The sequence below is a fragment of the Mustela putorius genome, unplaced genomic scaffold (assembly GCF_011764305.1).
Source record: "Mustela putorius furo isolate JIRA1106 unplaced genomic scaffold, ASM1176430v1.1 tig00003899_pilon_pilon_pilon, whole genome shotgun sequence".
NCBI lineage: Eukaryota > Metazoa > Chordata > Mammalia > Carnivora > Mustelidae > Mustela > Mustela putorius.
In genome coordinates, this window is record NW_025422048.1 from 19,103,993 (window position 1) to 19,176,081 (window position 72,089).

Consider the following 72,089-nt stretch of genomic DNA (forward strand, 5'->3'; position numbering starts at 1 on the left):
GCCCTCTCCTTTATCCCACATACCCTTTCCCTTCATACCCCATCACCTCTGCCCCTTTATTCCCATCACCCCTCCCTCTTATCTACTTATTCTACTTTAACTTTTCCATTCTCTTTATTCGACCACAACTCTTTTCCTGTCTTCCATTTTACTTCTTGATTCCCCGTCACCCCTCCCCTCTTGTCCTTATCACCTCCATCCCTTTATTCCACATCGTCTTTCACCTTTATCCATCACCCCTCCCCTTTATTCCATGTCATCACACCCAGCTAGTCCTCATTACCCCTCCCCTTTATTCCACATCTCCCCCTTTGCTTTATTCCATTCCTCTCCATCCCATTATTCCATGTCAGCCCTCTCCTTTATTCCTCTTCCTACCTCTCTTCCCTTTTCAGCTCCAATCAGAGCTTCCCAACTCACCAACACAATTTTCAAATTAAAAAAAAGACACACACACAGTAAGCCATGAATATGCTGCTGTCACAATACAGATGTTTATTAATGATTAAATGCCAGAGAAGTTTTAACAATCACAAATCTTCGAGCTCTGCGGTTGTTACCCATTGTGTGATCAATTTCTATCCCTCAATACAATACATTCTTCATTCTATGGACCTTAGCAGCTGTTACCCATCAATATCAGCTATAATTTTGGATGTCGTACATAGCCCATATCTGTGTGTTACCAGAGCATGTCCCGCAAATTTGTACCGTCCTGCATAGAGGAACTACAGAGACGATAGTTAAGAACATTTATAATCAGGTGACTTTAGCTACTTGGAACTATGTGTTTCTACCTAACTAGTTGTTTTGCTGACAACAGGATGTTAACTCCAGTTGTCTGTAAAACAGATCTAGGTAATAAAATCAAATTTTTCCTCTAACTTTTGATCCCAGAAGGCTAGTTAGGCTTACACTTAAGGTTTCCCTGTTAGCATGACCTGAGCCAAACTGCACAGAATTTTGGGAGTGGCTGTTGGATGAACCATTGGTCTAAATAATTTAGGGGGAGGAAATCCTGAGGTGGTGGAGTTGCTGCGGGGACATGGCTATGAGTTGGTGTGACATGGTCTAGCATTAATTTTTTTTTGTCAGCTATCAGTAGGCTGACCTACGTCCTAGCATGCCTCTTGAGGGCCTTTCCAATTGAGCTCTCGGGAGGAGGGAAGGAAAGTCAGGAAAAACATGCAATTCCCTTTTGGGGGGAGGGAAAGCACCTCGAGATTTGTGAGCTTCTCTGGGAGAAGGTATTTACCACAAATGTCACATCAATTAAAGAAAGGGCTGCACTGTGGAAAAGCCAAGATCAGGGGTAAAAGAGAAAGGCAAGGTAGCACCAGGGAGCCTGGGCATGACAAGGAAACATCTCTGCTTTTGCTGGCTAAAGGGACCAAACATCCCCAGTGAAGGGGCTGGCAGTGTGTTTGGAATTCTCAGCCTGACCCGAGCATCAGGTGAAAATCCTTCTTACCCTCAGATCTTTACCTTCAACATTCTCCTCAATGTTTCCTGTGACATCCCAGGTCTACCCCCACCCTTTTCCCCTGTCCGGCACCTTATAGAAGGAAAAACATCTAAGGAAAGAAGTAGCCGATGCCAGTTTTGGCCTCCTTTTCCCGGGGCACACGGAGCAATGGGCGGTCTTGCTCTGGAATGGGGGGGTTACCCGCTCCTTCCTCATCGTCATGGGAACGGGCAGTGCCGGGAGGCACAGCTGGCTCCTCAGAGGAACCTGGAAAATAGTAACAATGTTAACTCCTTATGTTTCTAGACTTTATATTTTGCACAGCACCCAAGGGACTAAGACCTAATTTAGCCCTTCAAATACAATACAAGGCAAGAAGTTAGGATAGGAATGAGTATCCCCATTAGACATGTTAGGGAAACTGCAGCCTAACAGTAGAATATAGATCTCTAAATCTAGGCCCACTGTGGAAGGTGTTGGGGGTAGGGCTGAGTTAAAGAACAGAAAGAGTGAGACAGATACCCTGTGCTCAGAGCAAACGTACACCACCACCAGGAAGGCGAGGAAGAGGGTGCCCTCCTAACAACCACCACCACCCTATAAGCAACCTGACTAATTTCACTAAGCAAATGAGTAACATAGTTGGAGCTGGAAGTTTACAGCACTTCATGGAGGGGAGAAAACAGGTGTCAGTCATCAATAACTCTGGGGAGGACGTGTGGTTCATGACTTGGCCAGGCCAAGACTTATTTTTAAGGAGGGTTGTATCTACAGGAAATGTAACATCTGCATCTTCCTTATGGATTGCCTTTGGACTCCAAAATTGTTTGGATCCACGATCATTAGGCATTGGGACAGCTTCCACATTCATGATTTCTGCAAGACTGACGGCCAGGTCTGGCTGAGGGTCTGGAACTGTGCTGAGAATGGACATTTGTTCAGGTTCTGGAACCACATTGCTAACTTCATCCTCTTCAAAGGTGTTGGCTTTGTCTTTCTGAGAAATGGAAATTTTGTTGTGAACTTGAGCATCCTCAGGTTCTAGAACCACAGTAAGAACTAAGTCTTTTTCAAGATTGAGGCTTTCTTTAGAGCTTGGGATTCCACTGACATCAGAGGCTTCTTTGCGTTCTGAGATTTCTTCAGCATCTGAGGCTTCTTCACTGTTTGGGACCTCACTCACATCTGAAGATTCTTCTTGGTCTTGAATTTCATCAAAATCAGACACATCTTCAGGGCTTGTTACCACATGGAGAGCTGGGACTTCTTCAGAGTTGGAGTCTTCTGGAGTTTCTTCCCGATGTGGAATTTCTTCAGTAACTGAGGTTTCTTCATTATTTGGAACTCCATCAAAAGTTGGCACCTCTTCAAGGTGGGGATCTTCTTCAGAGTCTGAGAGTCCATTATTCTCCAGGGATTCTTTGTGATTTAGGATTTCATGACCCCCAGGGGCTTCTTCAGGGCTTGGTACCATGTGAAGAGCTGGGACTTCTTCAAAATCAAGGTTTTCATCAGAATCTGAAATCCCATTGAGCTCTGGAGTTTCTTCATGGTCTGGAATTTCTTCAGCATGTGAGGATTCATCATTTGGGATTTCGTCAAGATCTGGGACCTCTTCAAGATTGGGATCTTCTTCAGAGTCTGGGTTTTCATCATTACCTGAAGCATCTGTGTGGTCTGTGATTACATCAGTGTCTGGGACTTCGTTGTTTGCGATTACATGGAGATAAGGAATTTGTGCGAGGTCAAGATTTTGGTTATCTTCAAAATTTGGTCCTTCTTCAAGGGCAGAGTTTGGGTTTTCTCCAAGATTTGGGATTTCTTGCATATCTAGGGCTCCTTCGGGGTCTGGGACCATATCAAAATATGGTATTTCTTCAAAGTCAGGGATTTCAATGAGTTCAGGAACTTCATCATCAGGGTCTAGAATATCTTCAAGGGGAGGAAGATCATCAAAATTCAGGGTATCATCATCATCATCATCATCGTCGTCATCATCGTCATTGTCATCATCATCTTCTTCATCAAGCTCTGGGATGCCTTCAAGATGTGGGCCTTGAATCTCAAGATCATTTGGGATCTTGAGACCTTGAACTTCCCCAAAGACTATTCCTTGATTGAGATACTCAAATACTAGCTCTTCATGGACTGACACATCTTCCTCAGAGGACTCATCTTCCCCAAGGAGCTGATCTTCAGCAAGGAACTGGCCTTCAGGAAGGGCCTGACCTTCACCAAGGGACTGACCTTCAGCAAGGGCCTGACCTTCACCAAGGGCCTGACCTCCAGCAGGGAACTGACCTTCATCAAAGGGCTTGCTCTGAGCAAGGACAGCAGCCCGGACTTCAGCAGAATTTTCCACTGGATCAGATAGTAAAGCATCCTCTTCCATCTTTATGCGTGCACTCCTGGATGGGAATGAATTTTAAAAAGTAAGTCAGTTTTCTATACTTAGATTGTCTAACACGACGGTGGTCTGGGATTAGAACTCCCACAGGCAATGCTCTTCAGGCTAAGCTTATACAAACCAACAAAACACTCACTGGATCTTCCTCAAATTCCTGCGTCTGATAAAATCCAAGGCTTCAGGACTGGATTTCCACACGCGCTTAGCAACCTGCTTCTGAATATGGGGAGGCACCTGAGGGTAAAATGAGCAATGTTAGCCTTTATTATATGACATTTTAAATTTAGACTCATCTCTATCAGGTACCTAGGACTGAAGGCACCATAACCATCTAATGCAGGAGGAATTTCTGGAAAATTTGGTGGCTGCTTGCTTTGGCTACCATCAGGGATGCATGTACATCTCTCCCTTGCCTTGTGAATAGGAGAGAGAAAGCTGTGAAGTAAGTTTGTCCAGAGGTTCCATTTACCTGGAAGAGGACATCCCAGTTATCAATCATGGCACGGACCACATTGACAGAAGCAACATAGTGGTCAATCCCCAGTCTTGTCTTCCTGGACTCCCTCTTGGCAAATCTTCCCTTCTTCAGCAGAGCAGATCCAAACACCAGAGCCAAATTGGTAGAAGTCATACGGTTGCCTGAAACCTATGAAAAGGAAAACAGAAAGTGCCCAACTCTGAGGTGCTGATGGAAATGATAAAATTATAAATGTCTCTTATTGTTCTTGTTTCCCTCTCCTACTGTATGTCTCTGTCTCTCATATACTCCCACACATGTCCCCTACTACTCTCATAACTCTTTTCCAGAGCCGTTTTTTGTTGTTGTTTGTTTTGTTTTGTTTTTACCAATTGTCCATCAATGCCAATGGAGTCCTCGCAATTCTCAGTGATTTTATGCAGGGCCTTCAGCAGACGCTCCAGGGTGTCACTATGGCAAGGTGGCATCAGATAAACCAGCAGTTGCAGGGCAGAAAGCTGATCCTGTGGCTTTAGAGCTAGAAGAAGGAAAACAAGGGCTGGCTCAGGGGTCTAACCTTGGCAGCAACCTGGTATCAAGAGAGTGTGATGATGCTTGAAAACTAAGGAAAGCTATGGAGAAAGAATCCAGGCATCTTGTCTTTGCTCATTCCCAAAGTACTTGAGCTCAAGAACCCTAAAAGCAAGAAGGTGATCCCATCAAAATCAGACCCCTTCTATAGAACCTAGGTTCTTCTTTGCCCTGAGAGGCACACAAAGCTTCAAGAAGCTCTAGAGAAATTTCCAAACAATAGACTTACAATGGAATATTAAGAGATGCAAGAAAAGCAATCTGGATAGGTGTTTTCATCTTCTGGTGTTTATTCTGTTTTAGTTCTTTGGGGTCCTGCAGCCAGAGCTCTGTCCCGAGACCCCCACACCCCCATATTACTTACTTTTCTTGCCTGAAAAGGGAAAGCAGAAGACTTACTTGCTGTCAGAAGGAAGGACATATACAGATCATCTGGCAGCAGAGAGTCCTTCATGTCACGGAAAAACTCCTTGAGGAGTGCAGCCACATCATGTACGTTCTGAGTGTCATCCAACACGACGTCGAGCCCTTGATCAAATTCTTCACGGAGCTAGGAAAAAGGGAGAGAATACATGGATCCTCTGACCTGCCCACTACAGGCCACCTCCTGCCTCAAGCTTCAGTGGAAGTAGCTGGCAATATGGTGTGCCTGGGGGGGGCTAGAAAGAAGACTTTCATTGGCTCCCAACACACACCCCAAGCATGAAACTCCCCCAGGTCTGTGGGGGGGGGGGAGGGAAGAACCCCACACACACCCCCACCTGCTTTCGCTCAGTCAGGGAACATAAGTATAAACATAACCAATTTACCTCACGCACTCTCTCCTCTGAGTATTCCAGGGTGAAAATCCCCACCGTGCTTAAGCCTGAAAGAAAAGACCAAGGGATGCTAAGTATCTCTGGTCCCCTTCCCCACCGCATTTCCCCTTTCCCCAGCTGAATCCCAACACCAACTGGGGGCAGGGGAATGTTCCCATCCTTGACCACATGACCTCTTTTCTCTCCCCTTTTCTAGAACACCATTCTTTCCCTTTAATTGCCTACCTTGATTTACACATCATTTCCAGGTCCCCTTACCATGTTTTTCAATGAAGCTGCAGCAAGCCTCAACAACCTGGGGGATTTGTTTAGCAATCGGATTGAGGCTCATCTTCCTTTTGGATCCTAGAAGTCGCTGGCCAATTGGAAAGGAAATCTTGGAAAGTTGCAGGGTCTGCAGCAGCAGAGCCCCGTCCTCCAGTTCAGCCAGGCTGTCCACAGAGACTGCACCCTGTGGAGAAACCCAGACTATCTTAAAAATGAGGGTGGGGGGCATGAGGGTCCCTTCAGACCTCCCGGAGGATTGCGTTACATTCCTAGCAAGAGGCAGTCTCTCCGTGGCAAGCCAACTGCACCCCTCCAACATGTTCCGTTCATCTCCCGCCTTCCTCCGAGGACACTGGACTTGATCTTCCTGCCGCCCCCCTCCCTCACCCCGCATCTCTGGATGCCTTAGGGCCACCGCCTGAACCACAGCCTGAACCTTTAACTCACTCGACGCCCACGGCGAGTAAACTCCCGGGGCAAGGAGGGCTCATCCCGCCTGCGACTGAAAAAGCGCCTGATGCGGCCAAACATCCTTTGCACCACATTTCCCCGACGACGGCCCGCAGCCTGACCGGTGGAATCTTCAATCTGCATCGCGGCTGTTAGTTCAAGATGCTTGCGGCGGGTAAGCTCGTTCACCAGCACCTCTTCCAGACGAATGCCAAATGTCTTCAGTGATACGACTGGGAAGCCAGGGAGAGAAAGAATGAGAGACGTCAACGCTCCGCAGCGCTTAAATATGGAGGAACTGCAGGGGCTGTAGCACCCACACTTCTAAGCAACCGCCCGCCGCCAACCCCACCCCTCCAGACCCACAGCGCCCCTCCCCGGGGAGCGGCCAAAAAAAAAAAAAAAAAAAAAACCCTGCAGCGGTGTGGCGCAAGGACTCAGCTCCACTCAAACTACCCCGACGGAGCTCAAGGTCCCTGCCTTGAGCCCTGCCAGGAGGGGACAGTCTCGGAACAACGAGGGCAGTTTCTTCTAGGCGATCGATCTGGAGTGGGTGCAGCGGGAAGGCTTAGGCAGATCAGCTAGGACCGCTGCGTGTCTGTAGCTAGTGCGCCATTTCCTGAAATCATCCCCTAGGGGGGTTGGGGCGGTGGACCCCCAGGAGCAGAGGGCACCGCCCAGCCTCCGGTAGCTAGGGACACAATATGGGGGGGTCAGCAGCCCATTTAGTTCCTAAGAAAAGTAAGAAAGCCCCTCACCCCTCTGCTGTCCTCGCAGAATCAGAAACCACTTCTCAAAGGTGTTTGGACGGTCAATAGGTAGAGCTATGGAAAGAGAAAAAGAAAAGACACGCACGCTCGCACCAAAAGGATTTAATAAGTGTCGAAAACATCTCAGTGGATTGATCTGCCGGGAGGGGGATGGCAACCAGTCCGATCCAGCACGCTCAGAGTGTTGTGCTTTCTCCCAGCCTCAGTTTCCCCGTCTGACAACGGGAACAAGCCTATCTATCACACCCGAGTCTCTGAGCATTGAACCGGATCAGACGACTGGAGGCGCCGCGTGCGCACCGCACACCGTGTCGAGCACGGCAGTAGCTCCACACTAGGCTTCAGGCATCAACTGCGGGCTCTGAGGCGCCGGAACAGAGCAACAGGCGAGGGGAGGGGCTCCACCTGCGCCGCGGCAGCAAGTAGGGGTCTCCAAGTTCCCGCGGGCGCGCTCGCGCCCCGGCTGCCGTCGGCTTCACGAGCCGCACCCGAGAAACCGCGACTTGCGCCATCGCGGCGCTCAGACCCCCGCAGCGGGGTCTCCTCGACCCTCCCGCGGCGCCCTCAGGCCGCTCCCGCGGCGCGCGCCTGGCGAGCCCACGGCCCCCGCCCTTTTCACTGCCGCAGGGGGGCCCCTCGGCCCGCGCGCCTCCTCCCACCTCCGCCAGTCCCCCCTGACCCCCTCCCCACACGCTCGGACCCCATCCAGGGCTTTGTCCCGCTCGCTCCCCCGCAGCGGGCCGAGGGGGGCAGCGCGCGCAGCGCACCTCCCGCCACGCTCCGGCGCCCGCACAGCCCTCCCGCTCTGCGCCCGGATTGGCGCTTGTCTCTCCCACTGCCTCGGTATCTCCCTGCACTCGCCGTCTCTCGAGCGCGCGGTCTCTGTGCGTGTTGGTACCTGCTCAGAGTGTCCCTCTGCGCCACCGCCTCCCTCTGACTCTTTCGCGCACCGCACCTGGTGCGTCAGTCTCTTCACCTGCCCTCCGTCCACCTGGCTGGCTGACCGCCCCTCGAGCCCCCCAGGCTTCAACCCAACTCAACTAATCTTGACGTCTCCCACTATTCAGACACCTGTCAACTCCCGCTTCCTCGGCGGGCTGGGCGCCGGCGACGGGAGCGGGAGCCCCTCCCACCCTCCTGGACCCCAGACTCTGCCCATGTCGCCCGGGGGTCCGCTCGCCCGAAGGCGGGGACGCCGCGCTCCGGGCCGGCTCACCTCTGTCAGGTCTGAATTCAGAGAGGAAATGTCTGGCCACGAGTTCGTGGTAAGCAGTCTCTTGCAGCTTCAGACGCTCCAGCTCCGACAGACTGTGTATTGATATCATCTTCGTCCTGCGGTCCGGATTGTGTCCTGGGGCTCCTCCCAGGACGTTCACTAAAAAAATGAAAGCGGACAATAACAGCAAAGGGGGCATAATTCTGGGACACAGTGTCCTTGCTGCCTTCAGAAAAGGAATGCAGCCGCCCATTCTGGAATCGGAGGATTATCAAGGCTGCATCATCCAACTGTCACTGGACCTGGTGGAAGGAACTGTGGGGGGTGGAGAGGGTGGCAAAGGGGGAGGGAAGACTGGGAGGCGGCTTCGCCCTCAAGGAGAGCTGCCTCTGGTTGCTTATTTTAAAAAAAAAAAAAGAAAAAAAAAAACCTAAAAAAAAAAAAAAGAAAAGCTTAAAAAAAAAAATCAGCCCTGAACCGACAGTCCGGAAAAGAAAAAACCTAATTAGGCAAAAAAACCAAAACCAAAAAAAAAAAAAAAACCAAAAACAAAAACCCACCAGAAAACCGGTTTTCTGAAAACAAAAGAAAGAAAAGGAAAAAAAGAAAAAAGAAGGAAAAAAAAGATTAGAAAGAAAAATCAACCAACCTTATCTATAATTTTAAAATGTACCCTGAGACAAGAATAAGGTAATATTTTCCATCAATTAATTAGAACAGTGATGGAGTTCATTTTTATTTTTTAATGATACTATTCTATGCTGGCCAGGTTGGATGAAATGGGCACATCCATCTAGGTTAGGAGCACTGAAAATTTGCACAGCTCTTCCAGAAAGCAAACTGGACACATAAGTATGGAGCCAAACATCATCCCCAGGCCCTTTGACCCAGTAATTCCCTTCTAGGAATCTATCCTAATGAAATCTTACTTTGGACAGTAGAAACTATATGTACATGAGCCATAACAAGAAAACATGTAAGGGGGGAAAGCTAGGCCAGCAACAAGACTAGTTATATAAATTATGGAATGACCACAGTCTGGAAAATTATGTAATCGTTAAAGTGAGGCTTACAAAGAGCTTTTAAACAACAAATACAAAATATAGAACTGTATTAATTATGATTACAACCATGTGAAGAAAAACATGCATAAAAATAAAAGACTGAAAGAAATGCACCCCAGTAAGAACAGCATCCGTATTACGTGGTGAGATTTTGTTTGCCTTTTACCTTTTTTCTATTTACCAAAAATTGTACAACTTGATTATATGATTTTTTTTTCATGAACAAAACATCAGTTTGTACCAAAACAAACAAACATCATTTTGAGGCCATTTCTAGTGGGACTCCCTACTCCAGGTTTGGTGATCAGACCGAAGTTTGTCTTAGTCTATTGGCAAACTTGTTTTATATGTCCCTTCTCCATGGTTTCCACTATCTCAGACGGCTCCCAGGCTACCTAGGATCCCCCAGTGGGGATCTCCCTAAACCCCATAGAACATTCTTTCCTGCACATCCTGGCCTCCTCTACTCACTTGTTCTTTCATTCATTCATTTTTTAAAAATTTATATGAACTGCCCACTTTGTGCCAGGCACTAAAGATTCAACTATGAGCAAGATAATACAACTCTTTTCATAAAAGATCTAACAGTGCAGTGAAGGAGACACACAGGGTGGCAACAATTTACCAAACTTGGTGATAAGTCAGTGGCCAAGATATAAACAAAGTACTGTGAGAGCAGAAAGGAGGAGACATGTAAGTCTGCCTGGAGACAGGGATGGGGTGGTGGTGGGGAACGTCCAGAAAGAGATCAGCTTGTGCAAGGCAGAGAGGTTTTACATTCTTAAAGCTGTCTAAAGGGGATGGAAGGAGAGAAATCTGCTTAGGCAGGGATGAGCTCAGGAATGGCCCTTAAGCCACGTTGTGGAGCTGGCCCTTCTCCTGAAGGCAGTAGGGAACTACTGCAGAGTTTTTACTGGGGAGTGACAGAGTCAGCGCTGCAGTTGGAAAAAGCACAGGGAGCAGTGAAAAGCCTGGTTTGGGTAGAGTCTGAAGTAGGTAGATCAGCCAAGACGCAAAGGGATGCTGATACAAGTCAGTGTCACTGGGTTGGGGCAGGGGATGGATTTTATGGGTAGAATTGAGGAACTTAGGGAAACCGTAATAAAAAGAAAAGAATTTGGAACAGCTCCAAGAGCTGTTCCAAATTCTTTTCTTTTTATTACGGTTTCCCTAAGTTATGGTTTGGGTGAGTGAGTGGGTGCTGGTTCTTGACAGAGAAGATAATTTGGGGGAATTAGACCTTTTGACAAGAAAGGAAGTGGTCACATGCCATCTTTTTTTCTGAGCTCCCGTTTGCCATGGAGTTTTATGGTAATACTCTATATATTATAATTGAGTTGGGGGGAACCTTAAATTTCAAAGAGCAGGGAATGTGGCTTTAACAGAGAAAAGTAGGGAGGAGTCTGTCATCCAATAATCTAATAAATGAGCTCTGTTCCAAAGAAACACACAAACCTACAGACCCACAAAAATCCTACCCCTCTTCTGTTTCCAAAATTCTCTTTTGCCCACTTTCCTTAATGGCCAAAGTCATGCATGTCAATAGTAAATTCCTGCCAGGTAACTGAAGTGCAGTATGGAAAAAGACAAGGAGTCTTTCTATGGCTTCAGAACTGAGTTAGGAGGAACATCCTTAGCATGGATGTTTTTTTAAAGCTACTTCAAGTGCAAAGCACCATCCCCTGGACCCAAGGTGAATGCCTAAGCCCACCCACCAAACTGTATCCACAAAAATGATCATTTTAACCAAAGAGACATGCACCGCACCCACCTCAGCCCCAGACTGAATCTCTAGCAGGTCCAGAACCTATTAGCCCAGGGTCTCATCCTGACACATACAACCTGGCTCTGAATTTCTCTGACATTACTCCCTTTTCCCCCCTTTCCCCCCTTCCTCTCTTCTCCTCTTTCCTCCTTTTCTCTCTTCCTCCCTTTTCCCCCATTTCTTCCCCCCCCCTTTTCCCTCTTTCTTCCCTTTCCTCCCCTTGCCCCTTTTCCCCTTGCCCCAATTCAGACATTTTTGTACCTGCTTTGGAGCTTCAGCTACTTCTTCTAAGGCTTCCCAGATCTGGTCATCCAAAGAGTAGGCTGGTTCTTTAACCCAAAAATCAAGATGAAAATCAACCCCTCTCTCCCCCCAAAATAAGGTAAGAACAAACAAGAAAACCTCAAAACAACACCAGCCAAGAGAGAGAGAGAGAGAGAGAAAAGCCTTTGAGAGATGAGTCAGCCTGGATGCTTACAATTACAAAGGAAATCAAAGGCCTTAGAATAAACCGTTTGTCATTGCCTCCTGCTCAAAGATAGAGGGCTAAACTTCAGAGCAATCATATGCTGCAGTTTTGCCAGTAAAATTGACACTGTCTTGCTTGCCTTCAAGTCTCTCAAGGCACCAAGAGAATTCAAGACAGAAGCAGAGTTAGCGAGGCCAGTGTGCCCAGACAGGAAGCAGATGGAAAGGATGGGGAGGAGGACAAGTAAGCAGGCTTCAACATCACCAAGAGACGTGGCTACATAGCAGGTTCTTGAGATCTGAATACTTGTCCTTGGACTTGGTTTTCCAAGCTCCTCACAGGGAACAAAGTGCCAAGAAATCTCTCTGGCTCCAAAGTGTCTTCCCCTTTCCCCCTTCAGCATGTCATGGGGCTGGCCTGAAGTGACCATGACATCCAAAAATACAGTAGGAAGGGGGAAAGCAGGACCTCTAAATTTCAGCCTAGAATTCAAAACATTTGCAAAAACAATATCCTTAGACATGTATCTGTAGTGGCCCCCAGAGTTAGAGCTAAGTGCAAAGCAGAGCTTTACAATTTCTTAGCTGTGTGGCCTTAAGAAAATCAGTTGAGTTCTCTGAGCCTCAATGACTTCCTCTATAAAGTGGGGAAATGATACAATACCCATTTCAGTAGTTGTGTGAGAATTAAATGAATAATATATGTGTGATATTTAGCATCAGCTTTTAATAAACATGTTGCTCTTGAAGATTATTTGCAAAGGGCCCGAGTTTACCAGAAAATATCAGGTATCAAAAGTAATTACATAAAATTAGAATTTGCATCAATGAGTACATCCTACTCTGTCAAGCTCTACTAAATTTGAATTAAATTAAAACAGGCAAAGAGATCTTGGGAGACTGTTGGGAATAGATATTTCTTCTTCAATCCCCTATGGCATCAGGGGCAAGTCGTCAAAAAAACAACAACTATCTTACAAAATTTTGGAAAACTAACTGCATAGGTCCATTTTTCAAATGCTATTATTCAGGTTAGTAAAGTGCCTATATGTCTCAAAATGTATTTTTCTTTCAAACATCCCATTTTACATTGTCACTGGCAAAAGAAGGCATAATTATATTTAGATCAGTCAAAGGGCTAGGATATTAGCAGATGCCAAAGGAGAGAGTTTGAACAGAGCAGAGGGACACCCAGAGCAAGTCTCCAACAATACAAAAAAGAGAAACACACATAAGTGGCACCAAGCCTGTTCCTCACGTCCTCTTGAAACACATAGCACAGATGGAGAAACAAATTAACATCAGAAAGGTCACCCACTTTGACATTGTGAGGACAGGAATGCTTTCAGGGAAGCATAAATCCACAGCCCTCACATTTTGGAGGACTAATTTACTCCATTGCTACCATCAAATAGTTGGGGGTGGCAGAGAGCTCACTAATAAACACCTATGAGAATAAAAGCAGGGACTGCACTGATTACATCATTTGAATCCTTATAAAGTAGACACTTTATGGCACCATCAGAATTTTGTTCCAAGCCTCTGATTGCTCCTCAGAGTTTGAGGAATCAATAGTGGATGAGACAGGCATTGCGTCTGGGTTATTCAAACGTCCACAGGCAGTGACAATGGATGAAGACATCCCCATTAACATATCGCAACATGGGAAAGAGATTCAGGTTTTTAGATGAAAACATTTGGGTACCACTTTGGTTTGCTGGCACAATACCTCATCCATCCCTGAGCATTAATGAGTTAGTCTTTAAGTTGTTATCCTATAACGTCCATTTCAGCAAAGGCTGCAGTTGTGATGAACAAAATGGCTCATTTTCTCCTATGCAGTGATGGTGCCCCAGGATAATTAAATTTGGGGACAGTGTGCTTCAATACGTAGAGTCAGCCCATCATACCATAGTAGAAGCTCATAAAATGGAGGTAGTCTGTTAAAATATAGTGAGAAAAGCTCTGGCTTCAGAAGAAGAAAAAAGGAATTTTCAGGAACTACTTAGTGTATTAGACTGGACCAGAGAGAAAAAGGACCTTAGCCATCACCTAGTCCAAAGCTTCCATTCCACAGTTCAGAAAACTGATTTTCAGAGAGGGACAGGAATTTGCCCAAAGCCACACAGCAATCCGACAGCAGAATCTAGACAAGAAGCTACCTCTTCTCAGTCCTAGAGCTTTCTCCACTGCTCCATCCACCCTTACTCTTAATAGCTGCCAAATAACAAATGGTTAACTACCCAAATCAAAATAATGGACACATAATCAAAGTTTGATTCCATAAACCAGGGGAAGTCACCTCTGAAGGCAGACAACCACCACAAATCACAAGCTTTTTGTAAAAAACAGTACAGTCATCATTCTATAGAGTGTGGGATGCCCTTTTTAAAATGTTATTGGCTAAAGAAACCACTACAGCCCAGGATAGTGAAAGGCAATGTTTATGCTACAAATATCCCAAATGATAGTGTAAACACGGTGATGCGACACCAAATACAAGGAACTACAGGTATTCTCACTATTATCTGCGGAATGTGTCAGAGTGCATAATAGTGCTGGCATCACAAGCCATGTCACACTGTCTGTTTTCCCCTTTCGGTTGCTGCTTCTTGTATGTCATGGTCAAAAAAGTAAAACATAAAATGTTCCATCAATAGGAGGCAACCTGCGTTTAAATATCTAATTTGCCTCGTGTTTTCATTTTCTCAAAAGCTTTCAATATGCCCATTATCTCTGGGCCCCATCACACAGTAGGTGTGCAACAAGTGTTCCTTAGGTGAATCATAGGATTATGAACTTTGAGGGATTTGAAAGAACATAAAAGTCTTGTAATTAAAACAGAAACAGCTATTCGTGATTCATGGATAAATGAATCATGCTATTTTATTCTCACAGCAACCTCTGGAAAGGAGGGAGGTGGGGTATTATGTTTCCCCATTTTACAGATAACAACAAACTCGGGAGAGGTTGTGACTTGCGTGAAGTTGCACGAAAAAAGCTATGGAAAAATCCGATCTGAGAACCAACTGTCCGAACCTATCCTCAGGCCAGGTCTTGCCTTCCCACCAAATCATGGTATTTCTTGGTTGTTCGTCTGCTGTCCAGAACTGGGACAGTCTGAACTGTGACTACATTCTTTCCTAAGAACGCAGCTAGATTTCTAAGGTCTTATTTATACACACTATTCTTGGGAAATGAGAGTAGAGATAGATTACAAAGATCAGTTGATCGACTGATTGTTGGCTAAAATAAATAAAATGATGATGGTGATGGTGATGATGAGAGTAAATAAAATCATGATGGTGATGGTGATGATGAGAGAGCTGTCTCAGAAAAAGACTATTATGAAAGATAGAGGGAAAGAGTAGATAGAGGGAAAGGGCACCAAAGGTCCTGTGTGTTCCTCCCATCACATCCCTCACACTGGCCTACTCCTGAGCTGAGAGGATGCCCTCCTGGAAAGGTCCTGAGATCTAGACTGGAACATGGGTTCAAATCCCAGCCTCGCCACATGTAAGTTCACGCACTCATTAACCAAGTGACCCGTAGCAAATCATCTCGTGCTTCTGAGCCTCAAGCTCCATCACCTTACAAAATAAGAATCATCGTAATTATTAGCTGTGACTGTGGTAAAGATTAAATAAAAGACAGGGCAGAAGGAAAAAATCCTCCAAAAGACACAGTGCTGTACCGAGGTGAGGACTTGTCAGCAGGAGGCACACTTTTAGAGGGGACGAGTTAAACTGCTTCTTCACTGTGTCTTTCAGTGATCAGAGATGCAAGACAACTCTGCGTGAGGGGGGCACAGGGGTTAGTCATGGCTGTGAAGCATAGAAAAAATGAACTGGCCCACCAAAAGGATTTAGGCCCCACCTTTGGCTTCCCCAGCACAGTGTGCAAGCCATCCATGCTAGGTATGGGAGAAGAAAGTGGGGAGTCATCTGGAGTGGAAAGCCCCAGTTTCTGCCCTTGGGATCTTGCAGGCTAGTTGGAAGTCACATAAACGTTAAGACCCTGCAGGTCTGTCGAGAAAGGCCCACAGGTCTAATATCATTCTTCCCTACACTGTTTTAAATAGATTTCCTCTCCTTTTTTCCTTTAAAGAATATTAAGAATTGACTATTTCCTCAGGTCCACTAGCACTAGGAAGACCCCTCTTTAGGACACACTCCCTTTCAAACACATTGCATTCACTCCCATAGACATCCATGCACACACACACCCTCAAGCTCTTTCACATATGTATATTTAGACACACAGAATGTATTCGCTACAACAGAGAGAAGAAATAAGACTCTGCCATCAAGCATTTGTACCTGCAGACCACAGCTGGGGCTTCTACAGAGTGGGCATGAGACAGAAAAGACCAATGGAGACACTCCCTCACACTATCTGAACAGACCCCTAGGAAGGAAACTTCTAGAATAAAGTTCTTCTCAGACTCTGTGCTGAGATGTGTTTTCCTCATCTTTGTTTCCCCACCCCCAACCTGCCTCTCATCTCCTTTGATGGTACCCTCCCCCAATAAGCACCCAATTTGCTGCCAGTTTTCTTTCTCAAAATCCTGTCTAAGTGGCTGTCATAGAGAATTGGGGCTGTGGGAGATGTTTTCTCGGGTAGCTGTCATTCTAAGAATGGTATTTTAAAAGTACATTAAAATAACCATATTTTTTAAATGTCTATCTATCCCCTCTTCAAAATTAGACCACCCTCTCAGCTATGATGCAGTGAAAAAAAAAAAAAACAAAAACAAAAAATCCTCGACCAGGAATCAGGAGGCCTGCCTAGTTACTAGGCAGCTGAGTGACCTTGCGAAAGTCGGTGAGCATCTCTAAGCCGAAACACGACTGGGGTAATTTATTATCATCCTGTTTATCTAAGAGCACGGCAGAAACACAACTCTCAAGTCTGCAGAGTCCTTGATACTTCCATAGGACTTCACCAACTCCAGGACACGGGGCCATACTGCTGCTGTCCACAGCTGTGAAGCAAGGGCGCCCCTAGTCCTCCGCAGGCCTAAATGCTCCTGAGAGGAGAGGAGTCTAAGCGGGTCTCCCAGTCTCTCCCTCCTGGAGCCGCAGCTCCGCTGTCTGCCCTTGACTCACACCCCCCTTGCCCCCCCCCAACCCCCCTCACCCCCCGCGCTCGGTGACGGCGGAGGGAGGGGGAAGAGGACAGAGAGGAGACCCGGCCTGGCGTGGCCTTTGTGCCCTCTGCCTGGGCCTCTGGCTGCCACCGTGCCGCAGAGCGCGGCCTTCTGGCCGGGGTGCGCCACACGCGTCCCGCCCCGATGTGGCTTGAGAGAACGCAGAAGCTACGAAGTTAAACAAAGCCGCGCGGCGCGCAAAGACCCCTCTCAGCTTCCACTCCCTGCTAAGAATGCGAAAGATTAAATCTTGCTCTCGAGCTCGAGGTCTGAACATTGAACGCAGAAACCTAGAACTTGTGAGCACTTGCGGGCTTCCTCTCCCTCCCTCACGTCGGGTCCTCCCTTGGACGACCCTCGCCTCCCCACCCTCATTGGGCTGCATTCAAGCCCCTGGGGCTCTGCCCCTGCACTACCTCTTGGCGACTCTCCTGGTCCGGCCAGGGAATGAGTGGCTGCGTGACCCGCTGGTCAGTCCTGCGGCTCGGCCACAGCCCGTCCTGGGACGAGGAGCTGCAGGCTCAGCGAGCGCTAAGCTCTGCGGCTCGGATTCCCCCACTCTCTGTTAAGCCTTCCGCGGTGGGGCAGGGGCTGATTCATAGCAATTTTCCACGCAGCAGCCAGCTGATTGCCTTACGCATACCTGTTTGCTAAATTCCCTGGGCTACTCCCACTGTTTCTCCCTGTACCCCACAATCTTCTCTCCTTTAATTCAAAGCTGATCTCTCCTTCAAGATTCAGCCCAAGGGTCCCTTCCTCTGAGGGCTTTGCAAATTTCCCCTCCCCTAGCCATGCCACACAATCTCACATTACAGGAGAAGGAAAGGCAGAAGTGGAGGTTTAGATGGCTAAGAAACTTACCAAAGGGCACAGAGATCATTAGTGGCAGAATCAAGAGGAAGACCCAGAACTCCAGGATCGAAGCTCAGCACACTTTTTGCTCCCTTTCATTGCTTCCCCTCGGGCCTTATTTGTCTGGCACTGGAGGGCAAGGGACATCTCTGGTTGGCCCTTTGCACTCAGGGGCTGCATCCGCAATAACCCCCTCCCCTCCTTGCCTCGTGCTTCCAGCTCCTTGTTTCCCATCTTGTCCAGGGCCTTTGCTCTTGCAACCTCAGAGGCAAAAAGGTCATTTTGTTCAAAGTCCAGTGCAAGAGCAAACAGAAGCTGACTTCGCAAAGTCCTCCACCCACCTGGATGAGAATGGCCTCAGTAACGCCCCCCCCCCAACCCCCACAACACATATACACAAAACCATAGTCTTCATCTTTCTTTCTGTACCTCCTTGGCACCTTGCAAAATCAGAAGGCACTCACACCTGCCCAGAACATCTTACCTTCTAATACCTCTTCCAAAAATGCTGCCCTTCCAATCTGCAGCCCAGCACTTATATGTACAAATCACTGTTCAACCAAGCAAAAATATAATATTCCCACGTACTAAATTTTCACATCTGATGCAACAAGGATAATTCGATCTTATAAACACAAGCTCTCAAGTGGGGAGAATTTCAAATATGCAATTACACCCCCTCCCAATTGGATTTTCTCCTCTCCTGGACAAAGTGAATGGACAAAGGGAAGGTGTTGTTGATGCAGAGGGACAGGAATGGAAAAAGAAAGAGTAGAGTCAAGAATGCCAGAGACTATGGGTGACCCTGGCAAGAGGGAAGGAGCAGGAAGCAAAGCCTGGGCAAAGTAGAGAAGGAATGAAAGAGAGGGGAGAGGAAAGTGGGGAGATGCTGACTCCAGGTGGACACAGATACTGGGGCAGACCAGGGAGACAAGGATGACTCCCCAAAGGTTCAGGGAGGTTGCTCTCAGGGACCTGGATTGGACGTGAGATCCAGAAGCCCAGTGGCAAGTCTCTCTTATGCCCTAGCAAAGGGAGAGAGCTTCTGGCTCCAGTAGCAGCATGGGTGGCGCTCTTTGCACTTGAAGTACCACCTCACCACCATTAGGACCAGGAAGATGCTCTCTTTTCCTCCTCTTCCTCCCTCCACCTCACCCCCCCCCCCCCCCCCCCCCCCCCCCCCCCCCCCGCCCCGCAGTTATTCAATAAATCTTACCCAAAAAAGGAATGTAATTTGAATGCTCAGGGCAGTTTTCCTTTCCGTAGAAGAAGAGGATCTCTCCCTCTCCTCCTGCAGAAAATGGGTTGGGTGCTCCCCCTTTGTACATTCTAGAGCACCAGATCAAGAGAGGGGGAGAAAGGAAGGGAGTGGCAATTTGAGGCTGGTCCAAATTGTCCTGGCATCTCCCTCTTTCTCTCTTTCTCTCTTTTTCCCCCCCAACCCCCCCCCGTTGGAATTTTCTGTAGCCCCTCCTTCTGGCCCTGGCAGCTCTGCCCCCCCTCCCCACTGCAGCATCCTAAGCCACTTCCCCCACCTTTGTGATACAGGACTGATATTGGGGTGCATCTTCCTGGTGATGCTTGCTTTCTAATGTGGGATCTTAGACTAACACACCACAGAAAAATTTTAGTTAAGAGTGGGTGGGTGTCACAGAAGATGAAGAGAGAAACCCATTCAGATAGCCAACTGCCTTGTCAGGAAAGCATCACAGGTCGGTGTTGGGAGCAGTTGGGAGAAATGATTTGAACCCGAGTGCATACGGAGCCGATTTATGCAGAAAAACAGCAGATTGTTGGCTTGGGTTATAGTGATCACCTTGGTAACATAAATACATAAATACTGCGTGATATATTAGTGAAAAGGTAGATCACTGAAGATCACTCCGTGTCCATTTTCTCATGTGCAAAATGGGGGAGTAAATGTCACCCTATAGCTTGTGGGAAAGAGCATGTGAAATAACATCAGTAAAATACTTAGTACATGGCCTGGCACAGAGACCCTTACCTCATGAATTTCCTTCCGGTGTTGGACACAGGAGGGAAAAGAGATTTCCCAAGGTTGCATAGCAAGCAGCAGACTCAGGATTGGAACACAAGTATCCCAAACACCCCCCTAAGAAGGGTGCTTTCCACTTTACTTCCTCCTCTGAGAAGGCTGCCAAGGCTTTCCTTGGGGACCCAGCTGGAGTGGAAGCAGGGAAGTGGGTTAGGAGCCGATTCTATGCGTCTGTATATAGTGACTACCACTTAGCACCAGTCCCAAGGGCTCGGGCTTCTGCTTCATCCACCTGCTCATCCTCACTCAGGTAATCTCCCCATGTCATCTTGGAGTGATTCATTGCCACTTTAGCGCCACCTCTGCTGCTGAGCTCTGAGACAGTGACTCACCCTCTAGCTGGCCAGGGCCTCTGCCCTCCAGGAAAGAGGCTTTCTTCTTAATTGACCGCAGAAACCTCCGAAGCAGTGGAACAACATCCTTCCAGGCAGGCTTAGAAATGGACCACTTTGAGGAGGAAAGGAAAAGCCCCCTCCCCCAAAGCCTTCATCCTCTTCCTCCCCACAGTGCCTGGGGTGCCACTTCAGGAATCCTCTCTCTGGATTCCTTATGATAACTCCTTTGGTGCCCTCAGGTCTCGGCGTTTCCAAAAGATTTTACCCAGGACATGTCTTTGCCGCCTGTATACAGCCACAGCGCTGTGCCGCGCACTGTGCTAGGCACCCAGGTAGGAGGAGATGTCCCTGGCATCCAATGAGTGCTCACCACAAGTTTTTTGAAAAGAGTAACATAGCTACTTGGAAGGGAGGAGAACAGGGGTAGAAATAAAATAGGTAGTACCTGTGAGGAGTGGAGGTGATGGGCAGAAGGGCCTCACCGCTGCCCCAAGGACTGGGTCTGTGACCTGGAATGTCTTAAGACTCCCGAGTGGCGTCACTAAAATCACTGATGCAAGCTTTTCCCTTAAACACAGACCGTGGCTTACATAATTGAATGCCACTGTCCGTCCTCTGGCTTTCTGGCCTGGCTTGGGGGCATCATCTGGGAGCCACATATCCCTCCCTCTGAGTTCTCGATGCCTCAAACTTTCAAATCTTTATCTTTGATGAAGGTTGGGGAGAGGAGGAGGGCCTGGCAAGGAACGGAGATCTTCCAGATCTTATCCGGGATAAGCACTTTGCTTGCGCTTCCTCCTTCCAACTTCACAACCACCCCGCCGATCTAATTGAGGGACTTGCTAAGCTAGTCAGCTACCCCACAGAGTAGGGATTCGAACTCTAACGAGTCTCGGAAGCCTGGGCACCGCGCTTTACACAATGCGCGGCAGGGGGCAGAGCCTCTTCCTCCACCTCTCCTCCACCCGCTGCGCATCTCAACCGAAAGGAGGAAAGCAAGCAACGGGAGCCAAATGGTCGTCTGGCCGCGAGCCTTCTGGGGTGACCTCTGTAGCCTGTATCCCAGAGCTCCCTGCAGGGGCTACCTTGCCAGGAGTACAAAGCACCTTTGGCGACTCTACCGCCCCCTGCCGCCAGTGGCTCCCTGGCCTTGGCCGCCGTCCTCAGGAGGGCTTGTGCACTAAGAAAACAAAAAAACAAAACACAAAAAAACTCACCGGTTGCCCAAGAGCTGTAACGGGCTGGTGCGGGCTGCAGATAGCTCTACCAGATTTGGTGACAGAAGCGGGAGGGAGGAACATTTATGTGTCCTACTATGTGTCCAGCGCGGGGTCAGTGATTTTTATGCAGAAAATTAGTTGCTTTGCAAAATAGTGAGTTCTCCATTAAGAGACGTCTTCAAGTTAGGTTAGGACAGGTTTCGCAAGAAGCTTCTCTGCAGAAATCAACTCCTTACTTCTTCAAACCATTAAAGCCCTCCACCCCTAACAGTTGTCCACTCTTTCAGGGAGGGGAGTTAAAAACACCCCTTGGGGGGACAAAGGTCAATGCGGTGTAGGGGTCTGGGGGATGGTGCAGGAGGAGGAGCCACCCGGGGGGTCGTTTATACGCGGAAGCAGGGTCCCTGCGAAGCCTTCACGCTCTCCACCCGCCGGCGGATTCCCCAGACCTTCCAGTTTTCCCGGGTTGCGACCAGATCCTGCCTGGACCCAACTCTACCCCTTTGCTTGGGACGGGGGAACAGGCGCGTTAAGGGGCGTGTTAAGGGGGCAACACCTCAGGTCAAAGGAAAAAAGCGTCTATGCCTGCACTGCCTGGCCAGCCCATCGCTCCCCGCTCCTTCCTTCCCCTCCTCCCCTCCTCGCCCCCTACTCTTCCGCCCGGCGGGAAGGAGGGGCGGGCTGTGTGTGTGTGTGTATGTATGCATGTACTCGTGTGTGTGCGCGCGCGCGCGCTGGTGCTATTCGTCTGTGTGTGCGTTCGGTATGTGGCTGGTTGTGGGGTGTGTGTGCGCGGCGCACGTTTTAACCCGAGTGCTTGGTGTGGAGTGTATTTGGTTTGCGCTAGGACATGGAGTGTGTGTTTTGTGCGGTGTTTGTGTGTGCACGCTTGTAGATTGTACGTTTGTGCTTGATTATAGTGTGACTATGTAGGTGCGATCTGGATGTGGGTGTGTTTGATGTATGGTTTCTGCCGGAGTTTGTGGCCGTGCTGTGGTGAGTGTGTATATGTGTGTAGTGTGCATGTGTGTGCCTGTTGAACCTCGTGTGCATACGTGTGTTTGGTGTTTACCCTTAGATGTGCTATGCAATATGAGTTTACAGGGGGCCTTTGTTGGAGTGTATAACGTGTGAGTTCATGAGCGAGATGTCTTTATGTGGGCTTACTTAAGGTGTGTGTTCAAAGGTTCATGTGCATGAAGGCGTAGGGTGTGTGGGTCTTTGGGTGTGATGTGTTCATGTGTGTAGTGGGGACGCATGTGGCTAGTGTATGTGTTCAGATGAAGGGTTGGAGACCATGTGTATTTTGGAGTGGGGTTGCAGCCTGAGTCTGTGAGTACGGTGTGTGAGAGAACAGGGTTGTCTAGAGAATCCAAGTGACTGTGTGCTTGGTGTTTTTGTTTTGTTTTGTTTTGTTTTTAATTGGGGGTGGTGGACAAGGAAGGAGGACCGGGCCCGCGACTGGGGCAGGGTCGTCCTCTGGCCTGACCTGTCCTGTCTGGGTCTGCCTGCCCCTGGCTGGTGCCCTCCAGGCCCGCTGGGGCAGGGTGTGAGCTTACCTGGCTGCTTAGAGGAAAGAAGAGGAGGGCGCTGCACGTGACTGGCCAGGTAGGCCACCTAGGGGCGAGGTGCAGGGGCTGGTGGGAGTAAACTGGAGAGATTCTTGGTCACTTGCCCAACAACCCTTCCCCCACCAGGACATCCCAGTCCTTGCTAGCTGAGCCCAACTATTTGCTCAGGGCCTTGCTGTTTCACACCTCCTTGGCTTTGTGTGGGCAAATCCAGTTGCCTGTTATCCCTTTCCTCCTGGGCCTCCTGACAAGCTCCTACTTAATTTTTGTAAGACTTAACCTAAGAGTCACAAATCTTTCTCTGCTTTTCTGTACCCCTCCCTCCCAGTTGAGGGCTCCCTCCTTTGAGCCACCACAGTTACCTCTTCTTATTTCTCATGACATGATCGTACTGCAACTATTGGTCTCTCCTTTTAAACTCTGAGCTCCTGCAGAGAATGCCCGGTATATAGTAAGAATAATAGTAGTGGTCATCATAATAATGTTACCATTTATTAAGCACTTACTGTGCACCAGGCATCAGGCTAAGTGCTCTTACATGCATTACCTTCTTGAGTCCTCCCAATGACTCTGTGGGGTACGTGGAGCTATGATTATTGCTATTTTACACATCACACATCAAGCTCAGAGAAGTTAAGTAACTTCCCCAAGATCACACAGCCAGATGAAGGTGGAGCTGGTATTTAAATACAGGTTTGCTATGTTCCCCAATCCTTTCTTCTATACCAGGCAGCCTCACCAAGAGCCTTCTGATTCTTGCTAGGCATTGAAATCTTTATCAAACAGTATCATTTCCTAACAAATCTTTCTTTTGAGTTTACTGACAGCACCAAGAGTGTTCAGCATAATTACTTTTTTTGTCTCTCAGACAGCTGATACCTTCTCCACCTAATTACCTGCTTTGTTGACACCTCAAAATCTTTAATTACTCTAGGCTCATAAGCATCTCACCAGTTCTAGTTCTGGGAGCTCTCCTTAGGCTGGTGCTGAAAGAAAGATCAGAGAATGAGTATTTTCTAGCCATAAGATCAGGAGAATTGGGTATGGAGAAGGTGAGGGGTCAGGATGGAGTGAGGGAACGATTTCACAGCTCCCCCAGATCTGTTTTTATAGCATTACCACCAGAACTTGGTATGCAATGAATTTCAAACAGAATAGGCATCTTCATATGAAGCTGCACATAGAAAAACAAGCAGACCCCCCCTCCGGGAGAAAAGATTCCCGAATGGCCCCATTTTGTATTATTCATGTTTGGTGGGGAGCACTGTACTTGCCTAATGGGGTTCATGCTGGTCTAATGCTTTCCAAGCAGCTTCATAGGAGAAATCCAAATTAAAACAATACATTGCATTTGGGGAAACACATTTATTGGGGGGGTGTCAGGCCAGTCACGGCTTCCAGCTCAGCCCCCGGGGAACCAGCCTAGACTGCTGCGAAGGGGTCAGGGGGTGGATAGAGAGGGACAATTGAACTGTGGTGAGTCACTTCACCACTTTTCAGGGGGGAAGAGAGAAGCACGATTAAATTGCTGCTGTTATTATTGCGCCCTTTCGACTGGCACAAATGAGCCTGGTGTGCACTGGGAAAGCAGCTGGAACACCCATAAAGCTTCTGCCAAGCTGGGTCTGGGTCAGCACCTCATCCTGGGCAGGCAGAAAAAAAAAAAAAAAAAAACATTGCCTAAACTAATATGTAGCCAGAAAGTTTCCTTTTGAAAAAAAGGGAAGCGAGGATGATAGAGAGGCCAGTCTAAGTCACTCACCGCCCATATGAGGAGTTGAGGGAAACTTCGGCGTCTCCCACCATCTAGTCTCAGACATTTGGCTTTCCTGCTACTGTGGGCCAGTCTGACACCTCTTCTGAATATACCGGCTTCACCTGCACTTCCTCAAAGTCACTCCTGTGAGTCTCTCCCTCTTCTAAGGTTCTCTTCCTGCCTCCCATCCCAACACACACACACACACACACACACACACACACACACTACTTGGAGCTTAAAATTCCCACTATACATCTCTCTCTCTTTGGAGTTCATAACATGAGGATTACATGGGGAATTGTAAAGGTGGAGAAATGCTCTAATAACCCCCATTACTCCCAAAGGTAAACAGAAATTTGCTTGTTTTCATACTAAAATAACCTGTAGGGGCAAGGCACTAGTGTGAATTTTATTGAAGAGAGAGATCTTAGTTTCCCCATGAGAGTAAAGCCCTTTACCTATGAGAATCTTCACCTTTTCCATGGGAGCAGAGGAGCTTAGGAGTGAGAAAGCTTTAAGTTTATATCCCAGCTCCATTGCTTACTTGCTGTGTGATCTTGGGACAGCTAGTTCATCTCTCTGAATCTGTTTTTTTCATCTGTAAATTGGAGATACTATCACCTGCCTTAGAAATGCTCGGATGACTGAAAGGGGTAGACTGTGGACAGTGCCAGCCAAATGCCTAACATGCACAGTAAACATTCAAGAAGAGGTTAATTCCCTCCCTCGACCACTCCCTCCCCCCGTTATATAGCCCTGAGTGTCTCAGCTACTTTGTTCAGAGACTGAAGCTGCCTGACTGAGCTGCCAATTTTCCTCATTACTGATGTGTCTGACACTCTTGAAATAGTCCCTCTTCTTTCAGGACAATGTTTTGATCAGCCTAATGCAGCCCGGGAAGAACTGGACCCTTAGTCCAATTCTCACTCTGCAGTTTCTCCTGGCAGTGTTAATGAGACCAAGGTTTCAGTGGTAATACTCCATGGAGGAAAGTTTCAAACTACCTGCCCAATGTCTAGACTCCCCCCCCCCCAACCCACCGCCCCCAGTTATGTCCTGAACTCCCCAACCCTCACTGCAGCGTGACTATTTCCTGGCTAAACTGCCCCCCCCCCACAATTCCTGTTCTGTTTATTCACCGCTACCTTAGAAATTAAAAGGGATTTCAAAGGCCACCTTTTCTCTAGTAGCCACCAAAGTTGGGAGATAGATGGGGTGATGAGGAGAGAGATGATGGGTATTTTTCTGAGATAAACTTTGCAGCACACAAATAAAGTTCCAATTAGTTGTTTATCTGTGCTCAGTTAAAGGGAAGTAAAATCTACCCTTTGCCAAAAATGGTAAAGTGAGAGAAGACCCCCATCTGTGCTCTTTCCTCCCTGGTGCTGTTGCCTCCCTCTAGAGACAAAAGCAAGTCACTACAAGCTAAAGCTGCATTTTAAGCAGGAGGTGGTAGGGGAAGGTTAAAAAGTTGATGGGGGGTTGATATAATGCCAGAGAAGTATAATAAGCAGAGAAGTACTGAGATTCGAGGCCAGACAAAGCTCTGAGAGACTGGGCTCCAGGCGTTTCCAGTCTCTGGAAGATGCTTTCACCTTCTCCCCTCCCCCACCCCTCTTATTCATCGTGCATGTGCATGCTACCACTCACTGACCCCCAGACTCCAGCATGCAGCATTATTTCTTCTTGAGTCCCTCTGAGGTCTTAGGAATTTAGAAAAACTTCTCCAGTGCTTACTCACAGCTGCTTCTGAGGAGGCCCTGCCACCTCTACTTGGAGGAGGGAAGAGGGAGCAGAAGCAATGAAGGGTCAGCCATACCATACCTCTGGCGACCCAGGGGTTTAGCATAGTCCCTGGCCACTTTCAAAGCTTCCCTGAGTGCAGGGACCTATTGGTGGCTGGGTATTGGGCACCCATGCTGAGCAAGCCGTGTGGTTTCCAAGAGATGTATCTGAGACTTGACAGTAGCTGCCAAGGCTCATCAAACATGCCATCTACCTACTTCTGCTGATACATGTGAGAACAAATGATACTGTCAGGAGGAAACAGAAAGCGTTTCCTAGTGACTCAGAGCCCCGGCAATGAGGACACAGGTGGTATTTGCACTGCATCTTCCAGCTGAAATGTGCACTTCTTCGCAGAAAGGAATCTATAAGTAATCAAATAGATCGGAGACCAGAATTTGGACTCTGGGCAAGGGAACAGTAGCAACCTCATACAGACCACCCAGTAATTGTCTGTTGTATATCAGCACAGGGCTAGGAGCTCTGCAGATGTTCTCTCTTTTAATCTCACTCAAGCTTTGAAATCACATCAAACAGGGCCAGAATCCTTGCTCAGCCACTGTGTGGCAGTGAACAAGTTACTTAACTTCTCAGAGATTTTGTCGTCGTCGTCGTCTTCTTCTTCTTCTTTTGGTTTGTGTTTGAGCTTTTGTCTTTAAAATATTGGTAATAATACTTACCTCATAGAGTTGTAATGAATTTTAAATGAAATCGTTTATGTAAAATGACTGGTCCATGGTAAATATTTGGAGAAGGAAAGCACATCTTTGATACCTGAACCAGAGAGGATATTTAGTGTAATTGATATTACCATATGAATATGATTACTCTTATTTATAACCTGGAAATGTAGGCATTATTACATCATTTGAAGAGAGACTAAATAACTTGCTCGCAGCAACATTACAAAAACAGGCCTGGGACACAAACCAGCTCTGCTTCTTCCCACCCAGTTTTAGAGGACACTTCATGGTCATTAGGGAGACCACATTTAGCTGACTGATCTAGAAATTACATTTAAACTAAAATTTGAAGGAAAAAAGCCCTTAAACACTTTATAGTGGGATTCTAGGTTGTCATCTGGACTATTTGCATATCATAGGCCCTGTAATAACCTTTTGAAAACATTTTTAAATTACAAAAGTGATGTAAAAACAAACCTGATAAAGATTTTAAGAAACAGAAATAACTATTTTGACCCCCACTTCATAGAATCTCTTACTTGACCTTGTTGCTGAATTTTCTTCCACTCTTTCAAAAATGCATACTTGACACAATTGTAATCATACTGTTTCCCACATTGCTACATAGTCTTCATGAACACCATCTTTATGGCTGTAGACTAGTCTGATAAGTGGTATGTCATCCAGTCTGTTTAACCATTCCGCTAGTGTAGGATGTTTAGGTCATCTTAGTAGATAAGTGTGAACAAAGGAACAATGTTGCTTTCACATTGCCATAATCACCCTCAGGGACCTGGTGTCCTTCTCTATCAATGCCCAATAAGCTTTTTGTCATTTGATATTTAAGCTCGATGAATGTCAGCTCTTCTGCTGGAGTCTGAGGTACTTTTTGCAAGTTTTATTTTCAGCCAGTTTTCATCACACAGATTCTGTATATTAGCCTCCTGGTGGGTAAAGTGTGGGCTCACCCAGGAACCTAAGCTCAAGAGCTGCACATTTTTTTTCCCTACAGATAAATGTCTTTTGAGGTGCAAATAAATGATTTACAAAGGAATTTTGGGAAGTCCTGCTACTGGTGAATGGGGGTGCTAGTCAGATAGCATGACCAGGGGAGTGGGTTGTCACACTGGCAAACTTGCTCCAGCTCTGAAAAATTATCCTGTTACAGTTCAACCAGGCCTGGTCATAGCAAATTGATTGGGTCCCATCTCCAAGAAAGGATCAAATTTGTATATAAAGTGGGCCCCAAGGTCCCTTCAGCTTAAGAGTTTTGGCTGCTTTACAGAAGCCCAACTGTCTGAGACTAAATCCAATGCCAAAAGCAAACTGGAAGAGACAAGTTCAAGTGGATCAATTTTGCTGTCCCTTTCTCTGGGAATGAAGACCTTTCTAAGCCACCATTCTTCCCAGATCTCAATGATGCCTTGTCCAGATGTCTTCGTATGGTTGTCCATTGTCCACTGACAACCTCAAAAGATTACTCTGACATACCAACTGTCTCCTCAGAAAGCAGGGATATGTGGTCTAAAGAACATTTAGAATACTTCCTCCACTCTTTTCAGTCGGTGGCCAGCTACTTTCCCCCACTTCTGATGCCAGAGGATTTCTGGAAGGCATCTGAAGGGAGCACCCTGGGCAATTATAACCCTATGGAATATCAATAATTAAGCTTCGTGTTACACGGCATTTGTCAGGGGGGAATGCAATGAATGGGTTCTTACCTGGTCAAAAAAAAAAAACAAAACAAAACTGTACTCAAAGACTAATTACTTATTGCAGAGTGATGTTGTGTGACTTAAACGAGATCATACACATAAAGGATTGAGCCTAGGGCCCAGCATCTTGGAAGCGCGTCATAGATAATTGGCTGCTATTGGATGAGTACTAGAGCTGGGGTAGGCAGTGGTGTGCCACCAGCATATGTGGGGACACAGGTCTTACCAGACTGGAAATTCAGTAGCAAATCTAAAGTCTTGCACTTGGGTTCAAACACAAACACCTACTAAATACAGAATGGAGACTCTAAAAAGAACTTGGGTTTTCCTCTTCTTTTTTTTTTTTTTAAGGAAGCTTCAGTCGAAAGTACTTTCAAAATAAACTATTTGTGTGAACTGTGTGGCATGTCCATGGGATTTGTGTATAGAATGTGCATGTGTGGTGTGGGCATATTGTACTCTGTGTGAAAAGTACGCTATGCATGTGAAGCGTGTGTGTTTGCACATTAGTGATTTGTATATGGGCATGTGTTAAGTGTGGAAATGTGTATATATGTGTGAATTTATGGCTACTTATCTGTGTACCATGAGTGCAATGTACGTTTCCAAAAGAGGGAAAGTCAGCCGTCCAGGACTCTATTTACAGGGGCACAGCTGGAAGTCCTCTTTTGGCCAGATCACTAGGCATTCACAAGTTGGAGAGTGTTCAAAGAAGAGCAGCTAGATGCGGGTAGGAGACTTGCAGCCATGTCACATGTTATACAGATGAAGGAACTAGGGAGGTTTGGCCTGGATAAGAACCGGGGTGAGTGGGGGTGGCGGAACAGGGAGGGTTGGCACTGTTCCCTTGGAAGGATCATGAAGGTCAGCACCAGGGCCAGAAGGACATAGATTTGGGTTTGGTTTAAGAAAAAGCCTTCAAATTCTAATGGACAAGAATGTTGTTAGGTGGGAGTGGGCTTCCTTGTGTGATACTAACCCGCTCCCAATAGGGTATTCATAAAGGAACCATCTTATCCTTGATCTCATTGGAGTCACACCACAATCTTGTAGACCAGGTAGGGGTGGAAGGGTCCCCCTTACTCCTTTTGGTATCGGGTGCCTGAGCCATATGGCCTTAAAAGGCATTTATAAAACTCCCTCCCCCCCTTTATTCCAATTTATCAGGATCACATAAACCTGAAAGAACATACAGAACAAAAAGTTAAATTTTCTTTCCTTCTCAGGCTTGCCAGAGACTGTACTTGAATTTGCTAAGCATGCTGTAGTCCCTTAACAGTATGTCAGACTCCTGGGATGATTCTCAGCAGGGTGCTGAGGCTGACAAGAACTAAAAGCAAATTTTTGCTGAAATAAGTTAGCTGAGGCCCACCCTCTCCCTGCCTCTCCTCCCCCGCCCGTGAGGGGGCAGAGGAAAGAAGAGACAGCCCCAGGTTTGGTCTATGGCTGGTGACCAATGACGCACTCTCACCAATATAGATTTTGGAGGTGGAGACTATGGAAAAACAGGTGGCAGTGGGGGCAGGTGGCAGCCTGGAAGGGGTGGGGCCTACCAAGGGGGAGTGAAGGACAGTGTGGGTGGGGGTCCTGGGAAATCTCAAAAAGAAAAAAGTCAGTCTCCTGAAACTTTAAGGAAAAATAAAAACAATCGGTTTCCAAAATGTGCCTCATAGAAGCCGTTCCAGAAAAGAGGTGAAATGCCACCCACACATTTTGATCCGTGCTGTGATCTTTGCACACCTATGGCCTCGATTCCCCAGGCAAAGGGGAACCGAGCATTGATTTCAGACACCCAAGGAAATACCCAGACTAAAGACCTCCGGCCTTCGACCCTGGGCTGTTTGGGGCAGTGGGCTGTTGGCAGGGCTTCAGCAGAACCAGATTTGCTGCCAACTCCTTATATGACCTTGGGCAGGCCTTTGCCGTCTCTGGGATTCAGTGTCGCCATCTCTTAAATGAAGGGGTTGAATTCGACGACGGTAAGGGGCCAACGGTGATATTCTGTAGTTGAGACTGGGATGCGAGGGACAAGCTTCAGACGAAAGGACACCCCCTCCACTCCCATCTTCAGAGTCCCTGGGCCCTGACCGCCCTGCCAGGGACGTTCCCCCTCGGGGCTTTAGGGTCCTTGGGTTGCGGGACGGCGCGTTGGGGCCCCAGGGCTCCGCAGTCTCCCTGCACGGCAGAGCCAGCGACTCCGCCCCCGCGCTCGCCCAGAGTCCCGCCGGGCCATTAGCGGGATTGCTCGCGGTTCCCGGCAAAGCTGGTGATTTATGCGGGGCCTCGACGGGGCAGTCCCTGGAGCCAGGAACAATTAGCTAAAAGCCAGCGGGGAAGGGAGGCGAGGGGGCGGCGAGCCAAGCCCCAGGACGCCCAGCCGGGGCTGCAGCGCCGGCCGCCCGGGGCCAGAGCACCCCAGCCCCCCTAGTCGTGGGCCCCACTCACCACGGCGGGGGCGGGGCTCAAAGGCCGAGGCGAAAAGGCAGTCCAGGATCCACGCCATGACCCGCGCCGAGTGCCGGCCGCCTTGCAGCTGGCTTCCGCGCGGTCCCCGCACAGGGCCGCCCTAAGTAGCCCCCGGTGACCACGCCCTGAGCCGCACCCTGCACCCAGCTCGGAGTGTCTTGGTCACCGGACACCTCGGGCTTGTCACGAAGGGGGCAGGGCCTCAGGGGAGCACCCCCACCCTCCCGCCGGAGGAGAGGCTGCGGATCCCACAGCCCCTTCCCCCACCCGGAGGGAGGCCAGGATGCAGCTCCTGTCCCCGGGAGCTCACTCTGAGGGCGGGACCCTGCCCCTACCCCAGGGAGCCCCGAGTCTGAGGGGAGACGCAACCTCAGCCCCAGTGAGCCCCGAATCTGAGTGGGAGGGGAGAGCTCTGCCCCCAGGAGCCCTCGATCGAGTGCATAAAAGCCAGCCTGCCCCAAGGAGTTTGCCGGCGAGATGGTGCAACTGTCCCAGGGAGCTTCAGATCTGAGCGGGAGGCTGTATCCCAGCCCTACAAACTCCCATGTTTGCGGGGACACATCATCTCTGCCCTCGGGAGACCCAGTCTAGGGGGGAAGCAGTGTCTGCCCCAGGAGCCCTGAATCGGAACCTTCTGTTTTAGGGGAGGCATCACCTCAGCTCTTGGTAGCTCCAAAATTGATTTTAAATCACTGTTCCATTCTACAGAACCAAGAATGTGGTAGGGGAAAGAGAGCTTTGTCCCCATGGAGCCCCGAAGCTGAGAGTACTTTTACTGCCCCTGCCCTGCGGTTCCCTCAGGGAAGAGGGAGATGCTATGCTTCCTGAGAACCTCCGTTTTTAGGGGGTTGATCTCCAAGTGAGGATAAAGAATGCATTGTCAAGTATGTATAAGTATGGGGGGGTCAGTTGCGAATGCATTGTCAAGTATGTATAAGTATGGGGGGGGGGGTCAGTTGCCGCTGACGTACAGATTCCGCCGCCTATACTTTTTGCTCAGGGCACTGGCATAGGAGGGGCACCAACATTTATTTTTAGAAAGAATTTGATATTTGATATTTCAATGGGGGGTGGTACTGTGTTGGATTTTATTACACTTCTTCTGTGACCTTGTATTTTTAAATTTTAAATACATATGGGGGCAAGTACCATAAGGGGTTCAGTGTTTAGGGCATCTGGTAGTAGTAGACCAGCCCTGAGCTGCTTAAGTCCATGAAGCCCAAATTAATTTCTCCCCCAGTCCTCCATTGGTAGTTGTAGGGACGTGACTCTGTGCCTTGGTTTTCTCCACTGGGAAAATGGGGCTCTGTCCATCAAAATTCTAGTGAGGAGGTAGCAAGAAATATGAAAAATCCTCTTCCAACAGCTTGATTGCCAGCCTGAGGAGTGCAAACTGCAAACACAGGTCCTTTGGGGAGAGGAGTTATTACATTTGCTTTGTTAATCACTGATATTAGCATTAATGCAGCAGAAGGGGTGCATAACAGGGAAGAATAACCTGTACTTTGTTATGCAACTCTTAGCAAAGCTGCGCTCTAGTCAGTTTAAAGGGCTTCCTTCCACTCATTTTCCTGCCTTTCTGGGAAACATGGTACTTCCATGCCTTTGCACCAATTTTTAAATCATTTCCAATTTTCTCTGTTTTCTAAAAGCAATCAAAGACAACAAACACTCACCAGACCTGCTCTTCTACCAATTTCTGTTGTACAAATACCCAGTCATCTAAGCCAAACAAGTCTGACATCTAGAAATGTCCAGTTTCAGGCCTTGGATATTGAAATCTTGGCCTTACCTCTTCCCATGAGCTTATCCACCACCAGCTTTTGTCATGGCATCAATGGGTTTCTTTTTTTTTTCCCCAGCTGAATGAACTTTTTTTTTTTTTTTTTTTTTTTTGGCTCCCTCATGGGGAGGCTGCCTGCCCAGTCCCATCCAATGGGCCTCAGTAAATGAAGTTTCTCTGCTTCCAGAATAGCTCTACGAGAGCCACAAACCCATGACAGCTATCCTTTGTTGCCTTTTTCGGCAAGAGATGTGATGTGGTAAAGGGACAAAGCCAGGGACCTTCACAGACCTCGACTGGAAGCCCGGTTCTGCTTTGTACTATGTCATCTCAGGAATATTACTTAGGAAGACTTTCTGAGGCTTGGTTTTCTTCATCTGTAAAATGGGGATATTAATAGTTGTGAACAAGCTTCAGACAAACCAAGGCCAACTCTTTGGGGGAAAAAAATAGAGAGAGAGAGAGATGAAGTTCAGAAATCTTAAGAAAATGTACTTAACAGTTGAATTAGCAATTCTCACCTGCCCTCTTTTTCTCTGACCCACCTCCTCTGCCACTTAATTAATTAGTGCTCAGTTTCCTTTGAGAACCTTTGCCCTTAACTAAATGTCACATAAAAGGGGAATACATCCATTCATTCGACAGATATTTATCAAATATTCTCTGTATGCAAGATATTGAGCTATGTATATAATGTCGGTTCACTCAGTGAATGACTGCAGTTATTTTTAAGTGTATAATTTGAAAGCCTATATGATAAACTGGAAATACGCTTTTGATTATTTTAAATGAAAAAATCAAAATGCAAAATGTGCGTACAATATTACATAAACAGTACAAAGAAATAATAAGCCTACACATCGGTGGAAAAAAGCTAACAGGAGACACACCAGAATCTTAATATTGATTGTATTTAAGCAATGCAATTATGGACAATTTTTAACTGTTTTATTATTTCCATATTTTAGTATTTTCCAATCTTTCTTTAATAAACATATATTATTTCTGGAGTTAAAGAAAATACAACTTATATAAAAGAAAATCTGCAGCCTTGTCTCTGCTAAAGAAAGGATAGGGGAGTGACTGGTACCTTTTGGCTGGGATTGTATTATTGGTACAAGGCACTGGGGCTGGCTTTGGTGACCCAGAAAAAGCTGAAGGTTGGTCTGTGAGTAAAATGCAGGACTCCTTTGCTGTGCAGAGGCACATAACCAGCTATGATACCTCATTCCCAAGAATGCAAAGGCCCTTAGCATCCACCTCACACAATCAGAAGCCTGCTAGCCTGGACTCGCAACCTCTTACCCTAAGGTGTACTCACAAGGGGCATGTTGGGTCTATCTGCCTTCACTCTAGTAGCCTAGAGCCTGACAGCTTGTTGCTTCTGGAGGGTCTTTCATTGCAATTCCAATTAAGTGCCAAACACCCTGCTCCTTACTTAGGTCGTTGTCTACCATGAGGTCCTTAGCAGGAAGAAAACAAATTTTAACTGAGAAGAAGGCACGAGATGAAATCAAACTAGGGGCTTGTTGACTGTGAGAAGGAAGACTTCAGACCTTCCTATCTTTTTTCCCTAAGGCTCAAAAGTAGTTGTCAACCAGGCAAACAGTTGCTAATTAAATGAGATTCCAAGAACGACAGCTCATCGTGAATCGTGAATCGGGGTTTCAAAAATATGGCCCATTGCACCGATGTGTCAGAATCGCTTTGGATGTGTTGTAACGATGCCAATTCCCTGTCCCCACTTGAGACCTACTGAATGAGAATTTTTGGGCATGGGGACCAGAAAACATTTTTAGCAAGCCTCCCAGAGAGGCTCTTACAGCCAATAAAGTTAAAGAAACTCTAGTATAGTAGAAAGATGTATTTCCCTGAGAACCCTTGACCCTTGAATATGATGTCTTCCTGTTGCACTCCAGCTCCAAGGAGCGCTGGGGCAGCCATTTGGGGAGCTTGATCCCTTGAACCCCACTCTACTTCCCTTTGGGGTGTGGGTAAATATGTAGCAGGAAAAATGGAGCAAACCTCAAAACTTGATGGGGTCCAGTGGTATTCAAAGTGAGCATAAAAGTCATCCATTTGGATTTTCCATAAGTTATCCATTTGGATTTTCTGAGAATCCTGGTGTATGTCTATATAGCATTTTTCAGTCTGGTTATCTCATTTGGACTCCCTACTTGTTGGGTTCCTTGAATTATGCAAAGGCAGCTGGAGGGCATTTAAAGTTAAAATACCATTATATGCTAATAAAAATATTAAAAAATTTTAAAAATTAAGTTAAAATATCAGGTGGGAGTCTGAGCTTGTTGACTGACTGGCTGAATGAGTGCAAGTAGGTCTGCTACCCAACCTGAATACTGGGTTCCTCCTTTATGTAATGGGGATCCCCATCCCTCAACAGGTTGTTATGAAGGTCTTTGCAATTTTAGGGGTGAGATGACAAAGGACTCTGCCTCCAGGGCCCTGGACAGAATTGGTAGGTTAGCAACCTTGTCTCCCAGTACCTCCTTTTGAGGAGTCCCATTAGAAAGGTTTACATGGTGTGCACAGGGATCATATGTGCTCTTGCAAAGTGGCTGTTAGCCTTAGGACCCCAGGACTTTGTCTCTCTGCTTTTCTGTTTGGGAAAGATTTATCTGGGCTCATGGTAGCATAACGAAATTATGGGGATGGGGCGAGCTTCTTCATATTTCTCAAATGGGGTTATACAAGGGAAACTTGAAGTTCCTTTCTAGCTACTTAGCATTCCTAGGATACACTGCTTCCATAGCACATTTTTCCTTCCAGAACTCTATTGCTTCCAAACATTTTCATATAGCCAAAGCCTGACAAGGTCCTGGCACTATCTTCATAAGGTAGAAATGGGAGAAAATTATTCCCATTTTTTACAGTTAGAAAAGCTGAGGCAAAAGAGAGTAAGTGACTAGCCCAAAGCCCGGCAGAGGAGGAGAGATGAGCCAAGACCAGCCTCCAGATCTTGTCCCCCCCACCTCCTGTCACCACCCCGTTCTTTTCCAGTACCCCTCACTAGATCCCAGGAGCTGTCTGTCAGTGTGCTGACACCACTCAGGAAAATGCAGGTTTCATCCTGACACCAGGAAGACAGAGCTACGATTACGCTTCAGTCCCCAGGGAGGCAGAGAAATTGCTTTTAGTTGACAAGTGCATCTCCCACACACATACCCCCTCTGGTTGAATGAAAAGATAAAATCAAGTTAAAAATCCCAAATGTTCACTTAGTTTTGTAAAGCATTTTACTCTTTGAGCTAGGGGTAGGCAGAATGAGAGAATTTTCTAACTCTAGAAGCTTCAACAAGGTTGGGGGGAATAGTAGAAAATAAGGAGGAACACAGAAAGAAACGGTAGAAAGAAGAAAAAGTAGAGAAGTGATCTTTCAGGTTTGTGCCATAATCAATAAAAGAAAATGGATTTATCCAAAAAATGAACTAGAAAAACTGAGGTGTGTGTTAAGGTCCTTGAAAAACAGCAAGAGACGCAAGCCACGGAGATTCCTATTAAAGATGAAAATTCTGGGGCTTCCAGTAACAAGAGTTTGGGGGTTGAGCAAGGGGACTATCCACTTCCATGTGTTAACAGAGTCTTCTCGGCTTGGAGCCAGGGAAGTATTGCTCTGAAGCTTTACTTGCTCAGAAGGTCAGCTCTGCAAATCACTTGCCCTTACATGTTTAAGTGTGGCAGCTCCCCATGTGCTCTCATAATCTATTTTCACATCCAAACCTCATAAGGCTCTGGAAGGTTGGCAGGACCAAGACTAGCACAATTCCCATTTTATAGATGAAGAAACCAAAGTTCAAGGAAAGGAAGTGACTTTTAAGGTCATTCTGCTTTTTCCTTTTTTTTTTAAATTTGGAAACTGTACCTGAACCATCGTTTGTACCTCCTTCTCCTATGCTTGGCTCCTTCTCACACACCCACATCTGGACTGAAATCTGGTCTTTAGACCTCATATACTTTCTATCCACCTTTGTGCTCTAGAGACTGGAGACATCCCCCTAGCTGAGAATTGCAGAGCCCTTCAAAAAAGCTTCCTGGCTAAGAACATCCTTATTCTTAGGAGATATGTGCTGAAGTATTTAAGAGGGAAGTGTCATATCTGCAATATACATTCAGAGGGAGAGCATGGCAGGGAGCAAGTGGGGGAGAGGGAAGGGAAAGAGAGCATGCAAACATGGCAAATTGTTAATGAGGGTATGTACAAGTTTTCATGTACCATTCTTTCCATTTTATTATATGTTAAAAAGTTTGAAAATACAGACTTGGGGGAAATCTCTCCATCTAAGTAGCCACCCTAACTGCCTATCCTAAAATCTGGGGATCGATGGCACATCCCCTCCTAGAGGGTCCCACCTCAGGACTCCATGAAGACGACCGAGCGTCAGGAACAGAACTAGCTCAGCAAGAGAGGCAGGCAGGACCTATAAGCAGTTTTTGATGTCCTAGTTGGGGCTTGGGTGCTGGGAAATGGCCATGTGTGCTGAGGGGGAGTTTAGGGTGATAGATTTGGTAGCAAAGCAGCTAAATGGAAGCCCTAGAGAAGGAATCCCCCAAAAATTCAAATCAGAATTTTTCCAAAAATAGACTTTTTTAAATTTCAGAGTTTGATTCTCAGAGCTGACAGTGTTATTAGAGATAATCTAGTTTGACCTCCTCACATTCAGGGCGGACACTAAGATTCAGGGAAGGAAAGTGACTTACCCAACATCGTCCAGCAAGTTAATAGCTGAAATGGGACTAGAAGCCAAGTGTCCAGCCCTCTAGTCCAGGGCCCGTCCCATTATATCACTCTGTCATCCCACCTTGGGTTCGTGGGCTCTTGAAAGGTCATCTGCTCATCCTAGGGCGTGCTCTCTTCAGACCAGCATGGCATTCAGGGGATTTGTAGTCAGCAATAGTCTCTGCCGCTGGGAGCAGAGCCAGACGCCTGAAGATGGCACCTGTCACATCCCATTGGAATGAATGACCTCCCTCTGAAACTGAGATGGGCCAGGGAGAATCTGGAAGCGGTACCTTGAGAGCCGAGTCAGTCCAGGCCTGTGTGGCTGGTGAGCCATGGACATTTGAGGCAGAGGAGGTCACAGAAAATGTCCTGAGCACTGTTTGCTGAGGAGTTTCCCATCTTTCTTGGACCCCAAGTGATTTATTGGTCATTCGCAGGGAAGCCACTCTGGTTCATTTGTTTAGCTGCCATTACCCCCTGAGAGGGTGGGGTGTGTGTGTGGGGGGGGGTCTGCCTGCCACTTCCCCTGGTCTGTCTGCTCACAGGATTGGTTCATGGGACAGCTTAGCCAAACCCTCGTGAGCCTGTCAGGATTAATGGCATTTGACTGTAGATCATGAGAAATCACATCAGTAGCTGTGGGTGGGAGTGGATGGAGCAAGCGGGAGGAGGGCAGAGGAAAGGAAGGGAGAAGAGCCAAAGCGGGTGGGGGGGAGGGAAAAGGAGGGAGTAGGGGAGAGGAAAATGCAAGAAGGAATTCTCTGACATTTCTGAGCCTGTAGCTTCGCTCACTTTTAATCACCTCCTTTGTTAATTGCCATTTGTCAATGCAATAAGTCTTTCTCCACCATAACTCAATCCTGAAACAACTCAGGTCTAAAAAAGGGACTCAGATCTAGCCACAGAGCCTGAATGTTTTCCTCAAAGAGCCCTAATTTTTCCTCACTAGCGAGCTGTTTGTCCTTCTCCCCTGCATTCCTACCTCCTGGGCACTGTGGAGGCATATATGAGCACTAGAGCTGGCCCAGGACAAAAGATGCTAAGGGCTGGCTTTGTTTGCCAAGCTGCTTTGTGTCTGGAACCAGTTCAAGGCTCCCATCTCCTGCCTTCCAGGGCCCAGAACCCTCTTCTACTTTTAGTCATCCACGGCTCATAACTGCCCTGTTGTTCCACCTTCCAAATCCCAAGAGACTTGTCAGACTGTAAGCTAAGGTGCAAAGCAAGGAGGGCCCACAGACACTGTGTCTGCCTAGGACCAGAGAGGAGCCATGCTTGAGAGGAAGGGCCATAGCTGGAGCCAGATCAAATGGCAGTAAGGCCAATATGACGCATTCAACAGGCTGTGTGTACATGTCCAAAAGCTGAAGACCAGGCTACATTCAGAAAGTCCTTTTCCTGTCCTCAAAGGAATAAATATTTAGCCAGGTCACAGGACCCTGGGGCCCCCGGTGCCTTAGCAAATAATAGCAAAACTTGAACAAACCTCTAAGTGACCATGGGCCTGACTTTGTTTCTAAGAGGGGTTCTGATTTCAGGAAGAAAACTAGAAGAAGAGACTGTGTGGCATGGGTGCAGGTCCTAGATGGTAGGTTCTCTCAGCTGGGCCATGTTTGGGGCCAGTTTTGTGGGAATGGGGCCATAGCTTCCTTCCACCTCCCCAGGGAGAAATTCACCAGTATATCCACCCATATCGCACATCTTGCTGTTGTCAGAGATTGCCCCTTAAATCTACTCAGTGATAATGAGAAGCCCTGAAAAGATATGGGGTCAGGAGTGGTGGTATTAGCACCCAAGGACAGGTTCAAGGAATGAATGTCGAACCTTGGCCTCTCTGTTCTTTTGTCTTTCTCTCCTGCCTCCAAAAAAAGAAGGTACCTTCCCTGGGCCCTCCTCAGTGTTGCTCAGCCCCTCTTACTACTGCCACTTCAGCCACCAAGGAGCCACTCACTCCCTTGTCCCTCTACTTGTCTTTCTCTACCTGCTTTTGGATCTACAAAGCTTAAATGGATGGTCTCTGCTATCCACTCACCATTTTATTTCTTGTGACTCCACACCCACTACTGAAAGCCCTCATTACCTCCTACTTCTACACGTCGTAGCCCCTTGTCAGTGCTCAGTACTCTTGACCACATGGCAAGTCCCTCTTCCCAAAACTGCACCTCCCAGGACTCACCTCTCAGACTTCTTCTGCCTGTTCAGTATCACTGTCTGTCACCTGCTTATTCATTTTCTTTTTCCCCCATGAGCTTCTTCTCCATAACCCACACAGACATTCAAACTCTTCAGTATGGCTTTGAGGATACTGTGCTATACTCGTGTTCTCTTACTTGCTACACTAGTGTTCTTATCAATGATTTCTCCTTATCTCTCTGCATTCTCCTCTGGCACCCCAAATGGGACCATCCCTCAAGATCCTGTCTTTAATGTTCTGTTCTTGTGTGGAGGAGCTCATCCAGTCCCATGGCTCTGACCCCTCTGGATTACTCATAACATCTAAAACAGTGTCATGTGTACAGGAGACAATTTATGTTTACCTAATTGATTGATTTTGTTAACTGCACAGTGCCTTGTGAATAACAAATGTTCCATAAAACTGGTGTTGGGAGTCTTACAGTTTAGCAACATTCCCTGAATATTTACCTGGCTTCCTCCTTATAATAACCCAGTGAAGCCGATTCTTTATTATTCCAATTTTTATAGAAGAGAGCAGGGGAGTGGAGTTAACATGTGTTTTCTGCTTGTTTTATACCAAATGCCTTCTACACATTTTCATTTAATTTCTGTGACAGCCCTCTGAAATATCTGTTCTTAGCCACATTTTACAGATGGGAAAACTGAAGCTCAGAGAGATGAATGAAAACTGAAGCTCAGAGAAGTCCTTTAGATCTCAAGGACTATGTAATTTACCTCTTCTGCTATTTCATTGTTCTGTAAATTTGATCATACCAAATTTAGTGAGCACATGGAGAGGCATATAAAAGATATCATGAAGCAATATCATAATTATTGTTTACATATAAGTATTTTTTTTGAGTTTGTATTCCTATGAAATGTAATGTCAGGCATATAAAGAGCTGAAAAGAAAAATAAAACCCTTCTATTTCAAAACATTCCCTGCCTTTCCCCCTGCATATAATAATAGGAACAGATTATTGCATGATTACCACGTGTCAAGCATTACATTCAGTGCTTTACATGCATGCTTTCAATTAGTCCTCACCACCACTCTGTGTGGTAGGGGCTCCTATTGTATACCCCAACTTATACATAAGGTAATTGTGCTTCATAGGAGTTAAGTAACTGGTTCAAAGCCTTCTAGTTAATTTGTAAAATACTTGAAATTTTAAGTTAGGTTGGTCTGACTCCAAAGTTAATGTTCTTTTGATGCCACTAAGCTGACTTTCTAAGAGGATAGAGAAACCAAGGCTCCAAGAAATTAAGTGACGTCAAGTCTCCTGACTCTGTATCTTATATTTTTTTCCACTTCACCTCAGCTCCTTGTATCTCTTTGTTGAAGGGATCACTTTGTATTGTCAGTGAACTTTATATGTCTCTGGTCTGTCTTCTCAACTACATTGTCAGCTCTGCCAAACCTCTTTAGATCCCCCACATAGGGTTCTCACTAAATACTTGTCAATTGATAAGCACAGAGCTCTCTTCAGTTGGGAGAATTATTAATAAACCATCAGGCTTTGACAAAGCCCTTCTCATCTCCCAAGGAGTTGAGCCCTTGGTGCTTAGGAGATGTATCAATTCCTCGCTTCCTGCAGCTTGAAGTCAGAAGCCCACACTCCCCACCTCCGCACAGCATCCATTCTCCAGGGAGCCTCAATAACGTCAGAGTCATTCCACTGAAGGCTGAATTATGTGTGTGACTCTGAGAGGATGAGGTCCCAGTCAAGTGGGAGAAGAATGCGCGCTGTGATTCTGCATGCAGGTGGACTCTGGGGATGTTTCTTCCCGTCTGAGATGATATGTCAACATCTAGAAGCAATACTCCATGAAATGAGCTCTAAAGATTGATTGTTAGTGTTATTATTGAGAACATTAATAATCATTCTTACATTTATTTGTACAGTGAACTTCCGTTTATGCAAAAGGTTCTGCTCAAGATTTCATTATTTTAGTTTGTGCTAGCTTTCTGCAAAATCTTTTTGGCTTCGGTATTCCCCAGAGGGGGGAAAAAGTCCTCTGTCTGGCTTTTGAGGAAGGGAATCACCCCAAGGAAACTAACAGCTGAGACCCTGAAAGGGGAAAAACTAGCTGGCAGGAATTGAAGGACAGCAACTGATGCTTCTGAGCAACATACTGCTGAGACATGTCTAGGGACTGAATACACATCCCCAACCTCCTCCTCCTTTTTTTTTTTTTTTTTTTCTTGGCCTGTTCCCAGTAAACCAGAACTGGCCCAGTCTTTCCAGCCCAAACAAATCCTTCACCCCTCCAGGTCCCTTCCCCCATCAATGACCTCAAGGACACCTCTGTGGAAGCTGGCTCATCAATGATCTCTTCCCCTCCCTCAGACCAATTTTCTCATGCATTTGTATGAGTAGACTCAGCATCCCACAAAGAGACAGGCAGTAGTAATGATCATAACTAACACTCATGGAGATTTTACTATGAGCCAGGTGCTATATTAAGCACTTTACATGCATAATCTCTCTTTATCTTCATAACAGTCCTATGAGAAAGTCTTATTAGGATTCCCATTTTATAGAGGAGGAAATTAAGGTTCTAAGTGAGTAAGCAACCAGCCCAAGACCACAAAGCTGGCTAATGCAAAACCAGAATTCAAACCCAGGATTCAAACTCTCTGACAATGAACCTCTTCAATGGACTGTCTCTCCATAGTAGCTTCTACTTTCCAGATAAGAACAGTGAGACCAAAAGATCAGAAGACCACTTAGCATTCAGAAGAAAGAGCCCCAGGAAGCCAGAAAAATAAAGTTTTCCTCCCGTCATCTGCCAGTAACAGGCTAGATGACTCTGGGTGAGTCACTTAAAAGCCCCTGCTTCTGAATTTGCAAGCCGGATCCAGTGTGTAGGATTCAAAAGTGATGGGCCAAGAAAGGTTAGTCTCCTCCAAATTTATAAAGTTTAAAAGCACAATGCAAAGGTAAAGTGCTCTTGATCATAATCCTTCACATTATTATTCCAGCCTACTCGTCTACCAATGAACCTGGGATAGAGTTCTGGCTCTGCCCCTGGATTCTGGTGCCATTTAAGTGCCAAGACAAATGGTCTCCGGGAGCCGGGGTGATCCATTATCTGGATATGGATTATTTCTCAGGAGTAAATCGTTAGCCCTGTCGGGCGGCTGATGAATTCTCCCACCGCACCTGGGGACTCATTGCTCTACATTGGACGTGCTGGGAATGCAAGCAGCGGCTGGAGTCACAGTGTGACTCTGCAGACAGGGCCCTGAGGGGCAGGGAACAAGGATATTTGGGTTAGATTCCAAGGAGCAGCAAGAAGACAGAAAATTAACCTCACCCACCCACAGCCCAGCCCAGGGCAGAAAAGGACCACTTCTCTCTCCTGATGCTTGCAGCATCCTTGGGGACAACAAAGCACAAAAAATAAACAGAGAAAGAAAGAAAAGGTGTTTTTTTTTTTTTTAAGGGAAAATATACGGGGAAGGGTGAATCTAGAGAGAAAACAAATAGAAAAAGAAGAAGAGGAAGAAGAGAAATAAAACAGAAAAATAAAAAGGGGATCTAAAAAATAGAAAAATGATACAGTAAGAGATAAAGAGAGTGGGAGAAAAGGGGGGGGGAGGTAAAAAAAAAAAAAAAACAGATGAAGAAAGAGAAAATTGAAAAATGAGACTGAGGTCTTTAGAGCACCAGAACTGGTTTCTTGTTTTTCTTTTACCTATTTGTGTCTTTTTGCTTTGGCTGTGTGGTACACATGATTTCAATGTGTTGCCTCAGGGCTGGTCTTAAGAATGATCAGAGTCACCAGGCTTTCCTCCAAGCTCGGAAATTTCCCTTCCTCCCACTTTCACCATTACCATTCTTGTAGGGTAAACCATTGAAGGCAGAACCAGAAAGGCAGAGACAATTACCTACTGAAATAAAAGCCACGGATACAGAGTGCTGAGCCCATAGAAGAGCACATGCACACACTCACTCACACACACACACATGCACGTGTGTGCATGCACACATGTTGGCAAAATCAGATGACAAATAGAAAACAGTCTGAGACACATAGGCATGTGGATGCCTTGAAAGACTTGAAACAGGCAGGGGTAGACTCAGAACAGACAGGTATCAGCAGAGCCAACCTGAACATAAGGATGGACATGGGCAGAAAGTGATAAGGAACTAGATACACTGCTGCAGAAGATGACACACAGGCACAGGAAAAGATGGACACACGAGCAGACAGGTGCAGAAGCAGACACCAGCCAGGGTGGGAGGAGGAGTTTCCATCTTAACTGTGCTCTTCCTCTCTCTCTTCTTTGCCTTCCAGAAGTACCCTAATAAAGGGAGTTTACCTCCCTGTGTCTCCTCCCCTCAGGATTTCCCTCTGGGCTTTGTGACAGCTGGTAGCAATGTGTTTTATTTAAATAAAATCACTTCTGCTAACGAGTCTGTTCCTTACAGTATCATCCTTCCCAGGGAACAGATGTCCCTAAGCAGTTTAAATGCCTACATCTAAAAGGTCCCCTCAGGCATGAGTTTCAATGGTAGATTATCATGTCCTGTGGCTAGGATAGACTTGAGGCCTGCCTTGAGTCTTTCTCCAAGACTAGGACTTCTCCCCTGCCCCCCCAGTATTCCATGATCCTTTGTAACTTTATTAGACTTTCCTCTTCTCCTTTGCAGTTTGAGGCAGATGAGAGGTGGAAGCCAGGCAGGAAGATACAATATCCGCACCCCCAACTTGAATGAGAGGAGCACCAAAAGATTTCACTGGATAAAAGTGTTTATTGCAAAAGAAAAGTTTGAAAACCTCAGGGTTACACAGGGCCAGATGAGATCTAAGGGTCCTTCCAGCTCTGACATTCTAGGATTCTATGACTAAGAGCTAATTCGTTCAAATCTAAACCCTCAGTAATTGGACAAACCTTGATTGAATTTGCTGAGCAAATGTGGCGTCACTGTCTGCCCCAATAAATATTTAGCTGTGGCCCCAGTTTATTGATTTTGTGCAGTATCAATATTTCTTGGCACGGTTTCTGACACTGACTGGTAGACCCATGATGATGTGAAACATGCAGGCTCAAGATGCCTTCCTGGGAAAGCCACAGATGGTTGTTGGTGTGTTCATCTGTCTTGGGCTGACACACAGAATGTGCCACCACGCTAGCCGGTGCTGGACACATGGAGGGATGAGATAGCTGCCTTTGAAAGGGACATAATGCTTGGGTGGGTGGATCAAGTTGACTTAGAAGCTCAGGAATAGGGGTGCCTGGCTGGCTCAGTCAGTGGAGCATGTGACTCTTGATCTCAGGATTGTGGGTTCACATACCCCATGTGAGGTATAGAGATTACTTTAAAAAAAATCTTTAAAAAAAAGAGACGTTCAGGGATACTGTTGCCAATTGATCAAAAAGAGAGCCTAAGTGCATGGGGCTTGCATTGCACAGCTCTACTTTGATGACGGGAACATCCCTTAGAGCTTTTATCTCACTTACTATTCATTCTACAGTGAGTGCTTTCTTCTTGCCAGTCTCTGTGCTACAGCTAGGGATGCAGTCATGAACAAGATACAGTCAAATACCTCTCAAATACAGACATACTCCATTTTACTGCACTTTATTGTGCTTCAGAGATAATTGTATTCTTTTACAAACTGAAGGTTTGTGGCAACCCTGTGTTGAGTAAGTTAATCAAAGCCATTGCTGTTGGAGACAACAGTGTTTGCTCACTTCACGTCTCTGTGTCCCATTTTGGTAATTCTCACAATATTTCAAATTTTTTCATTATTATTTTATTTGTTATGGTGATCTGTGATCAGTGATGTCTGACATTACTGTTATAAATATTTTGGCTAATAATTTTTAGCAATAAATTATTTTTAAATTAAGATATGTACATTGTTTTTAGACATATGTTATTGCAGATTAATAGACTACAGTACAGTGTAAACATAAATTTTATACACACTGGGAAGCCCCAAACTCCACTGATTTGTTTTAACGTGATACTCACTTTATTATTGGAACCAAACCCATGGTATCTCAGAGGCATGCCTGTATGTGAGCTCTAGATGAGAAATATTGATGCTGCTCCACATCAACAAACTTACACTATGGATAAATATTAATGAGAAGAAATACTTTTATAAGAGTATTAGAGTATATGCACACTTATAATTATTCTCACTGGCAAAACTGATTATTCAGAAACCTTATTTTGTATGTAGTATTCAAGATGCATAAAAGCCTTGAAATTCAGGTAAAATAACTTGGTTGTTTTCTAAGTACAACTCCAAAGAGTACAAGTTAACATAATACTTTTTTGTTAATCTTTTAGTTACACATTCTTGGTGATGGGAGTTTCATTTGTTGGTGATGGTTGAGAACATTGTTTTTTGGAGAGAACTGAGGAATTTACTGGAAGGGAAGATTTCAACCCTCTCTTTGATGCTGCCATGATAACCCTATCATTCCCAAACAGAAATACATTTGGATAAGTTTGTTCCTTCGGTCATTCATTTCTTTGCTTATTTGGTCTTTCATCCATACTCCAACCATACACCAAGTGCTTTGTTTGAAGCTTGTACTGGGTCAGGTGTGGGATCACTGAAGAGATTCAGATAGCCAATGCCCTTGAGGGCTATACTGTTAAGAGGGGAACTAGCAAATAACTTGGGCACTTCATAATGAGTGCTGTACAGCAGAAGTGTGGACGAAGGGAAGCTGTGAAAAATAAGGATTAAGAGATGAGGTAGTTGGAGAAGCTTTAAGAAATGAAGTGACCCGTGGGTAGGGAGAGGTCTGAAGCTCAACCTTATTTATCACTGTGAGGTTACACGGAGCCCTTCTTGTTCCCCAAGCTCTTTTTTTTTTTTTTTAAATAATCAGTAGCATGTATTCGTAAGAGCCACAGAACTACACAGCAAGATCAGCCGGTGGCTAGGGTTATGCCAATAGCCTGCATCAGTTGAACTGCTTCAATTTAATGTAAAATATATCCATTCCTTTTGAAAGAATAATACAATGAAGCATTGGTCGGAGACTGGTTCCTATCCCCTAATTCCAGCTTCTTGGAATTAGGCTTTCTTTGACCACCCTACAACCCTTTCTAGCAGAATTCTTCTCCCATGTGACAAAGGGGTTTGAGGAGTATTGGGCATCCTGGAGGCTTGCAGATTATTCACATTCCAAAGGGGCCTTAATGATTTCTGAGATAATTGGTTGTAGAAATAAGTCCTTCTAAAAACCCAGCAATAGAATATTTGTGATGCCACAGGATGATTCAGAGCATTTGGCCTTAATTACTTTGATTGTCCGCCAGGATTTAATATATGAATATTACATTGCGATCTTCAATTTAATTTCTTGTGTAAATGGATTGTGGCAGAATCCTGTAGTCCTGGAACTGGCACATAATTCAGCGTGGGAGACACTATCTTAACTCATCTCATTACTCAAGCCATTTGTTGTCCTTCAGGCTTTGACAGCCAGGAGATGGGAAAGTAGCAGAGGTGATGTGATCTCTCAACCTGGGTCCAGACAGACATGAGCCATAGTCTCTACTGATTACGTTGTTACACAGACATAGACAGCACTTATTTTCAGAAGAAAAAAAAAAGCATTCTTGTCAGTTTGCAGCTGTGTGCCCTGGTCTTTCTTAGCAATTAGAGTGGAAAAAGCTGGAACATGGAGGTAAGAAGCCTGGGTTCTAGTTCTTTTTTTTTTTAATGCCTTTTTTTTTTTTAAGATTTTACTTATTTATTTGACAGAGAAAGAGAGATCACAAGCAGGCAGAGAGGCAGGTAGGGGTGGGAGGGAAGCAGGCTCCCTGCTTTCCCCTAAGCAGAGATGCAGGGCTGAAGGCTCAATCCCAGGATGCAGGGCTCAATCCCAGGGCGGTGAGATCATGACCTGAGCCAAAGGCAGAGGCTTAACCCACTGAGCCACCCAAGCACCCCCTGGGTTCTAGTTCTAACTTGTAGTATGACCTTGGACAAATCACTTCATTTCTCACCTTGGGCAAGTCTCCAAAATTCTCTGAGCTTTAAATTCCTCATCATTAAAGAAAAAACTACATGATCTCCAAGTGTTTTCTAGGGTGAAGATTTTCTGGTCTATGAGTACCACATGGCAAATCTGACAGTCTTCGTACTATGACTGATATAAGGTTGTTGTTATCCATATAGTAAGTAACAAACAGCCCTCTAAGAATGAGCAAAGTCAGAGGGAAAGAAGAGAAAAATAGGGAAGATAAGTGGGAGGGAGAGAGAAAGAAATGTAGGGAAAATGAAGAAACAGCTCTGCAGCATTAGTGAGGTGACCCCCACTAACCCTAGCCGTTTACCCACGGCTGGGGTAAACATTGCTAAGATCTTGGCAAAATGGGGGTCATTTGGGCTTAAAGAACCTGACAGAAATTAGAGGGGGAAAAATGAGACTGATAAAGAAAAAAAGAAGAAAGAAAGAAAAAAAATGAGATTTGAGAAGTATTGAATGGAAATCCATGGTATTGGAGAATTTATTTGTAGCTCATTTAAGAGACAAAAAAGCCTGAAGCCAGAATGGATAAAGAACCCCATAAATGAAAAAAAGAGAACCTCTACAAATGAATAAGAAAAAGGCAGAAAAAAAATAGACAACATAGTTAAGTAGAAATTGTATGAAAGTGGATATCCAAAAGGCCAATAAACATATGAAAAGGTTCTCAACCTTATTAGTCACCAGAGAAATGCAAATTAAACCACAATGAGACACCATTGCACACCCACCAGAATGATTACATTTTTAAAGGTTAATAATACTAAGTGTTGGTAATCATTTGGAGCAGTGGAAAATGTAAATTGGTATAACATTTTGCAAAGCTACTTAGGATCATCTACCAAAGTGGAATATATGCAGCCCCTATGACTCAGCGATTCCACTGCTAACAGATATGCGTGCACATGTGCACCAAGTCAAACAAAAAATATCCACAGTAATATCGTCACAATAGCTCCAAACAAGAAATGGTCCATATACCCATTAACAGTAAAATAGCTTATAAGTTGTGGCATATTCATGAGAGGGAATATTATAAGGCAATCAGAAAAAAAAAACAAAATAAGCTGCATGCAACAACATGGGTGAAACTCACAAACATATTATTGAATGAAGGAAGCCAGGCATAAGAGTACATATATATATGTGTGTGTGCACATGTGTGTGTGTATATATATATATATATTAATAACTCATAAAACTATAGTGTTTAGAGATACATGCTAAAAAGCACAAGAATAAATAAAAGCAGAGTGATTATATAAAAGTCAGAGTAGTTGTTACCTTTAGGAGGGAAGAAAGGGGTTGTGATTATGGAATAGGCACAAATTGGGCATCAGCAATGCTGATAATATTCTGTTTTTTGACTGGGTGATAGTTAACATGCTTGTTTCACTGACTAAGCTGTACACTTAGGATTTATGCACTTTTCTTTAAGTGTGATATACTTCACCCACGCAAGAAAAAGCTTTAAAAATACAGAAGTAGGAAAAAGCCAAAGACAAATCCTTGTCTCAGACTGTGACCCTAAGTTTTATGTATCCTTTCAGTACCTTGCTTCCAGCAATGGATCCTAGACTTTAGACAGGAGATGGTGGAGACTGTGTCTCATTCTTCTCTGTATCCATCTGCCACAACTCTCCATTTTTAAAGCCAGCCTGACCCACACTTACACCTAAACAGCTGTCAGCCAACTGACTAGTTTCAGAGATACTATCTCTGTTGCTTTCTAGGCTTCTCCTTCCTCCTATTCTTAAACTATTCTTGGTCCATTGCAATTCTTTCTCCTGAGTCTCTATTTTGTCTTTTATTTCCAGTCTTGTTCATGTCCTCTGGGCCAATGACTGAATGACCCGACTGGATTTCCTTGGCCTGAACTTCAGCAAGCCCTGCTTCTCCAAATCCTGAATAGCTACCTGCTTCACTGTGTATCTTCCTTTGCTCTTGGCTGACTCAGGTAGGGTATCCACCCCCACTATGCCCCCAGAGCTTACAGGGCCAAAGTACCTTATGCAAAATCATCAGGGCCAAATAAGTTTCAGAATTCAGAATCTGGGAAATTTATCAAGGTAATTCTATGTGTTTGCCCATATTACATAATACCTCTAGCAGATTGTGGCATAGCGCTCCATGATCAAATACATTAATATTCTGTCATGAAATACATCAATATTCATACTAAGTGTGACAAATAAAGATTGTGAATATGTTAATGTATGTTTAAAATGAATTTTAAGAATGAAACTTGTGAGAAAGTTTTTAGTTTTCAGAGTTTTGTCCTTTTGGAAGTACTAATAAGGATTGATGCTCTGTAGTAGGAACCCAATGCTTATTTGGTAGATGGATGGAAGCATGGATGGATGGATGCAATACACTACATATGTTTATCCTTTCAAATAAGTGACAAAAGTGCATTTAACAATAGTATTCATAACTTGAACCAAGAGTACCCAATTTGGGGTATTTTAGATTCCACTGCTGGCAAAAGGAACACTATTAGAAAAATCTACCACCTAGCCCTGCTACCACATCATGAATGGCCTGCCTTGAGTCAGATGGCCATCCCTGAGCCAGTGGCCTCTCCTGTGCATAAAACTGCAAGCCTTTTTCCTGACTTTGGGGCTATGGGCAAAGTAATCCTAACTAGAGAGGAAAAAAGGGCATGACAAGTACCCAGGGCTATTCTGTTTGGCTCTGATACAAAAGGAAAGGATGGCTATGTATATCTTGAGGTGATCCTCCTTAAATAGTATGGCTCCCAACCAGGCTTTGAAAGTTATTGAGTAACAGTGAGTTTGAAGTCACCTTTCTGAGCAAGTATTAAGAGTGCAGTTACTTTATATTGCTACTTAAAGTTAAAGCTTGCTGTTTTTACTTCCAGTCATCTGGGGGTAGGGGTACTGTATACTGTTGTGCCAGGATGCTCCAGAAACAAAGCAGGGAGTTCTAGAAGAGGCTTGCAAGGAATTAGAGTATGAGTCAAAGTCAAACCTTCAGGTTCCCATACTCAGGAGACACCAAGGAATCATGGGAAAATCCAGCAGGAGAAAATCACACAGCTACTTCTGGGACCAATGCCTATTGGGAAAACTTAATGAAGAAGGGGGATTGAGGAGAGATTAGAAGGTTTGGCCTCAGAGCTCCAAGGCACTGGGGTGTTTGCTCCTAAAAGTGGAGACTATGAGTAACTAGGTCACATTCACCCATAGAAATGCCCCCAAGATTTTCAACCTTAAAACAAGGGGGTAGGATTTACATGATCTAAGATCTCTCCCTGCTGTAGTTTTCAGCACCCATGAATCTATGATTTTCTTCTAAAAATGTTTATTGTTTCTTGTGAGAGTAATACATGCTCTTTGTTGAAAGTTTTGAAAATTGGGTAAATACATGAAAGTTTACATTCACCTATCATCACACCTCTTACATATATGAATGTATTCCTTTGTTTTTAAAGTCTTAAAATCTCCCTTTATTAAACATGATTTAAAAGCCTTTGATTTGGGGAGGAGGGAGGGGTGAGGGGTGGGGTTATGGACATTGGGGAAGGTATGTGCTATGGTGAGTGCTGTGAAGTGTGTAAACCTGGCGAGTCACAGACCTGTACCCCTGGGGATAAAAATACATTATATGTTTATAAAAAAATAAAATAAATTATTTTTTGAAAAGCCTTTGATTTGTAAAGTACTAAAAAATCTCTTTGCCTTGCTGGGAGTTGGGGGACACCATTTTTCTTTTTATTTATTTATTTATTTACTTATTTAATTATGTTCTTTTAGCCACTGTATTGTACATTAGTTTTTGATGTAGTGTTCAATGATTCATGAGTTATGTACAACACCCAGTGAGCATCACAACATGTGCCCTCCTTAGTACCCATCACCCTGTTACTCACTCCCCCTTTCCCCTCTGAAACCCTCAGTTCTTTTACCAAGGTCCGTAGTATCTCCTGGTTCATCTCCCTCTCCGATTTCTCCCCCTTCAGATTTCCCTCCCTTTCCCTATAGTCCTTCATGCTATTACTAAGTTCCATGTATGAGTGAAACGATATGCTATTTGTCCTTCTCTGCTTGACTTACTTCACTTAGCATAATCCTCTCTAGTTCCATCCATGGCAGTGCAAGTGGTGGGTATTCATCCTTTCTGGTGGCTGAATCATATTCCTTTTGCTTGCTTGTTTTTATTTTCCATCTATTTGTAAAATTGTGATCATAAAATTTTGCATTTTGAGTAATACACTTACTGTATCATGAGCATCTCTATGTCATTACAAAAGCTATGATTCTAGTCTAATTTGCATGTCCTCTGGACATTGTGGGGCACACTAAAAAGAAGAAAATGTGTGCCTTATCCTTATGGAACTTACAATCTGGTTGAGAAGATGAGACTTATATACATGAAACCAATAGTGAAAAACAAGAAAGAAATATAATTAAATGTAATTTCTTGAGACAGACTGTAAGGAGAGTACGAATCCAGAGGGAGAGATTGATATGGACACTAGTAAGGGGAGGATCCCAGAGAAGGCAAGACTTAAGCTGGCCTTTAAAGGATAAGAAAAGGAGAATGAGGGGCGCCTGGGTGGCTCAGTGGGTTAAGACACTGCCTTCGGCTCGGGTCATGATCTCAGGGTCCTGGGATCGAGTCCCGCATCAGGCTCTCTGCTCAGCGGGGAGCCTGCTTCCCCCCCTTTCTCTGCCTGCCTCTCTGCCTGCTTGTGATATCTCTGTCAAATAAAAAAAATTAAATAAAAAAGTAAAGAAAAGGAGAATGAAGAAAGAGGCATCATGGAAACAGAAGGAATTGGGGGAGGATGGACTGAGAAATAAAAATGCCTCTATGCTTTGTTGTTGATGATGAGCTACCTACGGCCAGGATTTCCAGACCCCAGGGGCTCATTTTACACATGAACAAATAAACCCAGGTCTCTAACCTAAAGGGGATGTGGAGGATAAATGCATGAAAAAATGAAGTTCTCATATTAATGTGGAAGTAGCTTAGGCTCAGACCTTTTTCAGGTTAATAATAGACTTGTTTCTTTGCTGTGTCTTGAATAGTAATGGTTCAAATGTTATGGTGTTAGTCCCCAGTTGGACAACTTCCTATGTAGATAGCTGATTACATGACTCCAGAGTCCTGGTAACAGTCAGTTCACTAATGTGGGTTGGTAATCACAAGAAGAGAGAAATAAGAAAGTGCCTATGGCATAAGCCTCCTTCTCCATTCACTGAAGACACAGTTGAAAAATTCATTGAGAAAGTTAATTAAGCCACATCTGTGGTCTGAAGAGCTCCCCAGTGGGACTAGAAGTTTCTTAGGGACAGGAAACCCGTGGCTTGAAAAACAATAGAAAGCTACCTTTACAGAAATACCACAGTTTGAAATCCATTTGTGATGCATCAGAAAATCCCCTTGTCTAGGGTCAGGAGACTTGCCACTAACTAGTTGTATGACTTTGACCAAATAATTCCATTACCTTTTTAAGTTCACCTCAGTTTTCTTCCTCATCTGTAAAATGGGAATTATTCCAAAGTTCCCTTTTGGCACATAAACTCAATGAGTCTATGATTTCTTTGGACCATCACAGCCTTTCAGATTTCAGGAATCCCCTATGACAATGCAAATAACTCTGAGAAAAGACTACTTCTTACCCTTGTGTTGCCAGTCACCACCACACCTGGGGATCGAAGTCCTTGGGGAATGGGACCAGGAGAGCAAGCAGGCCCAGCCTGCAGGGGTAGACACAGAAAGAAGTGGGTATGCCAAGATGTCACCAGTTAAGCAGGAGGATCTTGATACCTTCTCCTCTATCTGCCTCTCCCCTGAGTGCCCAGCAGCAGGCTGTGCCTGACTGGGTTCCTACGTAGGTGCCTGCTCACTACAGGGTGCCCTGGCTGCCAGCATGCCGTTCCAAGCCAATGGGAGAACCCTAAGGGGAAGTATCCTAGGGCCAATCATAGATGGCAGTATCTCTTTAATGGCCAGAGAGACTGCATCTTTGGCTCCTTTTCATTGGTTCAGGCCAACTGAAGGCTCTCTGGACTCTCAGCCAATGCTGAGCCATCAGCCAACAGGAGTGGGCTCGGCTGCTGGATCCTGTTTTCCTCTGAGGCTGATGGGTAGCCCTGTTGTAAGGGCTGCCCTGTCTCCCCACTGTTATCCCTCACTGAAAACTTTTGCCATGAAGCACAGAAGGCATGAACAGTGGGACCTAATCGAGGCAGCCTGATTAAAGGTAGGCATGCTGGGGGCCAAGAGCCATGCCCAGGGCCATCTCCTTCAGGTGAGTGCAGGTGAACCAACACAGGGAGAGAAAAAGCAGGTTGAACTGGTATGAGTGGGCACTGCAGGAATGGAGCTAAGGACAGATAGTGACAGGTAGAACTCTTTATTTTTTCCTTCCCATAAGCCATTAGTATCCAAGTGGCTTGTCCACAATCCTATGGCACCCTCTCTATTCTTGCCCTATAGCCCAAACCACAGCCAGGGAAGAATTCCTCCTAAAAGGATGAGAGAAATGTGTTGGTGAAAGTGTTCTAGTTCCCAACTGTATTTCCTGCTTTAGGATGCCCACAATGCCCACAGATAGATTTGGTGGCTCTGGACTCCAAGGACACATGGATCCTATCATCTATGCTCCTTACATCTCAGACTGCAGTCTTATCAGCTCCTCATATGCTTTAAGAAAGGCTAAGGTTGTGCATTAAGCTCTTGCTGGTCTGGGTAGCTATCATTTTGCTCCTTGACCACTGCACCTATTATTAGTGCCCTCCAAGGGCAAAGCCCTAAACCTGGGCAGCCACTTAAGCAATTTGTACACAGGAGGCAGAATGAGACAGTATAAAAAGTTTAGTGCAAAGCCTTCCCCATTTCTGAAGATGTTCCGTCATTTATCAAACACTTGCTGAGTACCTTTTATGTGACAAGCCCTCTGCTAGGTGCTAAGAGGACAAAGAAAAGCATGATACATAGGCTTTTGGTGAATACCACCAGGGCAGGTCCAAGGGAAGAATGTGTCTTGAGCAGTGGTTACAGACTACAATTTATGTCCTTTAGTAACTGACCTGATATTACAGTTGGTTTTGGAATCCTCCAGAAATGGCCCTTGGTAAAACCAATCAGAAATGTCTTTCTTCAATGCCCTTAAGGTGCTCCCCTATTAAAACTCTTTATTTTTTTTTCAAGAAAGAATATGCTACAAAAATTACTGTAAGGCCTTGGGCAAGTCAGTTTTCAGTTCTATCTTCAAAAGAAATTTGGGGTAGGGGCTCTGAAGCACTTTGAAAATCTGAAAGACCATCTAGGAGTCTATAATAGTAGTCATTTACTCCTCACTATAAATTTAAGTATCTATGTTCCTTCTTCCTGGGCATATATTTTATGCCCAGGAAATTTTATGCTAAAATTTTCAAGCTTATTTTTTTCCTACAATTATGGAATGAAAGGCTTTGTCAACTGGTAAAGAAATTTCAGGGATCTGCCTACAAAAGGGAGAAGTATTTGGGAAAGGGGAATGAGGAGGAAAGGGAATATAATAAACATCCCCAATATCCTAATAACTTGTTTCTTTTTTTAAAATTTTTTATTTTTTATAAACATATATTTTTATCCCCAGGGGTACAGGTCTGTGAATCGCCAGGTTTACACACTTCACAGCACTCACCATAGCACACACCCTCCCCAATGTCCATAACCCCACCCCCCTTCTCCCAACCCCCCTCCCCCCAGCAACCCTCAGTTTGTTTTGTGAGATTAAGAGTCACTTATGGTTTGTCTCCCTCCCAATTCCATCTTGTTTCATTGATTCTTCTTCTACCCACTTAAGCCCCCATGTTGCATCACCACTTCCTCATATCAGGGAGATCATATGATAGTTGTCTTTCTCTGCTTGACTTATTTCGCTCAGCATGATACGCTCTAGTTCCATCCATGTTGTCGCAAATGGCCTAATAACTTGTTTCATCAGGCTGTGGGACCCTGCTTTCTGCTGAGGCTAATCCTAAACCATAGTTGCTGATAAAAGGAATCATTAAAAATAATAAAATAAAGCTCTCTTTAGGGCTTACAGTGCTTTAATACCAGGGGGCTCTTATAACTGTGAACTTAGAGCGCTTGGTGGGAAGCTCTGAGTACATGATTCACAGGCCCAAGATGCAGGGATCACCACAGCATCTTTGGCCCACTACTGTCCCTCCTTCTTATTTCAGGTTCCTTTGGAGGCTAGATCTCACTCTCACTGGCTGTGAATATTTTGAATGACACAAAGTCAGGAAAAAGTACAGTGATTCAGAAATGCACATTATTAAGTATATTTTATTGTAAAAGACAGTAAGTATATTTTAAGTAAAAGACAGTAAGTATATTTTAAGTATATTTTATTGTATTTTAGGTATATTTTAGATGTAAAAGACATCTAATCAATCCGGTCCCCTGTCTGAACATGGCAGCTAGAAGAGGCAAAGCAAGGCTTTTGCATTTAACTTCAAACCAAAATAATGTGCCAAAGGGGGCAGGATCAAGGAATCCAAATCAGTGGTCTCTATTTATGTTTCTTATACGGTAGTGCTGATTTGCAGCTCTCCAGGTGCCAAATGGCATCTGGGAAGCATTATTCCATCCTCCAATTGATGTAATAATTAGATTGCATAAATGGCTCCTCTGCACTCACTGCCAGCGCAGAAGACAGATGTTATTGGTGAGCCAATCAATCTTTTCCCCTGTTAAAGTTTGAACCTGCATCAGCAATTATGTTGTGGCGGTCGAAAGCCACCTAAACGAGTGAAAACTGGCAAAGATGAATTTGGGGAGTGGATTATACTACATTATTTCCCAACAGTGTGTATATGGTTGGGACCCAAGCAGGTACATGAACATATCCACAAATAGACATACCACCAGGGGTCAAAAGAGGGAAAGATGGCTAGTGACATCTTCTTCAAGATTTTGCTTTTCTCTATTCCTGTAACCTGCTTCACATTTAGATAAACTTAGGGACTGAGAAAAGTATGTCAGGGGAAAGCACTAGTCATCCACATTCTAGTCCCCAGAACTTACGAATATTGCCTTAGATGGGATTTTGCAGATGTGACTAAGATAAGGATCTTGAGATAGATTATTTTGGGTGATCTGGCTAGATATCTTGAATATCTTGAGTCTAATCATTTTGGCACAGCCAAAAGCCAAGGTGTGCCATCAGCCACCATGAACTGGAAGAAAGAAAGAACATAATCTCCCATAGAGCCTCTGGAGGAAGCATGGCCCTGTCAACACTTTGATCTTGTCCCAGTGAAACTGATATCAGACTTCTGGCCCCTAGATTGTGAGGTAACAAATTTAGGTTATGTCAAGCCTGACAGTTTGTGGCAATTTGTTATAGCAGCCATAGGATATGAAAATAGTCCTTCATTACTAAGCCTAGGTCACAGGTAAAGTGATAAAGAATCTTCCTGTTTAGGTATGAAGAGTATAACAATCCTCCTCTACTTAAAATATGCCTTCCATCTATCATAATGCAATGCCAAGTACAATCTAAAATTCACAGGTACATGTCAATGTTTCTACTTTAGGGTAATTGTTTCTTGCTGATACACTGCAAACAGTACATCTAAACCCGTGTTTTCCATTAGTACTTTTGCATGAATTTATATACCCAATTACTTCCAGCAATGAGGCAGGCCTTGGGGGGACAGGGAGGGACATTGAAAAGGTAGGGAAATACAGTAAATATGTCTAAATTGAAACCGCAATTGGGCTCAAATCAAATCTCTTTTAGTAATAACACTAAGTAGGGCCTTTAGGAAAACAAGTCATGGCAGAACTAACTTAATTTACTCTTCTGATAAGGTTACAAGGCTTGTGGATCAGGAGAATGCTGTAGACAGGCTGCATCTGGATCTTAACAAGGCTTTTGACTTAGACTCTTATAAGCCCTTTGTAGATCAAGAGAAGAAATACAGGCAGTAGGTGAGACTTCAGAGCCAGCAGGAGAGTGCTGATATGTAGACCAGGGTCTTTAGTGATAGGTCACAGGTCTCTATATCATCCCCAGTCAAATCACTCATATCCATGACTTACATGAAGATCAAGCCAGCATTTTATTTTTTTCTAAGATTTTATTTATTTATTTGACACAGAGAGAGAGAGAGAGATCACAAGTAAACAGAGAGGCAGGCAGAGAGAGAGGAGGAAGCAGGCTCCCTGCTGAGCAGAGAGCTTCAATGGGGGGCTCAATCCCAGGACCCTGAGATCATGACCTAAGCCAAAGGTGGAGGCTTAACCCACTGAGCCACTGAGGCACCCCAAGCATTTTCTATGAAAACGGGGATGGTGGGGAGCTAGATGATCCAGCTGACAGATCAGATGTGAGGCTTCAGGATACAAAACAATAATCAGTAGCCTGGAACATTGACCGACCCCTCTGAAATGAAATGTTCAGAACTAATAATCTAAAATTCTCATGTACAAAGACAGGTTTATATACAGAACAGCCTTCAGAGTGTAGAAAACAGTGGCGGTCACCAGGCACATTTGAGTCAGAAGAATGGTAAAGCTGGCAAAACAAAACAAAAACAAAGCAAAACTGTTATAACAAAAACAAAAGAAGCTAAATGTAGTCAGTGTGCCTCTCCAGAAACAATAGAGAACCATGTTCCAACTTGCGTATTTCTCATTGTCTATGCTGTAATGGGGTTCAGTTCTGGGCAAGATTCTTTTTATCTCCCAGATGTATGTTTTCTTTTAAGGAAAAAAAAAAAGCTTACCAAAGTATATAAAGTAAAAAGTAGCATTCTGACTGTCTCCCAACATCTAATCCCAAAGGTAATTATTGTTAACAGAATAGTATGTTTCCACACTTTTCTATGAAATTTTTTATTATATACAATTCATTAAACACAAACAAAAGCATGCTATACATACTGTTCCTGGATTTGCTTTTTATTGAACAATATGTCATGGGCATTTTCCCATGTCAGATATTAAGAGCTAACAATTATTAAACATTCTCCATGTGCCAAGTACATTCTAAAAAGCATTTCGTGCTTTGATTCACTTAAAACTCAAAAGAACCTCCTGATGTGGGTACTATTTTTACTACCCCCATTGTAGAGAAAAGAAAACAGGTTTAGAAAATTTTCTTAAGGTCACATGGTGATTAAATTTCATAGGTTGGATTTGAGTTCTGGCCCCTCCAGTTTCAGAGCTTGTGCTCTTAAAATCTATACCACGCTGCCTTCAGTACTTTGAGGGCTATTTCATTTTTAAAAATACAAACCAAGAGTTTATTGTATCTTCATCAGAATTTATTCAATCTTATATTAGTGGGCATGAGATGGTTACCTTCCAGAAGGACTTCTCAGAGCTTTAAATGTGCTACTGTGCATTATGACTCTCCTAAAATGGGGACACAGTAGGCACTGTTTCCCAAACTTCCTTAACCATCACATCCACTTGTCCTCATGGAGCATTTTGGGGACTGGAGCATTGGGGTTTCAACATTTGATGTGCATCTGCATCACTGGGGCTGCTTTTCCAATGCAAATTCCTAGGCCTCAACTAAAGTGCTTGAGGTGATGGAGGTAGTTCATAGACCACACATTGAGAAACGCTGCCATATGCTATGAGGTTAATCTTCAGTGTAGAGAATAAATATGAGTGACTACACAATCACAGTTTTATTTTGGGGGAGGGATTTTTTTTTATTTTATCTTTTCAGTGTTCCAAAATTCATTACAAGCACAATTTTAGATCGACCAAGGGCATGAGTAGTTGAGGAGAATATTTCTAGGGAGTTCATTCCACATAGATCTGAACTCTTACTACTGGGACCTCTCTCTTCATTACTGTCATTTATAGAAACATTAAGAACAAATATCTACAGACCAAGAATTAACCCAATCAGAGGAGAAAAAAAAATATGAGAGAATAAGTTTTTTTAAAAAAATGGTAAACTTGGACACGTAAAAGATGACCTGTTCATGGTCTCAAGTTATATTTGATATCATCAAATTCCATTTGCCCTTGCAGGTTATTGCTTAAGGATCACCTGAGGTTAGATTGGAGGAAGAAAAGAGAGGGAGGACTTAAAGAGGGAAAATGGAAGGGGGTGAGCACAGCAGAATGAGTGTTTAGCAAGGAGGCTCCTGGAAAGGTTCATCTCCAGTGAGTGGATAAGGGCCTTACAAGAGAAGGGACCTGAGCAACCTATTGCTGGTTTAACCCCAAGCTCTGCCCTTGAGACCCTCTCCACATATCACATGCTGAAATTTTCAAAATACCTTTACCTTTCGAATCTCAAAGGATCCTTACTTCAGCTTTAAGAGGCTGTTGGGGCAGTACTACAGACCCTATTCGACAAATGGGGTTTCAAAAGTACTGGGAAGAGGGTATGCATGGGGGTTAATGGTACAGAAGGGAACTACAGATCACGATGCAGTAGAAAGTATACTGAAACACACTATTTTATATTTAGCAGAATCTCAAGCATGTCATATTGCAAGCTGAAAAGAAATATACATCTGATATTGACAGCTATTTCTGAAAGCTTACATTATGAGTGAACTGTATTTTCTTCTTTATACTTGTCTGGGTCTATCCTCTCTTCAAATGCACTGCAATGCACATTGTGGCTTTTATGCACAGGAGAAAGATAAATATTAAAGAAAAATACAGCATCAGAATGAAAAGTTCAAGTCCAGCTCTGCCCCCATACAAATCTCTTCACTCTCTGAGACTCAGTTTCCACAAGCTTCCTAAGAGCCCTAGGTTTTGGTGAAGACATTGGCTGAGGGATAATGTGAGGAGTGGAAAGGAAATGAAAGGTTAAGACTGATAAGCTGCTGTAGTTTGGCTTATCTTGGGGAGTGGAAATGCTGCTTTCTGATTTCAGAGATGGTGGCTGTGAAAATGCTTTGTACATCAATGGCTATTATGCAAGTGACAGGAATTATTGCTATTAATGACTTCTGATTCTTCATACACATACACACACGTACACACACACATACCTTCTTCAAACTGTTTAAAAATCCCCATTTTGGCTCAATTTTCTCTTCTCTTTCCCTGCAATATTGCCTTGATAATTTCATTACCAACTTCAGGTAAAGTCTGTTTTCTGCTTGTTACTAGCCAGTCTAGCTACATTGGAATCTCTACTATATCTGAGGTCATCCCCCTATACATTGTTCGGTCATTAACAAGTGTCATCTACATAACTCAAAGTCATGTCCCAGGGCCTCTGCAGCAGCCTTCATACTGATTAAAGAAGCAGCTTGGTCCAACCAGGACAGGATCCGGATCTTCTTATTCCAAACCAGATTAATTGCCCCGTTAATGACCATGCTTCACCTGAGTACAGTATCTAATTTTGGAAAGAAAAAAAAAAAAACAAAAAAACAAAAAACCCTGTATGCTCCGTATCTTTCTGGAGCCTCACAGCAACACTGGGAGAAAAGTAGAGCAGGGATATACACTTTGGTTTACAGAGCAAAGAGAGAGAAAGTGACTTGTTCTAGATTCACAGAGTGGATAACAAACAATATCAGAATTCGAGCCCATGATAGCCTCTTACCCCCACATTGTGGCATTAGCTCACAACTGGATGTGGAGAAATGAAAACACAGAAAACAAATCACAGTGAACCTGAGCACTGAGAGATTTGGCATGATATATACCAAAACCTTTTTCTTATTGGAGTAAGACAAGACCCATGACTTGTAGTAAGACCCCATTTGGGATCTGGGGGTCCGGCATGAGAAAATGTTCTCTCTGAGACTAGCACTGAGTTCTTCCACAAATCATTTATTCTTTCCTTCATTCCTTCACTCATCCATTCACTAATCATTTATTGAACATTTGTATGTGCCATGCACTGTGCTTGGTGCTAGTAGATAAGACACAAAAAAAGGCAGAACATAGCTCAGGCCCTCAAGGAATTCACCATAGTCTAGAGAAAGAAACTGGAAACAGACATGACTACCTCCAAACACATAATAAAGTAGGATTCATGCCTTGAGAGAGAAAAAAATGTTCTGGTAGTCTATTCAGATATTCTGGAGGGGGGATCTGGGATGACATCCTGGTGTATGAGCTTGACTTATGAAAAATAAGAATTTGAAGAAATGATAAATGGGTAGGAGTAGGGGCTTCCAGAGAAAGAGAACAGCATGATTTAAGACAGACTTAAGAAACCAGATGGGTTGGATGGAAATCAGTGGATAATCGTATTTTGATGGAGCTGGGATTGGACATGAGAGAGGAAAGATAAGATGGGCAGATATATTTAAGCCAGTTTGTGGTAGCTTTGAATACTATGGGCCCAGCTTCAAATTCCATCTTTCTCAGAGGCCAACCACAGTGAATGCCCAAGAAAGGATTTGGGGAACGCAACAAAAGATGGATACTGCTCCTTGGGAGCCAGAAACCAAGCCAAAAAAAAAAAAGATGATGTCTACATGGACTCCTGAAGGGGAGAAGTCACAATGAGGCTCCTTGGCAGAGTGGGTAATAATGGCAAACTGCTTTGAGAGAAAAAGCTTAACTTAGTCCACTGAAATTGTTGCCTTGGCACTTTGCCCAGTTCATCTTCTGGGCCTTTACTTGCTAAATATTAAAACTGTTATGTCTTCGTCAGCCTCTCTCCCACCAGTTTTGCTCATTGAGAAAGTGGATTTATTTTTCAAGATATCCTCCCTGACCTTTGCCTCAGCAGTCCTCAGTTTCCCATAGCGAACGTCACTGACATCTGTCTACCCAGTTCCTTTCCTGGCTCCTCCTTTGCCCATCCTTTTAGGGTTAATCTTCCCCAGAGTTAAGTTTTTGAAGCTTTCCTCATAGTCTTAAGTACCTTACTTATCCCAGGTCCACATTCGTGGTTGCAACTACTATATCAATGACCTCTAAATCTGCAAATTCTCTTTTGAGAATTTTGAGAATTCTCTTAGGACCACACATCCAGCCGCCTATTAGACATCTCTACCCTAATGTGGCACAGTTAACTTTAACTCAAAATATTTTCCACCATTTCAGAAGTAATCTTCCCACACAAAACTTACTTTACTACCTAATGTACCATCATATGCTCTGTCATCCAAATTAAACACCTGAAAATTTTCCTTGACTCTCTCCATTCACTGTTCCCCAAACATCTAATCAATCAGCAATTCCTGGGGCACCTGGGTGGCTCAGTGGGTTAAGCCGCCGCCTTCGGCTCAGGTCATGATCTCAGGGTCCTAGGATCGAGTCCCACATCGGGCTCTCTGCTCGGCGGGGAGCCTGCTTCTCTCTCTCTCTCTCTGCCAGCCTCTCTACCTACTTGTGATCTCTCTCTGTCAAATAAATAAATAAATAATCTTTTAAAAAATCAGCAATTCCTTTCAGTTTCTACTTCTTTAATACTGGTTGACTATATCTGCTTCTCTTCGTCCCTACTGCTGGCCTCTCATCCAGATTTCTAAAAATAACCTTCTGTCTGGTTTCCTTGACCCCAAACCATGTATCACAATTCTCATACAATCTTTGAGTGGATATTTTTGTCAAATATCTCCTTTTCTAGGAAGCATCTCTTGGTCCCTCCCATCCACTCCTTTCTTCAAGAACTCTTTGGTCTTGCTAAGGAGATATTACAAAACAACCTCAGAAGTGTTGATATTATACCCTGTTTCTGCCAGAGGAAATGAGGGACAGAGAGATCTGTGCTTTCAGAAATGTTTCTATGCATATACCATTGTGGAGAATCCTGAATTACACACGTGCCTAAGGCAACAGGGTCTTGTGAGTAGGCTGCAAGGGAGAAGCCAACTTTACCTTCAAACACTCTGAATTTTCTAATTTTGTACTTTTTCTTTGGCTTTCTCATGAAAATTTGACCCACTGCTACAAGAATTTGGGAAATAAATGCATCATTAATCAAAAATTACTCTTCCCTAAAATAAAATATTAGCTCTGTTGGGTAGTTAATTGTATTATCAGAATGAACAGCTCATCCTCTTTTACAAGGGCTTTAAACCCTGATCGCCTAATAAGTGCAGGAATTATAGTTAATCTAGCTCAAAATTTAATTATGATGACTCATACATCACAAAGCAAAGCACACAGGGGCAAAACTGGTGAAGTAATGTCCAGATGACCTTGACCCAAGCCTGCTGGCTGGCTCTTTTTAAGTGGGAAATTGGAAATCCTTCCTGTTTGTGAGATAGCAGGGCTATGCAAACAAGACCCACCCCAGTCTACCTCAGAGGTTTTATAGGAATGCCTACTTTAATCAAATCTTACCATGAGAAAGCCCAGAAGCAATTCTCCCTCCGGACTCTGCCTTTCCAGATCTTGTTAGGGTATTATGCAGTTAGATTTAAACAATACCACTATAGTGAACCAGGCCGGGACTGAGTATTGAGGAATTGTATGAGGCCTTCGAAATTTCAAGAATGCATCTAAATCTGGATTCAGAGACAGTCTGGGTTGATAGTGGCCTAAAAGGTCAACAGTTACTGCAGGTGATACAGCTTTGAGTCCTCTCATTCTCCTGAATGCTCATAGCACCGAGGACAATTCTCCAGGTGTTTTCTGAGAATAAAAGTATGATCAGACTCATTCATTTGTAATTTTCCACTTCTAATCATATAGTTTAAGAAGTTATTACCTCTCTGAGCAGTTACGGGCACCTAAGTTATTATCTCACAGGTTGTAATAATTCTTTATTTTTAAAAATATGCCAGTTGGGCTCAATTGCATCACTTCTAATTAATACTTGCTAAATTCTATCTTTTATATTTAGTTATTATTCCAGACTGTCATGACTTGGGGGATACTCTTTCTGCCTTCTAAAATAGCTGCTACTTTTCCTTACTCTTTGTCATCTGTATTTCTGAAAATTAATCCTTTTTTTCTGGCCTGTTTGAAAGTCATTTATATTCTGTCTCTACCACTTCAAGGAGTATCAAATGCCATAATTTATTTTTTGCTAAAGGTGTGTGTCCTTATCTTTTTTTCCAACCTCTAGGTTGACTTACCCCTCTTGGTATTTTGCTTCTTGGGAAAAAGAGATTTTACTGTAAGCCTTCTATGATGATAGACAAGTTAGTCATATTTCCCTCTTCTCCAATCTGTTTATTTCTATGTAGCAAACCACCCAAAATTCAGTGGCTTATAGCAACAGTTTTATTTTATTCACAATTTCATAGATCAGGAATTTAAGCAGGCCTTAATTGGTAGTTTGTCTGATTTATATGATTGCTGCAGCACTAGGGCTGGACACTCCACTTTCCATATAGCTTCTTTACCTACATTTATGGCATCTTGGCCTTTCTCCCTCCCTCTCTCTCTGTCTCTTTCTCTCTGTCTCTATATCCCTCTCTCTGTCTCTTAACATGATAGCTCATCCTCCAGGGCCTCTCCATATGCCTTGAGCATCTCATAGCATTAGCTATCACAGGGTGATGACGTGTTGGCTGGCTTTCAAGAGGTAGGAAGTAGAAACTGACAAATTGCTTAATAGATATTCTAAGAATGGTCACAGTACCACTCTTACTGTATTTTATTGGTCAAAGCAGTCACAGGTCCCATGCAGACTCAGAGAAGTAGAAAAATAGACTCAACCTGTTGATAGGGGAATGACATTGCAGAACAGCATATGGAATATGAGATATTGTTGCAGGTATCTTTGGAAAGTACAAACTTCCATATCTTCCATAGATTTCTGGACTTAAGTCTTGTGCTTTAAAGTACATGTGGAAAAACTGGACAATGATAGGGGTGAGGAAGAGAGAGAGGAAAAGGGAGAGTTAGAGTTTGAAATGATTAAATAAGATCAAATAAATCTGAATAGAAGAAGCTTCAGAAAGAAAATTTAAGAAATTAAGGTGTTTAACTTGAAGATAGGATTATGTAGTAGATGAAACAGGGATTTGAATTTATGAAAATCTGGATTCAGCTCCTGCCATACCCCTTACCAATTTCATATCCACAGAAAAATAACTCTAATCAGCAATAAACATTTATTGAACACTTTTTATATGTTAAGCATTATACTAGAAACCTAGGGATACAGAAACAAAACAACATGTAAACCTTTAAGTAGCTCAAAGTAAAGAAACAAATATTTGTACTAGAATATAATAAATGATATTGTAGTGGTATCATGTACTTTGGTGGTTCAAAAATAAAAAAAGTTATTACCTGGGTGGCTCAGGAAATGCTTCACAAAAAAATGATCTCTTGAGCTGGATCTGAAAGAATAAGTAAGAGGTTATCATGCAGAAAGGTGAAAAGGACATTTTAAGAGGGGGGAGCAGCCTAAGCAAAGACATAGAGTTATGAAACAAGATAGTTTCTTTAAGGAATTGCAAATAGTCATCATGGATTATCCACACAGAAGATTTATAAAAAGTTGTTACTAAAGTAGGTAAAGGATTATGGGAGTCTTTATATCCTAGGTGAAGAAATTTGAGCTGTCTTATCCATGGGAACGTAGAGAATGGCATGATCAGATTTGCACAAGAGAAAATCATTCTGCGGTAAACAGGGTAAAGATTGGAAGAGACTACAAAGGAACATTGTTGCAATAATATAAATGAGAAAGATCTGGAGCTTGAGCCAGTGCAGTGATGCTTTCAATAGCAAAAAGTGGAACAACTTACTCATGCTAAGGAGGTAAAATTGACAGAGTGTAATCATCAAATAGATGTTGGGTTTAGAGACTAAAGTGGTCTTCAGTGAAACCCACATATCTGGTTTTGGTAACCAGTTCTTTTGTGTTGCTATTCATTGTAATAAAACACAAAGGAAGAGATAACAGTTTCTGGGAGCTGAAGTGTCTTTGGGTCAAGCTTGGGGAGATGTCAAAGAGGCAGGCAGAAATACTGTAATACTGAATGGTCTGGACCAAAGATATAGTATTAGCAGTGATCAGAATAGAAATGATAACTGAAGTGGATGAGTGTGCAGAGTGAGAAGAAAAAGTGGCCCAGGAAAGATCTCTGGAGGAACATCAGCATGTAAGAGGTAAATTGAGGAAGAGGAACCTGTACAAAAATGGTTACTGGATTTGAAAACATAGCATTAGAAACTATCAAAAATTAAATAAAAAGAGAAAAAATGAAAAAGGTAACACAATGTTAGTGAGTAGTGAGACAATATTCATTAGGAGGACAGAAAAGGAGGAGAAAGGAAGAGAAAATATTGGAAGAAATAACCGCTAGGAGTACCTGGGTGGCTCAGTCAATTAAGCGTCTGCCTGAGGCTCAAGTCATGATCCCAGGGTTCTGGGATCCAGCCATGCATCCAGCTCCCTGCTCAGCAGGGAGTCTGTGTCTTCTGACCCTCCCCCTCTCATGCTTGGTCTCTCTTTCTCTCTCTCTCTCTCTCAAATAAATAAATAAATAAATAAATCTTTAAAAAATAGTGGCTGAACACTTCCTGAAATAGATAAGAATTACTAACACAATGTTAGTGAGTAGTGGGACAATGTTCATTAGGAGGACAAAGAAAAGGAAGAGAATGGAAGAAAAATTATTGGAAGAAATAATGGCTGAACCCTTTCTGAATTAGATGAGAATTCTTCAAATTCAAGAATCTCAGTAAATCCCAAGCATAAAAAGGATGAAAAAATACCACAATGAGACACATCATAATCTAATTGATTAAAATTAGGGATAAAGAGAAATCTTAAAAGGAACCAGAGGGGGGAAAAACACATATTACATACAGAGGAACAAATGGAATGACAGCAGACTTCATATTGGAAATAATGCAAATCAGAAGGCATCAGAAAAAATAGCTTTAAAAGCACTTGAAAGAGAAAGATTTAATCATGATAATAAAAGACAAAAGCTGAAGTGGCCATATCAATACATGCAAATTAGGTTTCAGACAAAAGAGGGTCATTTCATAATGTCAAAGGAGTCCATTCATCAAAAATACGTAAAATCTTAGCTATTACACAATAATAGAAATTCAAAAATATATAATGTAACAGGGATAGATATGAAAGGAAAAAATAGACACACCTACAATTATATTTGAAGATTTCAATACCCTTCTCTCAATAGTTGATAGAATAAGTAGAAAGTCAGTTAGGTTAGAGAAGACTGGAACTTGTGAAATTGATCTAAATGACATTTATAGAATACTCCACCAAAAAGCATCAGAATAAATAATTTCTCCAAGTACATATACATTTATCATGTTAGACCATATTCTGGCCCATAAAACAATCCTAAACACATTTTTCAAACATTAAAATCAGTAATTGCCCTACTGGGTATTTATTCAAAGAATATAAAAACACTGATTTGAAGGGATAGGTGCAACCCTCTGTTTGTTGCAACATTATTTACAATAGCCAAATTATTGAAGCAGCTCAAGTATCCATCAATAGATGAATGGATAAAGAATATCTGGTACATATATATACAATGGAATATTAGCCTTAAAAAGAATGAAATCAGGCTATGTGCAACAACATGGATTGACCTATAGGGTATAATATTAAGTGAAATAAGTCAATTTTAGAGACAAATACCATATGATTTCACTTATATGTGGAATTTAAGAAACAAAACAAATAAACAAAGGGAAAATAAAGAGATGAACCAAAAACCAAAATTATTAACCATAGGGAATAAGTGATGGCTACCAGAGGGGAGGTGCGTAGAAGGATAGGTGAAATAGGTGAAGGGGATCAAGAGTACACTTATCTTGACAAGCACTAAATAAAGCATAGAGTTGTCAAATTATTGTATTTTACACCCGAAACCAGTATAACACTGTATGTTAACTATACCGGATTTTTTTTTTAAAAAAAAGTCCATTCCCCTGTGGGGATTCCCTCCAAATTGAATAAAATAAAAATAAAAGCAGGCTCACATTCCCTCCCCCCAAAATTAAAATCATACAAATTGGGTCTCTGATCAAAATATAATTAAATTAGAATTAAATAACAGAAAGATAATATGAAGACTCTGAATATTTAAAAACTAAAAGATACACTTCTAAATAATCCATAGGTCAAATAAGAAGTCACAAGAAAAAGCGAAAATATTTTGAGTCGAAAGAACATGATAATGCAAGATGTCCAATTTTGTGGGTTTCAGCTGAAGCAGTGTTTAGAGAGAAATTTATACTACGAAAGGCTATATTTAAAAAGAAGACGGGCATTAAAGAGGGCACGTGATGTGATGAGCACTGGGTATTATATGCAACTGATGAATCATTGAGCATTTACATCAAAAACTAATGTTGTACTATATGCTGGCTAATTGAACATAATAACAAAAAATTAAAAATTAAAATAAAAAATTAAAATCAAACTTTAAAAATTTGAAGTTTAAAAAAGGAAAGGTGTCACACTGTTACCAGAAATTAGTGAAATATAAAGCAAAAACACGTTAGAGAAAATCAGTGTGACCAAAATTAGTTCTTCAAGATGATCAATAAAATTGATAGACCTCTTATCAGACTGATTAAAAGAAAAATAAAGAAGACACAATTTACCAATATTAGGAATGAGATAACAACACTACAGATTCTATAAAAAAGAAGTGATAAAAAGAATATTATCAATAAAATAATGTTAAGCTAATAATTTCAAAATTTTATGTGAAATTGACAAATCTAAAAAAAAAAAAACTACCAAGCTCACTCAAGAAGAGGTAACTTAGAGTGCCTAATATCTATTAAAGATATTAAAGAATTTGTAGCTTAAAACCTTCCCACAAAGAAAACTCTAGGTCTAGCTGGCTTTTCTGATAAATTCTACCAAATGCTGAAGTATGAAATAGCAGCAGTTCTATGAAAACATTTCCAGAAAAGTCAAAATGAGAGAATACTTCACTTCATTTATGTTTCAGCATTAGCCTGATACCAAAACCAGTCAAAATCATGACAATAAAACTATAGACTAATATCCCCCACAAACATACCTACAAAATTCTTAATAAATTTTAACAAGTCAAACCCAGTAATATATTTTTTAATTAAAAAATTTTTTAATTTCTTTTCAGTGTTCCTGAGTTCATTGTTTATGCATCTCACCCAGTGCTCCATGCAATAGTGCCCTCCATAATACCCACCACCAGGCTCACCCAAACCCCACCCCCCTTCCCTCCAAATCCCTCAGTTTGTTTCTCAGACTCCACAGTCTCTCATGTTTCATCTCCCCTTCCCATATCCCCCATCTCACTTCTCTCCAACTCCTAGTGTCCTCCGTGTTGGTCCTTATGCTCCACAAACCCAGTAATATATTTAACAGATATTACATCATGGCCAAATACAATTTATTCAAGTATCACAAGATTGGATTAGTGCTTGAAAATCAATGTAATTTATTAAAAACAAAAGAAAAAAGAAAAACCATCTGATTATCTTAGAACAGAAAATGCATTAAAATTTGACATCCATTCTTGATGTTTTTAAAAAAAAAAACTCTATGTAAACAATCCATAAAGAATATCTTCAAACTGATAAAGGACATTTATGAAAAAATCTACAGGTAACAGTATACTAAATGTTGAAAGACTGGATGCTTTCCCCCCGCCACCACTAAGATCGGGAACAAGACAAGGATACCCACCTTAAACACTTCTATTCAAATTATGCTGGAGGTCTGGGGCGTCTTTGTGGCTCAGTGGGTTGAAGCCTCTGCCTTCAGCCCAGGTCGTGGTCCCAGAGTCCTGGGATTGAGCCCGGTGTCAGACTCTTTGCTCAGCAGGGAGCCTGCTTCCTCCTCTCTCTCTGCCTACTTGTGATCTCTGTTTGTCCAATAAATAAATAAAATCTTTAAAAAAATATGCTGGAGGTCATACTCAACATGATGATGAGTGAAAAAGAAACAAAAAAACCCATACAGATTGGAAACAGATATTTTATTCCCAGACTACATGATCATCTCTGTAGAAAATCATAGGAGATCTACAAAAAAATATATACCAGAAGTAATAATGAGGTTGGCAAGGTTGCAGGATATAAAATCAATGTACAAAAATCTATCGTATCCTAGTAACAAACTAAAGGACATTGAAAATTTCTTAAATATTATCTCCAATAGCATCAAATAATAGAAAATATTTAGGAATAAATTTGACAAATTATTTAGAAGACACTTCTACAACATTGCTGAGAGAAATTTTAAAAAAACTCATATAAATGGAGATACATACCATCTTTATGGATCAGAAGGTTCAATGTTATGACAATATCAATTCTCTCTAAATTGATCTCTAGAATCATTACAATCACAGTCAAAATCCCAGTAGCCTTCTTTGTAGGTATTGACAAGTTGTTCTAAAATTTACATGGGAATTCAAAGGATCTGCATGTGCCAAAAACAACTTTTATAAAGAACAAAAAATAAACTACCTAGTTTTAAGATTTATTATAAAGGTATAATAATCAAGACAGTGTAGTATCGACATAAAGGCAGATATATATTATCAGTGGAAGAGAGTAGAGTTCATTAATAGAACAACACATATAGGGTCAGTTGATTTTTTTTTTAAAGAGAAGGGTTTTTTTTATTTTTATTTAAGTATAATTAACATACAATGTTTTATTAGTTTCAGGTGTACAATATAATGATTCAACAAACTATACATTACTCAGTGTTCATCATAATTTGTGCACTCTTAATCTTCTCTATTTCACCTATCCATTTACCCACCTCCTCTCTGGCTTATCCACCTCCAGTTGTTACCAGTTTGTTCTCTGTATTTAAGAGTCTGGGGTCTTTTTTATTTGTCTCTTTTTAAATTTGACAATGCAATATCAAAAAACAAATAAGCTGATTAAAAAACGGGGGGAGGACCTGAATAGACATTTTTCCAAAGACGACATACAAATGGCCAACAGACATATGGAAAGATGTTCAACATCACTAATCATCAGGGAAGTGCAAGTCAAAAACCACAAAGAAATATCACCTTAACACTTGTCAGAATCGTTAAAATCAAAAAGACAAGAAATAACAAGTGTTGGTGAGGACGTAGAGAAAAAGGAACACTCATGCACTGTTGGTGGGAATGCAAATTGGTGTAGCCACTGTAGAACACAGGATGGAGGTTCCTCAA

At 43.7% G+C, this 72,089-nt stretch overlaps 1 protein-coding gene across 2 annotated transcripts; it reads right to left on the reverse strand.

Moving 5' to 3' along the window:
• Window positions 1-469: 469 nt before the first annotated feature.
• On the reverse strand, window positions 470-31,487 carry ARHGAP36 (Rho GTPase activating protein 36). 2 transcript variants are annotated; one of them, XM_004778715.2, is made up of 12 exons: window positions 31,309-31,487; window positions 8,442-8,600; window positions 7,214-7,279; window positions 6,453-6,688; window positions 5,997-6,189; window positions 5,730-5,785; window positions 5,320-5,470; window positions 4,719-4,867; window positions 4,342-4,518; window positions 4,009-4,106; window positions 3,767-3,873; window positions 470-1,732 (listed from the first exon to the last, which is right to left on the reverse strand). In XM_004778715.2, exons 1-12 carry the CDS (start codon window positions 31,364-31,366, stop codon window positions 1,575-1,577), a joined length of 1,608 nt encoding a protein of 535 aa, XP_004778772.1. In that variant the 5' UTR covers window positions 31,367-31,487; the 3' UTR covers window positions 470-1,574. The 2 variants fall into 2 exon arrangements, with proteins under 2 accessions (XP_004778772.1, XP_004778771.1); XM_004778714.3 differs by lacking the exon at window positions 31,309-31,487 and having other exon boundaries at window positions 8,442-8,833.
• Window positions 31,488-72,089: the final 40,602 nt, after the last annotated feature.

Excerpts from the sequence above, each read along its gene's own strand:
- ARHGAP36 (XM_004778714.3), bottom strand. The coding sequence starts at position 8,694 with ATGGGCGGCTGCATTCCTTTTCTGAAGGCAGCAAGGACACTGTGTCCC. Across the intron at positions 6,689-7,213 it reads TCTGCGAGGACAGCAGAGGG|TCGTATCACTGAAGACATTT; the intron begins GTGAGGGGCTTT and ends CTGGCTTCCCAG. Across the intron at positions 4,868-5,319 it reads GTCCTTCCTTCTGACAGCAA|CTCTAAAGCCACAGGATCAG; the intron begins GTAAGTCTTCTG and ends TCCTTCTTCTAG.